The sequence below is a fragment of the Aplidium turbinatum genome, chromosome 4 (assembly GCF_918807975.1).
Source record: "Aplidium turbinatum chromosome 4, kaAplTurb1.1, whole genome shotgun sequence".
Taxonomy (NCBI): Eukaryota; Metazoa; Chordata; class Ascidiacea; order Aplousobranchia; family Polyclinidae; genus Aplidium; species Aplidium turbinatum.
In genome coordinates, this window is record NC_137475.1 from 33,961,967 (window position 1) to 34,027,716 (window position 65,750).

A 65,750-nucleotide genomic window follows, 5' to 3' on the forward strand; every position below is an offset into this window, starting at 1 on the left:
TCAACGAGTAATTGGACCGTGCCTATTAAAATTTACAACGACGTCATTGATTTTAAAGTAGATACAGGAGCGGATGTTACAGTTATACCAAAAACCTTAATTAAAGATTTCCAAAAGCTTCAATTGGTAAAACCTGACCAAAGGTTAGAAGGACCCGATGGACAAACATTGAACATTGTCGGATACTTTGACTACTACGTATCCTACAAAAAACGTGCGGCATGGCAAAAAATTTACGAAGTGGCTATTCTTACAACATATTGTAAAACTAGCCTCTGAAGCTATTCTTACAAGCACCACTCAAGCAAGACGTTGTTTACTCGAGCAAGACCTTAATGCGCTCAGGCGTTTCATCCGACGACGCTCATACGTAATTTCGCGCGCATGCGTATTGGCTTGTGCTGCACACCAGAGTTGCCAGATTGGGCTACTTATCGCGAATTGGGCTACTTTTAATTCGCTTCGCGACTTGAATTTGAAGGTTTGCGATTTTTTGAAATTTGCGACTTTTTGGGCTACTTTTTACTTCCCAATGCCTAACAAAGATGAAAGTGGAAAGAATCACAGAATAATCGACTTGCACCACATCTCTCACTTTGGAGCGTTTTTACGTTTTTTCTCTTCTCTCTTTTTTGGTAAAAATGGCGTGATAACCCCTTCCACGTGACCGCGTGTACTGTTCCTAGCCAATGAGCGAGTAGCGTCTTGCTGAGTTTTACACAGTTGGCCTTGGCCTACTGTACTGTAGCCTATAATCTTTTTTCTGTTTAAGTGATTTAAGGTTGTAAAGTTTAATTGTACAGTAGGAACTGACATACAATGCAATATCTTACAATTGGGACATTTTGGAGAATTATGCAACATACAAAATACAGTTTTCCTTGAAAAAAAAACATTGCGCAGAAATTGGGCTACTTTCAAATCCATTTTGCTACTTTTTTGCTACTTTTTGTAAAAAAAATCTGGCAAGCCTGCTGCACACTTGATCGTAGAGTGAACCGCGGTAGTTGCTGATTTTGCTGATCGAAACTACACGTCAATGAATCCATCGTCATCATGATTACGAAGGGAGCATTATATTACAGTTTTGAGACACTTTCTTCGGCTATTAAGCAATGGGAAAAAGAAAACTTTGTCAATGTTTATGTGAGAAATTCCATAACAATTGAACGCGCAAAACGACGTCTAGCACTTACATCCACAAAAACCTGGAATGAACAGTTGAAGTATCGTACAATACAGTATGCTTGTGTGCATGGAGGAAGAACACCCAAATCATGTAGTCAAGGAAAAAGACCAAATCAAAGGTAAGTAATGATGGTTTTGTCCTTGGTGCCCATAGGTTGAGCTACTCATGTAGCCTATATGCATAAGTTTTGCTAATAGATTGAGTTTTGCATAAGTGCAAATTGCCTACATTCCTTATGAATGCTAAGAACTTAGCAAAATGCATATATTCTGCTGAACCATTCCCGCATGCTGTCTATTGTAATAAGTTTTGCTAATAGATTGAGTTTTGCATAAGTGCAAATTGCCTACATTCCTTATGAATGCTTAGAACTTAGCAAAATGCATATATTCTGCTGCATTCCCGCATGCTGTCTATTGTAATTTCCATTGAATTGTCATGCCCAGAATTATTCCTAAGTTGCATTGAATTACCCATTAGTTTTGTCAATTTACCCATATGTTACGTCGAATTGCTCATCAGCACAATTCGTCGAATTACCCGTAAGTCTCATGAAATTATCCATAAAGACATGCCTTATGGGTACTTCAACGCAGCTTTTTGGCAATTTGACGTCACTTATGGGTAAATCGACTAGATTTATGAGAATGCTCGGCTGAACTTGTGGTAATTCAACGTGACTTTATGGGTAATTCAGGTGGGCTTATAGGTAATTGGATGCAACTTATGGGCAATTTGACATGACTTGCAGGTAGGCTACTTTAACGTGAGTTATGGCTAATTTAGGTGTACTTATGGGTGATTCAACACGGCCTATGTCACCTCATCTTTGTTGTTTTTCAGTACTTTTATCAAAGGTTGTCCATTTGGAATCAAAGTAAATGCAACGTCAGATGGAAAAGCGCTATGCATCACTGAGATTAGTAATGTCAATGATCATAATCATGATTTCAATGAAGTAAGTGGAAATAACCCTTTGTAGTAGTCATAGCCTTTGAGCTATGGTCACACTAGCCCTGTATATGATAAGGAGGCTTTCATCAGAAATTATGTGAAGGATAAAAAAGAGCAATAACATTAGGGGGGGGGTTAATCGGCTTTTTTTTCAAATTCAATTTTAACCCAGGTTTTAGGATACAACAGTACATTCTAAGACCACTAGTAAAAAAAATTGAAATTTCCGTCCAAAACCCCCTTTATCCAAAAAATTACTTTTCGTGTATAATTGCATTTTGATTATGACACTTGAAATTCAAATATTGTTTGCTACTGTACTAAAACACGTTAAGAATGTTGCAAGACAGTTTTTCTGATCTTGACTTCATCGTAAGACACGGTAAAGTGGTCATTTCACTTTGCGCGCATGACTACGCACATGCTGAATATGACCAGTTTGTGCGAAACTGGTCATATTCAAGCCGCCGATTCACCAAACCTGGTGATCTTGCCCATCTCTGTGGGTTGGACAGTGGACACCTGTCAAAAGATATGTCATTTTCTTGACTATGTGCATATAAATTATTTTTCAGAATGCATTTAATTTGATGCCTAAACAACGAAGATTAAATGAAACAGAAAGCAGTGTGATCGGAGAAATGCTTGCCACCAAAGCAAATAAAAAGTTGGTACAAAAGCACATTGCAGCTTCTACAGGAAAAACAGTTATTCTTAAAGATCTGCATAATATTGCCGCAAAACAGAGACCTTTGTATGAAAACACCTATGATGAACTTATTAATGAAATGAACAAAGAAAAAGATTAGTCGACAGACAAAACTTTTTTGTCTGTTATACAGTACAAGATATGTTCATGCTAAATAGTAGAGATGACTTTCTAATTTCTATGTGCAGTATGATAAGTAGAGATAGAATGAGCTCCGGTTCCGGTCAAATTCTGGCTCCGTACTGGAGGTGATGTGACTCCGGCCTAGAGCCGGATGTGTGTGTGCAAGCTGTGGTCAGGGTCATGACCTTGGAAAAATCTAATTTTTTGCATCATTGTAGTACTGCAGCAATGCAAGAATAGGCTACCAGGTTGCCTGTAACATTGGTCAACACCGTAGGCGTATTTGCAATCTACAGGTCGCTGCTGCAGATTGAGTGTCACATGATATTGTGAGCATTCTTCTTGAACCATTTCAGATATAATGTCAATTAAGCAATTCGCGATTGACCTCTTGCCGTAATGGTTTAGACTGCAGATGAATTATTTCGATGACGTGGGTTCAATCTCACCATTGCCAGTTCAATTTAAAGTGTTGACCGCCTGGTTTACCGGTCAATAGACTCTGTCTACTGCAGCAAACTGCGGATTACCAGTACGCACATCATAGTAGGCTACACAAGAAAATTATCTAATTTTCAGACGTTTTTCTATTCAGAAAACGTTTGTCTAGTATAACCAACACAGAATATTAGCAGTACCCTACAACGTGTGGAAAATTTGCAACATTGAGCTATAAAGGGTCAATTGAGAGTATTTTTTGCTTCATTTTCTTCATAAGAATTCATTCTACTTTCCCAAACTCATGCTCCAAAGATTTTTGTTGCAACATAAGGCGCTATGGGGATTGTAAGATTGAAAGCGGGATCAAGGAATTCAATCAAAGGTCTTCAATATCTTGAAACAATTCTACTTTGAGTGGATAGAAATAGAAAACATTGCTAAATTTGAAATCTACGTAAAAGTTTACTCCTAATGGATCCTTTTAACGGACCCTAAGCATTGCAATGTGGCATCTTTTAGAGAATGGGGTGAGAGTGGTATACAACCGCTCAGTTGGAACATTGATTATATGATGTAAATATTACCAAAGGCCTAAACATCCTTCCTCTGGCCAATAATTAAAATAACATAGAATAGAAAACAAATTTCACTAAAAGTTGATGTTTTTGCTTTTAAATCTGATGGAGTGCCTAATAGGCCTAATTGTTTTGCGCTATTTTAGTCTGGCCCAGGATTGTCAAGATTCTTGCTTTGTAGGGTATACTAATCCTCAGTTTATTTTCATTTTAGGTGCTGCAGTAGATGTGTTTGCAGATAATGACAAACAATTGCAGGCGATATACTTTCAAACGAAAGACATGCGGGAAACCTTTGCGGCATATCCCGAAATGCTGCTGATTGATGCAACCTACAAACTTAATGACTTGAGAATGCCATTATATGTGATGCTGAATGTTGATGGCTTAGGTCAGAGTGAAATTGTGTGTCTGTGGCTTGTAGCCACTGAAGACAAACTGACCATCAGCAAGCTGTTAACTCAGTTTAAACTCCACAATCCAGCTTGGGATAAAGTGGAGGTTGTAATGGCTGACAAAGACATGACAGAGCGGGATGCCATGATGAAAATGCTGCCTACTGCAGAAATTTTAATTTGCTATTTTCATACCCTTCGCACTTTTCGTAGAGAAGTTTCCATGGAAAAATTAGGCATTTCTTCAGCCCAAAGGCAGGTATCACTGGAAATTTTAGGAAAACTGGCAAATGCCAAAAATGAGTCAGCTTATAATTTACTGTATAACCAATTCGTTGACACAGTCCCAATTGCTGTCACAACATATTATAACGATAACTGGCATGCTATTCGACATCAATGGGTGGATGGACTGAGCAACTTGAAAGCTAATTTTTTGAACAGAACTAATAATCGACTGGAATCCATCAATGGAAAGTTGAAAAGTGTCATAACAAGATACTCAGGAATGACCATGTTTTTTAAAGATCTGATGGCATGTATCCAATCTCTTTCCACCGAACGTGACCACAAAGCGTCAAATGCTTTCCTTAAGGTTCCAATTGATGCGATTTCAAGTGTGGCGGAGAGACAATACCAACAGCTACTGACACCATTTGCATATATTCATGTGCAACAACAATTCAAGTTAGCGGAAAAGGTTGTCATGTCAGAGATTTTGAATGATTCTGCCATAGTAAAATCTCGTGTCCATGGGGAATTGGCAGTCACAACAACAGCATGTCCTTGTGGATTCACATCATCAATGCTGCTACCTTGTAGGCATGTCTTGGCAGTTAGAAGGCAGCTCCATATGTCAGAGTACAATCCCAATCTTTGTTCAGAACGGTGGACAATGCAATATTTTCTTAAATCCCATCGCCTGACAAGAAACTCACTGGACAACGGTCCTGCATCCACATTACCAGCTGTTGAGATTCTTAACAAGCCTCAAAGAAGATGTGTTTTATCAGAACAGCAAAAGTATCGCCGTGTTCAAGATATTTCCCAGAAGATTGCGTTAATGATATCTGAACAAGGAATGGATGAATTCCAATACAACCTGGATAATTTACGACAAATTGCAGAGTTCTTGCAGGAAGGAAAGAAATTCCAAGTTGTGAACTTTTTGGGTCAAACTCAGAAAGGTAGGCCTATATGCTAGCACTATTTACTAAATCAGAAAAACTAGCCTACTTTTTCAAATATCTGAAGAGATATGGGTTAGTTACTGCAACTTGCGTCGTGATTTTGCAGTCAATTTTTTTTGAGCAATGATTTTTATGGCGTTGAGCTATCCAATATGTGGGCTAATATGTACTGCATGCGCAGTTGCGCACTAATTTACGATTATACAAGGTTGCAGATGCTCAGTAATTCTGCTTTTGTGAACAACTGCATGATCCTTTTCAGGCACTGATACTGGAAGTGCTGCTGCAACATCTTCCAGCAATGATCCTGGAATTGTATTTCCTACGGTCTCAAACAGTACTTTACAGCACACACCCTGTGACGTCTTGTCGACCGTTGATACCAGTGCGATTATGATGCAGACTCCGTCCAGTTCTGTTCAGTCTTTTAGAAGTATGCTGTTTCTGAAAGCTTCATTTCTGATTAGTTGTTTTTTTTTTCTTGCATTGCATGCTGCGCTTACACTACGTTTCATGTTTCTTAAGATTATAGCACGGTCTGCATTATTTGATAAGTAATGAGTTTATTGGCAGGTGATGCAGCATTGTGCAAATAATCATCGAGAAACACCTAGCAGATTTTGATAGATACTGGATTGGTTGGCATTCGGTAACCACGCCAGAAGCATGTTTTGGCTGCAACAAAATCTTGTTTTCAAAAGGTTAATGTAGATTTGTTGACACCTCAAGTGCTCGCTTCCAACTCAAAATACGGTATATCACAATATCTACTGCCAGTGCACGTATTTACGATTATACGACATTATGTTCCGCCCAGGACCGTAACCTCGTCAGTTTGGCCCCCATTGCAACAGTGCAACACATCCAATAATTGTCCAGTAAAGACTCGTGCGACGCTTCTATTGTTTCTTCATTGCTCAGAGGTGATCCTTTTCAGGCACTGATACTGGAAGTGCTGCTGCAACATCTTCCAGCAATGATCCTGGAATTGCACTTCCTACAGTCTCAAGTAGTAGTTCACAGCACACACCCGGTGACGTCTTGTCGACCGTTGATACCAGTGCGATTATGATGCAGACACCGTCCAGTTCTATTCAGTCTTTTACAAGTATGTGCTGTTTCTGAAACATTCATTTCTGATTAGTTGTTTTTTCTTGCATTGCATAATGCATTATGTTTATTAATTTTTTAATAAAAACGTTGAAATAGTGATGTTTTCTACGTTGTAGCCTATATTCGATTCTCGTTGTGTTTATTAACAGATGATGCAGGATCAATTAAATTTCCACCGAAGATGATGAAACGTGGCAGGCCAAAAGGAGCTGGATTGACAGTCATTGGGTTACCACGCAAGAGACAAAAAAAGAGCGGACCAATTCCATTCAGACTGAAGTCGTCTTTTCAGAAAGAAGCAGGTTTGTTGCATTTATGTTTGTGTGACTTCATTTTTGTTATAGCCTACGTTAGTTTAAAAAACTACACTTTGACTTCTGTGGGTCTGCCTAGCCGATAGGCTACGTCAAAGCGTACGTAGGCTACATCAAACAAAGTCACCCATGGTCATATTTTTCAGCAATACTCAGTTGGTTTGTCGATTCTGAGGTAGTAGAAGAGGTCTTGCGTCCATTCAGCGATCGACTGATCGAAGAAAATGAAATTGAAACGTTGCCCGAAAGAATTCCAATGAAGTGTTTAGATGAAAACATTGCCATTGCTTCTGTGCGAAGACATTTTTCTTTTGACGGTTGGACGTTGATGGAGAACCTACTGACCACTTTGCGAAATAAAGGCCGCTGGTTGTGCATCTCCTGTTATTTAGATCTTGATGCAGGCGACAGCATCATGTGCGACTCGTGTCTGGATTGGCACCATCTGAGATGTCTTGGTAGAACAATGCCGCCAAAAACGAAGTCTTGGTTCTGCAGGAAATGCAACCTTATGGAGAAGTGTAGCTAACTGCTCTTGGCTGATGCTGAGCTTCGTCGGAGTCTGCCTCGCTTTCTGACCTAGTCTTATTCTGAAACGATCCCTGTTCCATATCTAGAAAGCTAAAACCTCAATTGCTAAGGTAACAGGGATCAGTTGTCAGTAGATGTTACAGAAAATATATTTCGCACTTATTCAGTGCATCGTCAGTTCTGATAAAGGGCAGTTAAAACCTACAAGTAATGTTTTAAACAACATTACAGTGACGCAATAATGCCAAAACATGAGCGTAAAAAATTGTAAAAGCAAAAGCGTAAATATTGAAAAAATGCTGAATGAAAACCAAACCAAGCCGGCAGTAAAGTAAATTACGTATCAAATATAAATTATAAACTAGAAATGATGAAAGAGCGATGAGCAAAGCCTGCAAATGTAGCGTTGTGACAAATTACGGCAAAGAAAATAAATTATATGCGGAACACGGCAGTCAAAGGCAGTGATAAACAAACTAAGTACAGCGATAAATAATTAAATGGAGCGTCTTGGAAAACACAAAATGTAGCGTTGTGGAAAAAAGAGTAGACAAAGACGGCAGTGAATAATAAGGCAGTAAAATATTGAAAAAATACCAAAAATGTAGTGGTGCGTCAAAAAATTAAACTTGTGGCAGAATTAATTTTTGGATATTTATTTTGGCATGTATCCTATGTATCCACTTATCTTCACAAGCATCTAGATTATCAATATTGGGTTGTTCAACAAATGTGACATTGTAGCATTGGGAAAGTTGCGGTTCAGTACTTAGATCATGAAATACAGCAAAATGTTTTAATAACGCAGCCCTGTCATTATTAGAGGAAAAATCGAAAGTGTTCCAAGTTGCACGATGGCCTGACCAGCGAACCGAAAATTTATTAACCGTCTGTCCAACATATTGTTCATGGCAAAGTAAACATGTTGCTACATAAATCCCATAATTGCTGCAATTGAGTTCCTGTTTTAACTTAAAAAGTCTTTGCGGAGTGCTCAATGTCGTTTTACGTGAAACCATTGACAAACGATGATGACCATGGTTACCACACAACGCACAGCGACCACAAGGGGCAGAATAACCTCTTTGTAGAACAGAAGATTGGATTTTTTTTGATAGATCTTGGTAGTTTGTAACATAATTTCCAATTGTTTTTGGCCTTGTGTATGTGAAATTATGTATTGTGTATGTATTGGAAATTATGTAACAAACAACAGCTGCAGTTTTTTTTTGACTGACTCATCAGGAGCTGTCATCAGAATAAAACAAACCTAAATGTGGTGAAGTACTTATAGTAGAAGGAAAGAAGAAAAACTGGAGCTTCAAATTATCAGCTACCTTGTACTCGCTAAATCCAGATTTGTTGCATGTGTGTAGTATTTACATTTCTTCACTGTAATCTTAGGCTATGGCATAAATGCTTTGATTTCTTATGGCAAAAAATGGGTGATGAAGATCCATAAGTTTATAACAGTAAAAAATCAATTGTTTATTGTTGAAAGTGGTTGGCTTCAGTTGAAGATGCCATGAGATCCATTGAAGAGTACGAAGCAAAAGCAGGAACGAAGCTTGTTGTTCAGAAACGAGCATACGGTGCCATGTTAATGTTGATTTTTAACATCCTGTCATTGTAATTCACTAGTGTACTAAGTGTTGATATTCATACTACAATAATAAGCCTTTTCTTTGTTGACAAAGATTCTGAAAAGGTTTCTGCAAAGCACAGTGTTTTCACCAAAGTGGAGGTTAGGCATCATAAAAGAGGAAACGGTTTACTAACTGCAAAAAATGCTATAAACATATGTAAATGTGTTCTGTTTCATCAACTTTTCATCTCGTTTCTTAAAGACACTCAGTTTTCAGGTGTAAAAGCTTTGTTGATTCAAAGTAGCCTAGCCTACTTCACTGACCTCTTTTGTATTTTTTCCATCTAGTGTGCCAAATCCATACGCCTATGTGGTGTTATTGATTGGACCAAGTAACATGTCCAGCGGTAACCAAAGGCAGGGTTTGGGTCACAACCAATCTTTTTGAGACAATTTATTTTTTACCATATTCACGTAGTAGGCTTGGTGGTTTTCAATGTTACGTACAGTACCGTATATTATTTCTGTAGGCTACTATCATAAGATGAAAATTTAGTTGATTGTAACTCATCGTAGATGAAGATAATACGATTGTTGCATCGTTGCGGCCAAGGCATTTGCCTCTTGGATGCAACTTACAAGACGTCCAAGTATTCCCTTCCTCTATTTTTTCTTTGCGTCAGAACGAATGTTGGTTACCAGGTTGTTGCTACGTTTATTATCCAAAATGAACAAGCTTCGGACATAGCAGAAGCACTTTCTGTTGTAAAAGGGTGGTCAGAAAACTGGAACCCTTCGTTTTTCATGACCGATAAATGTGAGGCGGAAATCAAGGCCATCGAAAGCGTTTTTTCAAGTTAGTGAATTGCATTAACATTTTCGTTGCTTGTGTGCTGTCTCCATTGCTCATGCATTTGTGTCGTCACTGTTAAGTTGCTACTGTACTTTACCACTCAGTGCCCACCACTTCTTGTTCCGCAGATTGCTACGTGTTACTCTGTGCCTTTCATCGCGAACAAGCCTGGGAAAGGTGGATGAGGAAAAGTGACAATGGCGTTCGCGATGATAAAGCAATTGTGCTGACATACTAGACGCAATGAGGAAAGCAACTACATAGAACAGACTTGTTTGCAATCAAACCAGGCGACAATGAGCGAATGGCAAACGCGATACCCCCCTATTCAGGGATAATATGCGTGTCTGTGACCGCAGGGGACCTGGAGCCGAGTTGTTTTGCACGTTGATAGCACCATGCAGTTGCAAGCACAGTAATAGGCTACTGAGCTCACATTTTGAACAATTCAGTGATCTTCACACCAAGGCTTTTTTTCAGTTGCTAACACGGCCACAAATCGCAGCGCATATGCGTGCTTAGTGTTAAGTAACAGCCTAGTGGAAAGTGTTGTGGATTGAATTTGCTAGTTCAAATAAGTATATTAATTCCGGTACCCAAAGCCTCAAATGAATTCACGAATATCGCAATTGTTAACAATGGCATATAAATTAGGATGTTAGTGCACACAAAGTAGGGAAAGTATTGCTTGAAGAGTTGATTCCTGGGACAAAAATTGAACACTGTAGGCTATGTCGAGCAGAAACTGGTTTAGTGTTTTAAGGTGGTCAAAAATGTAAGCATGCGTCTATTTGCATCCAACAAATAACGAAACTCTAAACTTCTCAGTTTGGTCGGGAAACAAAAAGGGTTGCGAGGACAAATGGCAGGTCTCATCTAGGCAAGGAGAGGAGGGACACATGGGTGATGATCTGGCCTAACAGTTACTGTGCTGTGCTCAAAATATGTACAGTTTTTGTTTAACATGTGCGGTATTCACTTTTTGTAAATAGCCTAGCTTTTCGGAAATGCAACGAGTCATCTGGCGCTATTTGCTTGTGTTTGAAGCCCGGTTGCTCGCTTTGTGAAAAAGCTATCAACCTCAACTTTTGCTTGTCAATAGACAGAGATATGTTGTTTAGATTAGCGTTTATTAAATGCTGTTATCTTTAAAAATATTTGTGGGATAAATGGTTAAAGTCGGTCAAGTTCAACTCTTTACCTAAGAAATATTTTTAACTTTTAGAGTCTGGCTGACCTTAATTTGGATAGACGATAGCTTGTGCTTTCCAGCAATGGTTCAATTGTTAAAATCGAAGCAGAAACAAGCAACTTACAACTAATTTAATAAAGACATATAATGATCGCAGACCGGGGAGACTTGTATACTTGCTTCGATTCGGAAATGCAACGAGTCATCGGGCGCTATTTGCTTGTGTTTGAAGCCCGGTTGCTCGCTTTGTGAAAAAGCTATCAACCTCAACTTTTGCTTGTCAATAGACAGAGATATGTTCTTTAGATTAGCGTTTATTAAATGCTGGTATCTTTACAAGTATTTTTGGGATAAATGGTTAAAGTCGGTCAAGTTCAACTCTTTACCTAAGAAATATTTTTAACTTTTAGAGTCTGGCTGACCTTCATTTGGATAAACGATAGCTTGCGCTTTCCAGCAATGGTTCAATTGTAAAAATCGAAGCAGAAACGACAAAGATATATTATTGATTAAATGCTGGTATCTTTAGAAGTAGGCTATTCTTCGGATAAATAGTTAAACTTGGTCAAGTTTAATTCTTTTCTAAGGAGATATGTGGTGTTTTTCGGGCTTGTGTTACATAGCTATTAGGTAAAAGCGGACACTTGCACGCTTTTTTTTGTCATGGTTGACTAATTTCACCCCACTTTTCCACCATTTTATGGTGGATTCCTCCTGTGTGACGTCATCGCCTTTTTAACCAGGGTCGCGACTTGTATACCAGTTCCAGATCACGCATGAGCGCATATTGATGTCAAACGTAATGCTTGAGTGGTGCTTGTAAGAATAGCCTCTGAGGCTATTTTTACAATATGTTGTAAGAATAGCCACAGCCAAAAATTTATGTTACATATTCAGGTAGCAGAGCCTTGCTCGGAAAACCCGCCATAGAGGAATTAAATGTAGTTAAATTTGTGGATAATCTCGACCTAGAGTCAGATAAATACAAAAAGGCATTCCCACACTTGTTCGGAAAATTGGGATATCTCGAGGGGGAGTACAACATAAAAATTTGTGACAATGCCGAACCTTACCAAGTGTCCGTAGCGAGAAGAGTCGCTATCCCTCTACTTCCAAAAGTTAAAGGTGAAATTGATCAAATGGTAAAAGATGGTGTCATATCGGAAGTTAATGAACCAACGGATTGGTGTTCAGGGATGGTCGTCGTCCCAAAGAAAAACGGCAAACTACGCATATGTGTCGATTACACTCAACTCAACATATATCGGCCGATATATATCAATTACGAAAAATTTGTTACCAACAAGGTTATTAAGCAACAAACCAGTCCAAGAAAGTTTATGCATTGGCTGCTGTCATAGGCGCCGAGTTTTCAAAATAGCTGGGCGGGCGAACACATACTGTCACGTCGTGATCACCAATAATAATGTAGAACTCCACTGTTGTTTTCCTGCCACCAAGGTCCAAGATCTAGGCTTCCTAGTTCCTACTACTATAAATTGCAAATATCTAGCGATAAACTGCGCTATTGAACCGAGCTTACATTGAATCTACAATAGAACAGTTAACGAAGGAGCTGAATTGCAACTAATTAGTGACAACTAACGGTTTCATCCGGCCAAACCAACACGTGTGCACTGTTCACAGTGTTCAGTAGTGCACAGTTTAATATCAGTGACGTAACAGACGCAAGTGTGATGGTTGAGACGGCAACATAGAGCATTTTAGCAGCAGAGTTAATTGATGACGTCGTTTGAGAGAAAATTACTCCTTTGAAGAACAATGCTACAGTTTTTACACCGATTTAACATCTGGCGATGTTAAAACGATGTAACAGCAGTGGAAATTGCGGTCAGACTTTTGCTGCGAATGAAGTTCCTCACAGGTTTGCGCAATTTACTTGATTTATAGCACTGGGCTTACGAGTTGCAGAGTGGAGACAAACGGCGCGGCTGGACACTTTTGCTCGTTTAACGGTGAATCAACGTTGTTTAACGTTGCATGAATGTAACATGGCAATAATTGACGAAAACTAATCGCTTAATTAGTAGGTCTAGTAGGGCCTATCATATGGCGACAAAACCTTGCGAATAAGGTAAGTAGGCTAGTATTAGAAGGTGGCAGATGGTTACAGAAATTTTTGGACTTAAAATTGAATTAATTTTTTTTTTAATTCCTGAAATGTCCGGCAGGCGCGGCCCACCCGCCCGGGACTCGGCGCAGGTGGTTGCTTGCTTAATTACGTCGCATAACTTCCACCGAAAGAGGTCGTGTGGCTTCTTGCGTCACAATGCTCTGGGCACGAATCGGAAAACTTCTATAATGACGCTACTATTTTCTTCTGTGCAAAGTTTCACTAGGCTTTTTTCTTTGGGTTTATTTTTGCAACTTATTTAATGACGCTACTATTTTCTTCTGTGCAAAGTTTCACTAGGATTTTTTCTTTGGGTTTATTTTTGCGTGTCATGTGAACAAAAGTTAATTTTCCCTGGACCTTTTCTTTCTTACTGTAATACCAAAACTTGACAAATTTTGCTGCATCTTGCTGCGATAGCCTACTCGTATGATCTCATTTTGTAACGAATCTTGCCTTATCAATATCACTCGGAGATCAAAGCCAGGCATTGTGACGTAAGACTTGAAATAAGCTGTGCGTGGTTAGTGTAGAAGTACACCCGCACTCCCATCGATTCTTAGCGAAAAATTCACCTTTGTTACACTGATTCAATGTCATCAATCGTTAAAGCAACGTAAAACTCGAAATTTTTCCTGCTTGAATTGAAGCTAAGGGATACAGTATTAACATTTTCTAGATGCTCGCACTAGAATGGGCGGGAAATTATATTCTCACAGCAATTGTTTGTGCTATGCAAGCACGTTTGAGAAACTTGTGTTTCTTCTAAAGGCATGCATGGCTGGTTTTGAGTGTGCTTTTGCTGGCCGATGTTTATCGGCGAAAAATAGCCGATTCAATATATCAGCTACACCTGATATCGGCCGATACATATCGGCTGACCGATATATCGGTCGAGCTCTAAACACAGTGTAACATATGTCTGCTATAATGCTAGTTTTCGGATATTCGGATCTGGATTAGATATTGCTTTTCCTATTATTTTTGGATCAGGATTGGATTCGGATATTTCTAAAAAAATTCGGATTGGATTGGATTATCAAATTTCAATATCCGCACAACGGGTGCAACCTAGTTCGTACCTTGAACCATTCGTACAGTCAGTTCGTACCCTGAAAAAATCGAGAAAAAAAATTAAAAAAGTCGAAGTTGCTGATCGCAGTTTAATAGCACAAAGCTCGGACTGGGAAAGCTTCTTGCAGAGTTTAATCCTGACAGTTTTGCATAGTCTACTTATAGAAGTAGAGGCTTTGAAGCACTGATGCAGGCCCGGTCACTGAGATTGACAGAACAAAGTTTCCGATTGTTGAAGTCTTGTTGCCGGGAATTATTTCACCATTAGATGTCGCTGAATGGAGAGCAGTCTTTAACGTGTGTTGCTCAAGCGCACGCCGTACACCCCTATTTGCTGAACTTGCTAGTTTTATGGTTGATTCGCAACAAAGTCGTTTTAAATAAAAAGATTAAAGCAAAAATGTTATTTGTATAAGAAGCACAGTTTTATAGTTCATGAAACAGGTTTTTTAACACAATGAAAAAATACCATAAAAAAAATTTTTGTTTTGAAAAGATGCTTTCAATTTTTAAATGTTTTAGGTGAGTTAATGGTTGGAAAGTAGCCTAGTTTAGTCTGCTGCACTGGTTTTATCTTCAGGTAACCTTGTTATGACGCTGTCTTAATGATATGACCACAAAGTTTGTTACTGCCCAAAATGAAAAAGTTAGCAACCCTTTACCACTACAACAACCTAAAGAGGATCAACCAAATGAAGCAAGTTATCGCATATGGATTGGAAATGTGGATCCTGCAGTTAATGAGTGAGTTTGCAATCAAGGCATTTTAGATAATTTAAAGGAGGTACCGATAGTATCAGTACCATAGACTAACCCTTCATTTGTTTTTGTATTGCAAATAAATATTATTGTCTTTAGGTTTTAATGTAGTTTTGAACACTGAAAAGTTTGAGTGTTCATCAAGACAATTACCGTTTCTAGTACTAGTTGCAACGTTCATCTGATGAAAGTAAAAGCAACGACAAACAGGTTGATCTATTGCTTCACTGACGTTTCTTGCACTATGACAATGTGCATCCTTAGATCGAATAACAAACAAAATAAAATTTTACAAAGTTATATACTGCAGTGCGGTTGAAAGCAAGCAATAATAAAACACACTTTATTTTAATAGTTGGCCAAAAGATGTGTGAGTGTTTACTTTTTACATTAAATTACCGTACATTGAAACTTCCAATTCATTAAACATAAATTTGCAGCAGTGGATACCAACAGTAATTCGAGATGAAGTTAAATTACAATAACATTTCCAACTGTGTTCAAATAAGCAAGAAGCCTGTGCGAAAGAGAGTGAGAAACAATTTTATCTGCCAATCAGATTTTATAATAGTGTATACTGTATATACAATAAGCTTACATCACAATAACATACATTTCACAAAATAAAGAAACACTTGATAACGCTCAGTGTTAAAGAATTCAATTTGATTAGCCAAGAGCAGCAAAAGACCATTTGGTCATCCAGTCAGGCGCTATCATTCAGTATTACTATCATGCTTATTGTGAGGTCACAAGACAAGTTGTCTGCCTTTTACTTAAATGGACAAACACATCGCTTTGTGAACAAGTAAAGCAAATATAGAGCAACAATTGGTCAACTCTCGGTAGGTGCTCTTGAGCAACACATTTCAAGTCGTGGAGGTTTCTAATGCTTGAAGGCTTAGTTAGAGGGTTGAATAATTTGCAACCAACTTGTATTACAACTAAAAACTTCACACCGTTAACCAATGCTAAAAACTCTCCATGTATTTTCTGGAGTCAGATTTCATAAGTTTAGAAGAATTTTTCCACTTTGAAAATAAATATCCACACCATTCACTAACAAACCATTATTAGGCTCTCTTATTAGGACTCGTGACTTTTATTGTTTATTTTGTGTTTTATTTTGAACTATGTGATGAACCCTAGAAGCTTTCATTTTAGTGACACTCTTTTTAGGTTTAGCTTGCTGCAACTTCTGAAAGGTTTTGGAACCATCAAGGAAATTGATTTTTTGTTTCATAAATCTGGACCAAGTCAAGGAAAATCCAGGGGATTTCACTTTGTGACCTTTTGTTCAAAACTTGTATGTCATTTCAAATGTCATTCTTATATTTTGGATTGTATTATAAAGTTACTGTTGCAATTGTTTTTATAATTAATCATGTTTTATGATATACCCATTGCCAAACCATACAGTACATTGCAAATCACACATGCAATGCAGCAAATAGCTGAAGCAGCAAAGGAGCATGTAGTCTAGGGTTACCATATTTGAAAAAGCAAAATTCCGGACAGTGCATGACTATTTTCTTGAGACCATATATATGCGCTACCAGTGGCGTACGCAGGATTTTCTCAAGGGGGGGGGGGCATTGACAGTGGCGTAGCCAGGAATTTTGAAAGGGGGGGTTGACGACCGGCGGGCAAAGCCAGATGGCGATTTCGCCTAAGACGACACCCAGCGGCGGGGGGTCTGGGGGGCCTCCCCCAGAAAATTTTGAAAAATTACTTTGAATTTGGTGCATTCTGAGAGCATTTTCAACAAAAATGTGGGTATGAATATTCCTGTAAAATGATGCTGTCAGGTGGCATAGCAAAAGGATAAGATCATGTTTTCTTCGGCATTTTTCGGAAATAAAGCTAAGTCTCTATGTTTTCTTGTTGCTAATTCCTGGCTGAGATCTTTGAATGTTTGGTATTGGCAAAACTCGCTCTTTTAATGCTGTTTTGTTTATAATTAGGCAAGTTTTTTTTAGACTGAAAGCATCATTCCCAAGCATAAAGAGACTGAAAGCATCATTCTCAATATCGTGACGTCACACGCGTGCCAAAGGAGGGGTTGTAACCCCCAAACCCCCCCTGGCTACGCCACTGGCCTTTGATATCCCAGTATGGTTTTAGTTTAGACTTTATCCACTTCTTTCTCACTATAATAGGCTTACAGAACACTATGCTACATTGGCATACCTGGGGTGGGGTAGGTGGATTGGGCCATGTATTTTGTATTGGCTTAGTCTATAGACAAACATTGTTAATTGCTTTGACAGTGCAATCCAAAACATATTAAATGCCTTAATCTACGTAGTTAACTTATCCCTGAGTTAACTATTAAAATATTTTTAAGGGGGGGGGGGGCATGGCCCAATGCCCCCCCCCCTGCGTAAGCTAATGTGCGCTACCGAAATGCTAAAGCTGCAAACGTTGTACGATACTCATGCTAAGCGCCAGCTACCGAAATGAAAAGTATTGTCTTCTGTCACGAGCAGAATAATCTCACACCAGGCAGGGTAAGCACTCTCTAAATATAGCTACGAACCGTCACTGAAAAAACTCTCAACTTCAAAGTGAAAAATAATAATGAGAATTAGGTTGTGCCGAAAAAGGAAGAACAGCAATTACATGCTTAAAACAAATTAAAGACACGCTTGTAAGTCAAGTCACTACAAATTTACTCTTCTGACCATGCATATTTTTCTGAAGATTTAATTCTCTTCAATATAATAATAACAAATTATAAACCAAAAAAAAAATAATAAACCAAATCGAAAAAAATTGAACGGTTGCAAAATAAACCAGATTTGGTTTTAAAAAGACTAAAATGGTAACACTGACTTCTAAGTGGTAAACATCATTGATAAGGAAAACGCTCTGTTACATCATAATTCCGTACAACCTCGTAGTAAAAAAAATGCACACGGTACGAAATAACAATGTTCTGGATTGGCAGTGTGCACAGTACGATTGCAGATGCAGTAAAATGAGCTGCCTGAGCGAACTTTTTAGGACACCCCTAATTTACAGGATTATTCCCGCAATTTTAATTCCCCCAAAACGCCCATCATAGAATTCCGGACATTTAAGCATTTTTTTAAATTCCTCCCGGACACAAAATTTAACCCTAAATTCCGGACATGTCCGGAATTTTCCGGACGGTATGGCAACCCTAATGTAGTCATCAAATCAGCTGATACCAATCATTTTTGGAATGCTATTAAGTGACTTGCCAAAGCACATCTGTGTGCTTTGGAACGGTTTTAAACAAACATGCTTTTGCGTGATGTGCATGCGTTTTAACCACGGACACACTACCAGCCCTGCTAACTATATTTAGCCTTTTAGTAATAGTTACTGGTATTTGTAGACCAACTTTCTTCATAGCAGCTTATTTATTTTATTATTGTACCATCAATTTTCTTAGTTTATGGGGTGTGATAAATTGGGTGGACAATGCCAATGGACATAATTGCTGAGGGAAAGGCGGCCAGAGAAAGGAACTGGCCACGCTATTCTTTTTACTGTCGAAAGCTTAGTACAGTGAGAACCTTATCTTCTCATATCCGACACTTGAACAAGCATGGGATCACCTCTACCTCACTTAAATTTGAAGCAACAATGTTTAGTAGTTGATTGTTTAATGTATAGTGTTAGTGTTTACTTATGAGTTGACGTCAAATCTGATGCTTTATTTTCTTTAAACGAAGTTGCTGTCTGTGGCAAAGAAAACTCTTTGTCATTGCTTTCTGCGGGTCTGCTACTATTTGGTGAGTCCGATTCGGTGAGTTCCTAACCTCTAACCCCTAAAACGGCAATGATAATTAGGCTACGCTACGGTACCCAATAATTAAAAAAAAAAAATTGAAAAAATCACCGAATAGGGATCGGACTCACCGAAACGGGCCATTCCGGCTTTCTGCACCAGCTAAAATTATGTGTTATTTGATCGCTCTGCTTAGGAAGCCGAAAATGTAATACAAAGTTTGAACGGAAAGCAATTTTTCGCAAAGACCTTGCAAGTGCGGTGGGCTCATGAACAACCAACGCCTGATAAGAAACCTGTTAAGGTTACCCTGCAAAGTGATCTTTTAAAAACTCAAGGTTCGCCTACGGAAGACGGCGGACCGAAATCATCAAAGTAATTCTGATTGATTAATTATAATTATACAAATATACACGTTATATGATGCATACTGTTATAGCTTGGGTAAAGAGGTTATTTTTTCAACCATAAACAGACACAGCTCAGCAATAATACGACATTTAACATTATAACACAAAAATAAGGTCAGTTTTTCAATCATTGGATTAAACAATATTTTTGATGTTATATTGTGTTTTTCTAGTATTTTCGTATGCAATGTGTAATTATTTTTCTCTTACTGAAAGGCTTGAAAGGGACTACTTAAACCGTATGTATTGTACAGTCGAAATCTCCACATAGAGATCTGTTGGGCATGATACAAAGAAAAAGAAGCAGAGGTCGGCAAAGATTAATGTATTTAAACAGGTTGAACCAATGGGCCATAAATACGACAACCAATACTACCATTTTTATAAGGATGTCAAATGGCAGAGAAGTTTGGTAGACCATGGTCGCCAATCTCTGCATCAGATTAGGCACATAATCATCATCATAGTCAAAAGCGTTTGCTTTATTTTATTTTTGTGTTATTATGTTAAATGTCGTATTGTTGCTGAGCTATGTCTGTTTATGGTATATACACTACAGTATACATACTGTTATAGCAACAACAATGTCATTTATAGCTTATTGTTGCACACATGTTATCATTGCACTGAGATGAATGTCAGTTATTCTAACCAAGAAAATAAAGAGCTCAAAATGTAGATGCTAATCTGATGTTTAGCAAACGTTTCAAGAATTAATGGTTCGATTGAAGGTGGACATAAGGAATAGTTTTGATTGTTAACTAGTTTTGCTTTGGTTTATACGAAGAGTGCGTTTCATTACCTGATCAAGGGGATTATCCAATGGATGGGCTGAATGGTTATTGCACCTTATTGCTATTTTCCAGCCAGAATTTGATCACTTTTATATTTATTTTACATTTGCAGACATTGAATCAATGTAAAACGATCAAGCCGAGTTAACGCAACGCTGCGCGAAGATTTCACGTGGTTGTCAGTTGCATAAAGCAGCACTTATGTTAAGTTTTGGTATGAAATAGCGTGATAACACGTTTGCAAGTTCCTCTGCAGATAGCATACTACTGATAGTGTGTTAGATATGTGTAGAAATAATAGAACGTTAAAATATTGTTATACTTGTTGCATTTTTAGAGTTTCAATGATTAGTTCGATTGAGCGAAAGTTAAAAGAAATGGAAGAAAGCAAAAAATGCTCCGCTTCGTCTTCAAGTGGCTTACATCCATTACTACAGCAAGCCAAAACCAATGAAGCCATCGCGGAAGCACGCAAGCGCAGGCATCCATATCGCAAGCCATACTCAAAAAAGAGATAAAAGTTTGTAGTGTGGAGACACAATGCGTTATCAGCATGCGATTGTACTTCCTTGTTGACGAGCTGCTAATAACTTTTCTTCGAAGAAAATTGTCTGTGAAAGACGGAAGGAACCAAAATGCTTTTGAACTATAGATGCAAATATCCTAATTCGATTTAGGAAAAGCACGATCAACGAAATACAAACTTGTTCTACTGTGACTGTTACTAAACTACGAATTATTTCCCGAAAAGCATTTACTTGACTAAACTAATCGTGAAGGATGTTTTTAAGATGTTAAAGCGAAACGGATTTGTAACGCATTGTTATGTGATACAGATTATTTCCTCATACAATGATACGTACACTGAGGTTTTGAAAAGTGCAGATTCTAGAATGAAATCGTGTGCTTATTGAGGTGTCACTGTCATGTTCAAACGGTTTAAAGGAATAGTCATCTGTATTATTTTATTTGTGTTATACCAAAAATACCACTCAAGACTTTGCTCAGCCAGTAAATTAGTTTTTTTACATTGACGTCCGCATATTTTAAGTAATAATGAAAAAAATTATTGTCGGCAAGGTTAGCACCACCGCGCTGACGAGTTAATGTAGCCTACGTATTCGCACAGTAACACAAACCTTGGCTTAAAGTAAAATTTACTTTCGGTTGTTTTCGATCGAATATTTCAAAAGTTTATGAAAGGTAATTGTCATTTATTAATGAGCAATGTAAACTGTATTCAGAAAATAATTCGCTTGCTAAAGGTATGTAACTGTGCAAAATGCATTTGTGTGTTTCGGTGGACTTTATACCAATTTCACAACTACGTTAAATATCAATCATATTGAGGCATGTAGGCCGATTAACGGGAAATGTTTATTAACATTTTGATGTTTTTTACTTGAAATTGTCACTTTCATGTGTTAGAATCGTGTACTCAACATAACAAGATATTTTTATTTTGCTGTATATCTGTTGTAAGAGCCACTTCAGTATTAGCCCACCAAAGGTTTGTCGATTTGACACAATTTTACTCTGACAAATGGGCGACTTGTCACGCATTGTCACGTAGCACACATTTTTGCATCGTTACATATTGACAAATTTTGGTTTGGTAATATGATGTGGTGGCGAATACTCAAAACGTTTAATCGACTTTACGCAAAACCCTGTTGAATTTAAAATGAAAGACGACACAGCACATGGTAGCAATAATAGCAAGCTAATCACACTTCAAAGTTGTTTTATTTTTTACAATATGCTTGTTGTTGCAGATGAATGTTAGGGTTTGAAGTTGTTTGTTGCATTGTAAATTATTATTCTTAGTCACCTGGCAGTACTTTTACCGGGGTAGCGTTTCGACTGTGTAACGGAAAGATATCGGAAAGTTGTTATTTGAATTGGATCGAAAAAAAGGATGTCTGAACAAAAAAGGCATAGAAGAATCGAGAGATCAGACTTGAGAAGAAAGTTATCGCTCAATGTAACAAATGACAAAAAACAATCGTCGTTTCAACGTAGTGGTGTCCACGGCAGCAAACGAGATGTTTCTCCTAGAGACAGAAGTTTTGAAAGACCTACAGGTAAAGTTGTATATTCTGTATATCTTTATTGCATCTCGCATTCTTTAGCTACAGCTATTTCAACAAATTGACATTAAGTATTGTGTTCAGCTTAACGATCGTTATTTGAAACACACTTTTTTATTCATTATGATTTTTTAGGTTGTGGTTAACCGGTTATTTGAAAACTCTTTATACCGTTCATAGCCCATGAAAAACTAGCCTGCTTTGCTTTATCTAAACTCTCTCTTTCCTATTTGCTCCAAAGAAGTCTGGTTTTTGCGTTATCTCTGGTTTTCTGGTTTATTTTATCTGGTTCCTGCTTTATGTAAGTTTATTTTTCGAATTTATCAAAGTTGTGTACACTGTACAGTGGTGGTCTTAAGGTTTTGTCGGCCCTGGGCAAGAAGTAATATGTGGGCACCTACAGCCTGGTATCGACCAATTAAAGTACCCAAACTCAAATAACCATAATTCACAATAACACAAGAAAGGAATTAACATGATACGACAACAAACAGCGATGGTAAGCGAGAAGGGTGTATTTCGGCAAACTCTTTAATAAGAGAAGCATTGTTTATTGTTTTGCCCACGTTGTGCTTAATTGAAACAACAGCTAGTGCAGTTTTTGGATAAGCGCGAGCCCCGTAAATTTGCGGCCCTGGGCGGTCGTCCAGTTTGCCCACCCCAAAGGCCACCACTGGTTGTTTAGTTTATGCTTAGCTAGGGACGGTACATTACGGGACGCGCAACTCCGTTGTTCCTTCAACATTAGAAGGGTCAATTGCCAATTTGACATTTTTTTACGCTTTACTGCAGGCTTGCTTTCAACTAAAAACCTTAAATTACTTTAAAACCAACTTAACTCTTCTTATATAACCCATAAAAAGTAAAATATTTTGTAAATTAGAAAAAAACGTAACCCTTCTAGTGTTGCGGATAAGCCAAAAGCGGATGAAGTTTCGCATCCCTATGATCTACCATCCCTAGCTTAGCCGTGGTTTCTTGGTCACAGATTTTTCCACTCCATGTCAGGACACTTTCAATGCCCGAAGGTCACCGATTGCGAAAACTTTTAAGAGCAAAATAATTGAACATCTGGATAGTTCTACCCCATCCTCGTCTTCAGCTTCTGACCGACGGCATCGACATTCGGTAAGTTGTGGTTTTAAGACCGCCATCGCACACTGAACAGCATCCTTAGATATCTCTCTCATCCGAAATGGCTCGTTTCGGAGAATCTGATTCGGAAAAATTCCAATTCGGAGACAGCATTTTTCGGAGATGACCGATTTAATGATTTCTTGAAAATCTAACGACGGCTTCTGTTTATTTAAAGAATTTATAGGGATCATTTAGGTAGGCGTTATTTGTGTTTACCTTCCCATATCCAAACCCATGCAAACGAAACGGTTTCAGTGAGGTAGATGTGAATTAGCTGATATCTTACAGGTATAAGCTACAGTGGTGGATCATGCTAGTAGCGTTCAGAGGAGGGATCATGAACTGTTTTTATTTTCGCTGAGACTTCTAGTTGAGTCTTTTTTGCCGAGACTTTATTATTGATTAAGCTCTTGTTAAATCATGAAACGCCGTTTGATAGATTTTTTTTTCTCGCTGAGACTTTATTTGATTAGCCTCTATTAAAAGCTAATTTCTTTGAATTAACAAGTGCCGGTGTGGGATTTTAGAAACCTCCGGAAAAGGCCTACTCCGAATAGTAGTAGACCGTCTCTCATCATATGATTTATTTGTTAGAAGTCTTCCGATTCCAAAAAAGCGAGCCGTCACAAACTCTTTGAAAGCTCCTATGAATCTTCGCCGTATTTACCTTCAAAGACATCATCTTCTAGAAAGTTGGACAGAAGCCGCGATAGTTCTAGAAGCAGCAGGGACCGACGCACAAATGTTACTCTTGATTTTGAGAAACTCTCCAGCAGTGGTGCTCACAATGAAAGAAAACAATCAGAAAGATTTCTAAGCTGTCGATACTCTTCTGATGAAAGCTGTTCTTCTAAATCTGATAGCGAAACCAATGGGGCTGAGCATGTCAGAGATTCGTATCATTCCAAATCTAGCGAAGATATTCACTACAGCGACAGCTATGAAGCAACTCCGGGTAAACGTCAGAGAATCGACATTGGTCATCAACCTGCGAATCGTTCGCATGAAAAAGACAGCTTTCACTCTAGCAAAGACGAAGACTTCTACAAACGTCGTATGGTGGATCAAAGGAAGGTACGTAAATTCCACTGACATGACCAATCTGTGGAAAACATGTTTTCTAATAGATGCCAGTCATGGGTTTTTGTTTTGTCGTTTATCCATCAAACAAGAAACTAGTCCACAGCTTTCAATTTACTTGTATGACGTTATGATTTCTATGTGACGATTTTTAATTGGGTTTTATTTCATTAGTCCGTATTGTTTTAAAAATAAAATAGTTTTCGCCTTCAGTTTATTTGGATCGTAAATAATTCGCTAGATTTGGAATGATACGCTTTGATTTTTTACATTCATCATACGTTTTTAACACTGTATAAAGCAGTGAATTTCAACCGGTGTTATGTAAAAGATCGTCAAATGTTCCGCAAGAAATTGATTGGTTTGACCAGTGTTCCATGGAACACCTGTCGAAAATCACAAGAGCTTCGCGTTTGTCTTTATGCAATTCCTGCCCGAATATCAACTTTGTGCTCATCCAAACAGGCCCAGATATCGTACTGAAAAAAAGTGAATAAATTGTTGTTGTGTTCTTTATTTTGTTGCATCATTATAACATTTCGTTTGGTGTTCCGCAAGATTATTTCAATGCACGAAGTGTTCCATGGCTCAACAAAGGTTGAAAAACACCGGTGTTAAGAATCTTCATCGCGCCTTTAGGCGCATTCCGTGATGTGTTAATGTATTGTTTCTCTCTTTAGTTTGTTCAGAGAGCTTCCGATAGACGGTTCGATGATGATGATGAGGTTCGAAGCAGGAAGAAGACAACTTCATCTTTTACAGGTTTGTTCGTTACTGGCTAATGATATTTCATCACGCAAATTTTCTTAAATTTAGAGTTGGAGTGGGTTGTTTTTCAGTTAGATGACTCTGTTATACTGCCGGGTTGAAATCAGTGTTTTATAATGAAATTCTTGGGTCTCTAAAAGTTAAACGCAAAATTTCTTTTTTTGCATTGGCAAAAAGTTTTTCAAACAGTTTTTGATTTGTGATTATATTGTGCACTTATTCAAATCATGTTTTTGTTGATGAAAAGGGTCTACAGAAAACAAGCAATGTTTTATGTTTTTGAAAAAAGGGTGGTGTTGTATTCTGTGGCATCACTTGCGTTCCTATGTTAGATTCAGTCATCCAAACTTCTTCGTTAATCAACTTCAACTGACATTTTAGATACCGAGCGGACCTTCCCACGTACTGGTTTCTCATCATCATCTACAAATTTGTTGGAAAGAAAACAAAGAAACGTCTCAACCGATAATTACCATCGACGTGGCTTTTCTGATAGTTGGTCAACCGTGTCAAGTCCACGCATTGCTGGAAGAAAGAGATTATCTGATGGTAAACGGATATTTTGTTTATAAGTTTTTTTAAAGCCTACTAAAATATCACAGACTGTCACACTGAATTAATAAAATCAAATTTATTTTATAGCTTTTCTCCACACAAGTGTGACTTCATCTTCATCAGTACGTCATTCTTCTTCAAATAGCATCATAATTTAGTAATCTTAACATAAGTATAAATTACAAAAAAAAATTGTCTCAGGGCACCTGTTAACGTCGTCATCACGAAGCCAAAGTTTGGGAAGCGCATCATTATTTCCTCGAGAGTTTAAATCTCCATTTTATAAAAACTTAAATGAAGATCAGCTGGCAAGCGCTCGTGGTGCTCTTCAACAAGAGGTAAGTTGATCGTGGCTGAGAAAAAACACTCCGCGGTTTAATTTTTTTGGGTTTGTCTACAGGCACAAAAAACAACCCGACTTCATCAACCTTCAAAAAAGAATACTTTAATACTTTGATGACGATCATGGCGCTTTCTTACATAGTAATAGTTTTTTGCGACAGGTTTGAAGTGGGCCAATGCCTGATTTGCGTGGCGTAAACTTTTTCGCGTTTTGGAGAAACAGATCAGTCGAAAAAAGTTTAACGTAATCCGTTGTTTTCTCATTTTCGTCCTTGCAAAGGCCAAGTGTTGTTAGTTTCAAAGCGTCGATTACAAGAGTAGGTGCTGTACTGCCTTCAAGTCCTATTGGAGAGTCATACACAGTTACACAGTACACACCTTGTATTGAGAAAAGTTGTTTATGCACGAAACTTACTTTGAGCAAACTCTAAGAGTTCAGGTTGACTTTGTCCAAGTCTACGAAGTCTAAACTCAAAATAAAAGACCTTTTTTATGGAAGCTTTGTCGGAAGTTTGATAAATTTAAAATTATAAATGCCTGATGGAAGGACATTTTTAAATCGCAACCAATTGAAATATAAGGTTAGAGCCATTTGCTTTTCTGAAGGTTTTTAATGCCAATATTACCAACATTACGACATGTAATAACGTGAAAGAAAGATAAAATTGTTGCTACCACTACCAATACAACAATGATATTTGAGGTGTTGAAACAAACCAAATTTTCTATTTATTTTGTCGTAACAATTCATTTTGTGCGATGTGCGAAGATTGCCAGTTTGCCACCGCTCAAGACCGTGCGGCTGTGTATTAGACACGGAAAAGGATGCCTGAAGGTGGACACGAAGATTGACTTCCTTGCCTTCTCGTCCATTTAATCAAAATCTTCAACATCCGGGGGTAAGCCTGGATACAACAACAAAAATGAAAAAATACACTTTTTTTGAACATATTATTTTATGTGCAGATGAGAAGCGATGTACCTTACGTTGACACCCATTGCCATATTGACTTTCTGTTCAAGCGGTTGTCGTTTTATAATACTATGGATGAGTATATGGACCAAACCTTTTTTAAGGTGAGTTGGTGGATTGGGCCTTCAACTGTGTTACTGGTTTCTCCAACAACACCTAGCAGGCAAACCACTTTAATTTAACGTCTGCAGACGCAGAATTTATGCTTAAGGGACTGATTTCTTGGCTGCTACTAAACACTACGCTATAGTCATTTTTTTAACTTTGTTGAGCTCACACATTACTTGTCAAGCAACTAAGTACAAAACATAAATACAACGTCAAGTGATCTAAAATCTAACGTCTGGATTGTAATTGTTCTTCATTCACTTCTCACGTTTTGAACATTCGTTTCAGTTTCCTGCCAATTTCGAAGGCTGCATCGCTGATTGGTGCCAGCCGAGCCTTTACCACCAAGCACGCAATCAGCTGAACGCGACCAACTCAAAATTTAAGTTGTGGGGTGCATTTGGTTGCCATCCACACTTCGTTCAGGATTACGATGACGCGGTTGAGAAGAGGATCGAGGATCACATTGACAAGTACGACAATGTGATCGCGTGGGGCGAGATGGGACTGGATTATTCTGACAGGTGGCTGTGTATTTTACGATAGAAAATATATTTATTCAGTTAAACGAGATTTGTGTGATAAAGTCGTTTTTAAACATGACGTCGTTTATGTTCAGCTCGAATTTCCGAGATGTGAAATGTGCCCGAAATTTTGACAATAGTATGTTGTGCCATTGCGCATGGATCATAAACAATGAAGCATTTGTTTGAGATTGTACACTGGCACAGAGTCTGTGTGTTTGTGGTATTTAATGAAATAAAATGACAAGATACCCGATAAAAGCAACTTACGTGTTATTCAGTTAATGAAGTGGCCCATCCACGACTTTTTCGTTTTCTTAATCCAATTTTTTTGTACAACAGACATACAAATACATATTGTTTTTTCATTTATTCAGGTTTGGTCCAACTGATCACGCGCTACAGAAGCGAGTTTTTGCCCGGCAATTAGAGGTCGCTTGCAAACGAAACCTTCCTCTCGTGATTCACTGTCGGGACGCCGATCCAGATTTGCTCAAGATAATGAAGAAGCACGTACCGCATGATACAAAGATCCATCGGCATTGCTTAACCACAGAGTAGGTTGTCGTTTACATACCCGTCAGACGTTTGTGGTTTTTACAAAGATCACGGAGCTATAGGCCTACTTTATTTTTTTCTTATAGTTTTTAGTCTGTTGCGTTTATGACATCAGCGCTATAGAACTGATTTGAACGACGCATTGAACTGTTGAAAAACTGATTTGAGGATTGCGGTGGTTCAATCTGTAGCCTAAATGACGCCCATATCCCAACTTTAAATCTTTAAACTCTAATTTTAAAGCTACCAAAAGATTGTATCATCTGCGAATAGAAACCACATCTTCAAGTTTTTTACTCTTATGTCGTGATTCTTTCAGAGAAAAAGACGTACGTCCACTCCTAGACCACTTTCCTAATTGTTACGTTGGTTTCACAAATCTCTTGACCAATCGGAGCGCCTATCGACCACGTGACGCTGTAGCTAAAATTCCGTTGGACCGCATTGTGCTTGAAACCGATGCACCTTATTTCTTACCGAGGTGTGCCACTAAGGTGAGTATAAACCAATGCAGGAGAAAGTTTTTTCATTCGTACGAGACCTACTGCTATCCATATAGCAAAATAGGCTATTTTTGATGGGTTTTGCTGACGTATTTTGCTATTTGGGATATTTAAAACTTACTCTGACCTTTCTAAAAAGGCTGTTTTAAAAGTCTAAAGAAATAATGTATTGTAGAATTTTCTAAAGATTTTTTCTTTTAGTGTAAAATGAATATTATTGCTTGATTTTGAACCTGGCAACAACTATATCCGTTCTTTTTTCTGCTCGAATTGTTATCATTTTTTTTACTCCCACCGTCAGATCTGAGCTGACCAATACAATTTTTTTTATTTCGCAGGAAAGTCAAGCACTGGTCAAGTGGTCCCACCCTGGCATGGCATCCAGTGTCGCTTGTGAAATTGCGAGCATCAAAGATATGGATCTTGACGAAGTCCTACTGAGTGTTCGGGATAACGTGACCCGCTTGTACGGCATATGAGAAATTTCGACAACACGACTTTTTATCTGTTCATATCACACTCGAGTATGAGTCAACCGATGTGCCAAATGCTAACAATTCAACTCTTCATACCGCTTTCCTATTATTGTTTTCTTGGAATGCATTTTGTTCTTGTCACTTTACACACGTTTTTTTTTATTAATGTTGAGGAAGCAACCTACTTTTAAAACGGTTTGAAAACTATGCTCGTGTAAACCACTGTTAATCACATCTCGGTGATAAGGAATGCAGCAATTAATTTGTAGATGCCCTTTCTTTCATGCCTTCAAAACTGCCGTGTTTTTCTGATCTCTTAAACTTTAAAGTTTAAGGAAAATTGAAAACAACTGCTTCGGTCTCCACGAAATGCTGCTAACGATAGGTGCTGGCTGTCGTGTTGCCAAAGCAGTAGTTTATTGAAGTGCTTGCTGCAAGGTAACAATTATAACGTCTAATTTACTGCAAGTAAGCTAACTCTATTTGGGTGGAATACTTTCTGTTTTAAGTCTTAACGTGATTTCAATCACGATAATAGTGAATTGAATTTTTAATGCATATTATTTTTTATAAATTGCATTGTGTGATGAATAATTCATGTTCTGTATATAATATGCTTGTTTCCAATTTTGGGACAAATATAAATTGAAATACTATCTTAATGAAGTATCTTCTGCAGTAGGGTTCGGAAGTAAAAGAAGACGTCATAAGCTATCATATTTATTTCTATTTGGCATTACATTTGTTTTCACACGCAGTACCTGAATCTAGACTAAGTGATTGTTTGTCAGTTACAAAGAAATATGTTATTGGTCGGTGGTCACAGCGGTAAACCATAATCTCTTCGTGGGAAAATTGTAACATGAGATTCCCGAATCCGTTCGTCTGTATGTAATGACCGAAAGAGAAACACTCTTCTGAAACGTCTATTCAAAATTGTATTTCTGTAAAATTAGCCACCTGGCTGTCGAAAATGGGACGACGGTACGCCACTAAAACCTGTCACTACAGAACAAACTACTTAGATAAAGACGGAATTTTCGTCCAGCTGGCAAGCACTAAGCAAACAGTTAAATTTGCGACTAACTCTCAAGCAACCATTTCACGAATGACCAGAATAGATATCAATATCTCAAACTCACGTACGCAGTACTGTGACGTAATAGTGAAAGACATTGTCACGCAATTCAAACAGGTGTTCAAAGGCGGTGATGCAATGTTTCATGTTTAAACAGGTTTGACACAATTCTTACGAACGATGGTGCAATTTTAGCTCATTTTGAGGAAAAATTCCATGACGTAAGATTCAGTAGACCTGAACGGTTTTATATGACGTTTGATTTGTATAGAGATTGGCCGTAACAGTCGGCTATCGGTCAAGTTCAGCAAAGCGATAAACGTGAAATGCCTTTTAGTCTAGTCGGTTAGAGATAGCTTTGTCTCGTAGCTGAAAGTGTTTCAATTGACTACATAAAGCTGACAGAAGGCTAGATAGTTGGATAATTCCTGAAGTTATGAAACAAAAACAGGTGCTGTCTACGGTAGCCTAGAGCGTGGACGTGAATCAATGCAGTAGGCCAGTGTAACTCTGTGGACCAGCGCAGGTCTGGTAAGAACTGGAATGAGATGGATTTGCAAATCAATTTTTTACTTTTATTTTCAGTCACAGATAGTTTCTTTGCTATAAGGGAACGTTCAAATATTACGTAACGCCTTCGAGGGGGAGGGGGGGGGGGTTTATGCAAAACGTTACGTTAGCGTCACATCGGGGGGGAGGGGATTCAAGCAAAACGTTACGTAACGCTTTCGAGTACGGAATGGTAGTTTTTTGTGCTGAATTTGTAGTGAAAAAGCGTTACATGGGGGAGGGGGGGATTGAAAAAAGCGTTACGTTGGCGTTACATGGGGGAGGGGGGGGTCAAAAATTCGGAAAAAAGGCGTTACGTAATATTTGAACGTTCCCTAATTGCTTTATCACAACAAAAATAGTGTTTACTAAACTCGCTTTACAGAATGACCATTGATAAGCTGCGTTGGTGAAGTATAATAGACTATTGAGAATAACGCATTCAATATATAGCCGCCCATGATGAGCATTAGAAAAAATCTGATATTAACTTCAATGGGAGGGGCAGAGGTGGACACTCGTTCCTTTGAAAGTAAAACGTTACGCTACAATAAGTCGAAAAAGCTGCGATAGTGCCTACCTCTTCCGTTACTCGGATCAAAAGTGTTTTGTTTTAGCTGACACTAAAAAGCGTTGTTCAAGCAGGTTACTTTTTGAAGTCAAATAACCTTGAAAACGATTAATAGCCTTTCAGTGGGCAGTTTCAGTTCTCTTCTATACGCTCACAGGAACTGGCATGAGGTGGAAAGAAAACTTGAAACTGACCTGAAACTGGTGGCTGACTATCTGGACAAGTGGAGGCTCAAACTGAATGCGTCAAAAACAACAATTTCCGCTTTCCATCTAAATAATCGGGAATCTCAGCGTCAACTGTCTGTCTCGCTAAAAGGAAAAGTGGGCTATTATTTAGTAGGCTACCCTACAATATTCGCTCACACTGCCATTTCAACGTTATATAAAACACGTTTTGGGTGAAGTTTTATTCTTATCTTACGCATCAATTAAAAAATCGCTCTTAAAAAGTTTGCTAACGTTGATATTGCATCTTTCAAGATGCCGCAAAGGCCTCGAAGAGATAAAGCGCTACGCCAGTAGGCTATTTACAATTTTACATACAGACAAATCTCATTTAGACGTTGAATTAACGTTGGCCATGCTATGCCAACGTTTAAATGGATGATGAAGGACGTCAATTAATTCTCATGCCGCAGTATGACATAAACTGTTTTTTACAGGAGTAAAAGTTAAAAATAGCGTTTCTGAAACGACAAATATCAATTCTGCCACCCTTTCATAAGTCAGTCCTTTGTAGACCCAATTTCTTGTCTAAAAATTGACAGCAATCCATTATTTAAACTTGTTGTTTGGAAAGAAAAAAGGATTGCTAAAATGCAAGTGTTTTTGTACAATGCGATGGACCACCAAAGAGAGATATGAATTCAGGTAAACGCAAGCTTTATGTCTGTAAAATTAACGCAATAATCTTTTAACACAAAGACACGGTCATCTTTCTATTAAAAATAGTCTTGAAATTACGTAGCGTAAGCTAGTACGATGCTGACATCGATTCATTGAAGGGTTTTCAAAGCAGGTGTAGGCTACAAAAGCAAAAGTCGTTGATCATAGGGCTGCTTTTGAAGGATTTCAATTCGTTTGAGCAAGGGTAGTGGTCCAATGGGGTTGTGCGATCCACTCGGTGGCGCTACAACTGGGTCCTAGCAACACGCTCGCAGTGATTGCTTCAAGCTTTAGCACGCTTTGCGTAACGCGCGTATAGCTGATATGGGTGGGATGGGAGTGCAGTGTTGTGTTGATGTGAAGGCAAGAAGGTGCATATTACAAAGTTTGATACATGTTAGGCTTGATTAACGTTGCTGTGGCTATAAAAGCAAATAAGTAAACAGGCTTTTCGAACACATTGCATGACAAGGTATCGACTTGTGGTGACAGGCAGAGAGGGAGACAGAGCAGTTTTTGAAGCTATAATCCTTTAATAATGTCCTTGAAGTCTATGATTGTGCTGTCCCTTCCTTGTAATAATAAATTGAGATGATTTAACTCCGTAAACATGTCAGTTAAATAAGCAAGATTTTCTTCAAAATTATCAGCATTCATCACATCAATCAATTTTTTTTCAATCATGCCATTTTGTTTTTGGATTTGTTTGGCAGTTTGCTTCTTTTGCATTTCACTATCAATTTTATGCTGCATAAATGCCTTTACTTCTCTTCTTAGCTGAAATAATCGATTCAAAGCATTGCCTTTTGATTCAAAGCATTTGTCTTTTGATGACATTAAATAAAAACTCTTCTTTAATGTCATCTTTTATTTTGTAATGGACGTAAACTAGCATCTGTGCACAAGATCGAACTCCAGTGGACTCATCCACTGCAATGCTGAACAAGCCAGATTCTTTAATTTCCTTCACAACAGTCTCCTTAACATTGTCTGCCATTTCAAAAATTTGTCTCTGCACTTTTGTTGGATAGTGAAACTTGCATACCCTGCCATCACCTTTTATATAGGCTACCAAGTACTTATAGGCTACTTGCATACAACCATTTATATAGGCTACCAAGTAGCCTACTTGCATGTTTAACTGTATGATGATTGATGAATCAACCATGTTTGATGGGTGTGCGGAGCACACACTCTGAATATACGCCTCTGCAATATCCAGGGTTGCCATCGACATGGACCCCAAAATAAGGACAACAGAAAAATTAAATTTTCATACAAAATAAAACAAACGTTTTTGAACAAATCTCAGCATTTATACGAGCCATTATATATCACATGCCATATTGTTTGCCAGAAACAATGTGTTCCAGCAACTCATTGTTCGTAAAAAAATACTTTGTGCATCTCACGACAACTCAGGTCTAGGTTTACTTTTACTGTAGTGGGGATTTGGCTGTCATTCTACTAAGTTTATTCACTAATTGTTGAAAATAAGACAAAATAAGGACTCAAATCAAAAAGAAGGACATTTCCTAGCAATAAGGACAGTAATATTTTCTAAGATAGAGTTCTTCAAAATAAGGACAAATCTTAGAAATAAGGACGGTATGGCAACCCTGGCAATATCCCTGGAATGGGGTGATTTACCGATTAGGTCCGTGTTGTGTACCGTCTTCCTGGCGTTCAATTAAAAAATGGTTTTCGATTTCGCCATTTACTCGACAAACCTCCTAAGAAACTCTAGTTGCTAAGCGATCTGTTTCTGACGGCCCTCCCTACTGTACACTTAGTTAATTACAAGCACTTTTGCAACTTTATGAGATGTTTTCTTTATTTTTATATCACTCTTCGTTCCAACTTTCTAAAAACAAACATGTTTTGATAACTACAATGCATATCCGAATCATATTTTAAGTTATTCTTTCGCCCACGTATAACCAAGCGCTGTACAACGCATCGTCTATATGTTGCGCAAGGCTAGTTCTCGTCTAGAAGGACCCAGTTGTACCGCCGCTAGTGGTTTCGTGGTATCCTGTCGCACAACCCCATTAAGCGAGAAAAACTGTGCTGACATTTAGATTCAGGACCATCAATAAATAGTCCAATAAGCTGGTGGTCCGATTAAGCCAAGATTACTCGTAAGCTATCAATGAACCTTTCGCAATTCGAGGATAAAAATTCTCACAGTCAAACAATACAAATAGCTTAAACTGCAGTATATCTTATTTTCTATTTTTCGTGATCTAATTAAATTTTGTGGAAACACGTTTTAAGTCGATTTTTATTTTTTTTTATTCTCTTTGGTTAGTTTGGTATTGGTAGCAGTGCTTCCACTTTGAAGGATTTTATCCCGAAATCGGGATTTTTCAACGCTTCGAAGGATAAAAAAGGGATTTGAAGAAAAGAAGGATTTTTTAGGGATTTTTAACAATTTTACAAGGAAATTTTGTCTTAAAAAGGGATTTGTTCTTTTTAGCAAAATTTTAAAGAAAATTTTATTCATATTCCCTTTCAAAAGTTCTAAAAACGACTGGAATAACGATGATCAGCTGGTTTCCGTCGCCACTCGCCATCCGGAAACCCTCTCATTCTCTCTTCTTTCACCCATTCTCGCCTTTCCGTCGCTTCTCGCTTGGTTGATTTCTATTCTCGGCATTTTGGGAATTGGAGTTTAGACGTAAGTTCAGTGAGTGAGTTAGTTTTAATTCTTTTAGTTTAAATTTGGTAGTCCGTTGATTTACGGTTGAATTTGAATAGCAATGACAAAGTTTAGTGAGCTTCGACGTACAGTGGCATGATAAGCTTAGGCTAGTGGTATCCTTCCGGTTTAGAAAAGTTAGTTATAGTCTATGCTAATCTATTATGGCGTGATAATACTAGAGCTAGCTAGGCTGTGTGTAGGATATGTATAGTGTACAAAGTCAGACCGAGTCAGTATCATGAATAGGCCTAGTATCTTAAAGTTTTTCATCAGTCTCAGATGATTGTGAAGATGTTACTGACAAGGAGAAAAAAGAGATAGCCTAGCCCATAGAGTTGAACAAGTTAGCACATCAAGGAAAACCAAACTAGACACAAAAAATAAATTTATTAATGGATGGATATTGGATACGGTAATTCGTTACTGGACATTTACCACCTGTACATTTTCAGTGTTAGGGAAAAGTTAGGAGTCTGGTTGGGAAAGATTAGAGTGGTACCGGCACTGTAATTGGTAAATGATGTCCAGGACTCCGGGTGGTAAATGTCCCAGAACCGACTAACTGACAAGCAGTTTTTTGGCTGGACAGTGAACAAAGGAAGTAAACCATGTTATTGTAAAGTATGTGTAGCCTACTATTCTAGTAAAACAACGTTGCTTCGACATATTGAGCTACGTATAAACAATAGGCATGAATAGGCCTACCTAGGCCTGAATTTTCATCAGCTTCAGGTGATTGTGAATATGTTACTGATGAAGACAGAGAAAAAAGATGTAGAGTTGATAAAGTTAGTGCATCAAATAAAACCAAAACTGCATACAAAAATAAATTTGTTAAAGGATGGCAAACTGACAAGCGGTTTTCAGGCTGGATATTGAATAAAGACAGCAAACCATATTGCAAAGTATGTGGCACTTTTGTGTACTGTACCAAAACAGGGCTAATTCGGTACGCTGCTACAGAAAAGCATCAAGCTAACTTTAATTCGGCAAGAAACACTGTAGGGGTCTCGGCAATGTTCGAAAGAAATAATGACACCAAATCTAATGACATTGAAATAAAATGATGCTCAGATTTCATCCTATAGCAGGCCTACTCAACAGTATGTTCTGATTCATAAAGTTATGAAATATGTGTAATTTCTTGTAATAACTAAAATGACAACCTTTATTCAGGTCATACTTTTGAAGTACCAGTCGGTAATAAATTTCATGAACAGCAAGGGCAACGCTGATGCAGAGTCAGTCTTAGAAATTTAATTTTGTATCAAGATTATCACCTATTCAGTCTGTTCCAATGACTATTGTTCCTCTGTAGCCTGAATGAGTGTAATTTGGTTCATTTTGCCTTTTTTTTCACCACTTAGGCTACATATGCAGTGCCAGTGTTCACTGTTCACAATTAGTAGGCTAATGTTTTTATTAATAACTGAGTCTGAGTGTTAAGAGTATTAACTGAGTGTTACTGTGCTCCTATGATGTATATCATGTGGTGTTTATACTACAGCAGGTGTGAATGTGTTGAGATACTTCTTGTGTGGTGTATTAGGTGCTCTTCCACAAGACGCCCTGTTGGTCAACCAGACAAAATGTTGACGTCATAATACGTCACACACATTAGAATGGACTATTATGAAGGAGGAAATGCGGGGTGGAAATGCAATGAAACACACCAGAAGGAAATTGTCTCCCATTTATTCATTTCTTGCTCAATTTCAACAGATTTGCTATCGTTGAAAAGCACAAGCATAGATCTAACCAATTAAATTAATACCAAGTCCCAAAATACTACTAGCTCCATCTAGTGGCCACCTAAACTTGATCACATGCAAACCATTGCATTTCAATGGCGAATCGATCGTCTTCCAGTTCACGCCCTGCATGTTCACGATAATTAATTGTCTCCCATTTATTCATTTCTTGCTCAATTTCAACAGATTTGCTATCGTTAAAAAGCACAAGCTTAGATCTAACCAACTAAATTAATACCAAGTCCCAAAATACTACTAGCTCCATCTGGTGGCCACCTAAACTTGACCAAATTCAAACCATCACCAAAACTTCATTTTAAATGATAAACAATCTAAATTAAATTTAATTAAAAGAACATGTTACTGTTTATTGAAGGGTTAACTTCCATTTTTGTATCTTATTTAATATGCGCGTAATCGTTGTTCGAAGACAGCCCCCCAACGAAGCTTTTGCCCAATGCATTTCAATGGCGAATCGATCGTCTTCCAGTTCACGCCCTGCGTGATCACGATTCTTCTTCTTGCATTTGAGATCACGATAATTAATTGTCTCCCATTTATTCATTTCTTGCTCAATTTCAACAGATTTGCTATCGTTGAAAAGCACAAGCATAAATCTAACCAACTAAATTAATACCAAGTCCCAAAATAATACTAGCTCCATCTGGTGGCCACCTAAACTTGACCAAATTCAAACCATTATCAAAAGTTTATTTACAATGATAAAGACATTAAACGACAGCCAATTAAAAGAACATGTTACGGTTTATTGAAGTGCTAACTTTCATTGTTATACCTTATTGAATATACGAGCAATCGTTGTTCGAAGACAGCCTCCCAACGAAGCTTTTGCACAATGCATTTCAATGACGAATCGATCGTCTTTCTGGATTCACATGGCGTGATTACGATAATTAATTGTCTCCCATTTATATTGATAAAATGCTAAAGTCATAGAAAGGATTAGGATCAGGCACACAAATAGCCTAATTTGTGGTGTAATGGCTTGTCCGAATCAAGTGATGTAACAAACACTGATCAATAGGAAAGCGATGTGTGCTCTAGAGCGGTGTAGAACTTTGATCCTTTCGGAGGTGGTGGAAGAATTCTTGTCACTCGGCCCTCAGTCGACATCAACTGGAAAAGCTCGGTTGAGGAAGCAAGTGATGTCAGCTCCAAGTGCAGGAGCCAGAAAATTGTTCCTATTTGGATGGAGAAACCTCTGCAAATAATAAAAAGCAGTTGATTGTTTTTTCTGCTCCCAAAGTAACTTTAAATGGTTAACTTTTGTTAACAATTTCTACACTATGAATAAGTTGTATCAAGTGGGACCTGGCATGACAGTTTAAGCCATATGGTTGGGTCTGATGCTATCACAACAGAAAAGTACACATTGTACTGTGATATGTCTTCAGACAAGCTAAACACAAACTGGTGTTTGAATGACCAATGGGACTGTGCAAGCAATCACTTTTGGGACATAATCCTACGTTATTTTAAGGCTGAAAGGAATTTTTTTCACTTAAAAAGTATTTTTCACTAGGAATGTAGATAAGAGCTACTGCTTTATTTTGTACAATCTTAAAAAGCCTTATTACACTACACTTTGCTATAGATCATGGCAAAAGTATATAGCCTACCTTTTTAGATTTCAATTCATTGAACCTTTAAAGTGTCTTATTTTATCATGTCTGAAAAGAAAAGCGGGTCTATTTATTGATGAAAACCAAGAAACCACGTTCTGCTTCTTTTCTCTTGAGTCTCTTTCATTCCATCATACCCTTGACAATCAATTGATGTAGCCTATCTAGCAAAGTGTCCCCTGGGACATAGCCCCTTGTCCCATTGATCATGTGTGTAAGCAACCTATGGGACAGTTGTCTGACACTTTTTAATGATGATAAAAAAAACAATAAAGAATATTAGCCTACAGTCATCACTGTTTTGATTTCATGTTATGAAACAATGACTAAACTTTGCAATAAAATTGCTTTAGTTCATGATTTGCTTTAAAATAACGTTTTATTAGAAATAATGTCATATTCGTCCCATGGGTGCCACATCTCCCCTACACATTTTTACTCTCAGTACACCTAGTATACACAAATGTTTAATCTACATGCATTTTATGTACTTCATCTAATCCATTTAATGTTTAACATAATCCACGTTAACTCTTTCGCGCCCAGCGATTTTGCACGGTTTGACCGCAAAACCCAGCCATTTTCTCTTTTTTTTCTTTAACTTTAACGAGTTGACACGCGTAACACCGATTGTGTATTTTGACATGGAATATCTCATTGGAAAGATAATTTCAAGTTCTGACTATAAATGTTAGAACCTACTTTCCTAATACAACATATTTGAAGATACAGTGTTTTCAAAATGTGCACTTTTTTAACTTTTTTGTTTGTTGAAAATTTTGTGAAAATGAAGCATCTTACAAAAAAAATACTCCCACCTTTTCTGTAGAACCTAAAAAAGATTTTTTTTCTTCAGTGGACTTCCTAATGATATGAAGTGTCAAGGAAAAATCAAACATGCCTTGTTCCTTTATATACATACTTTTATTTTAACTGTTGGTTAAAGTAAGCACACTTTGTCCAATTTGAGCAATTTTTTTTTTTTGAAAAACACGAGAATATCAATAAAATAAGCATGTTACAAGGGACCAGTAAATTTATAGATATTTTGCTACAAACACAAAGTTTTATATCACGCATCAAACAGCATCATTTTAAAATGATGCTGGGCATTTCGCATTAAACCTCAGATCATTTTAAAATGATGCTGGGCGTTTCGCATTAAACCGCAAATCATTTTAAAATGATGCTGGGCGCGAAACAGTTGTGTTTACATGTTAGTGTATGTCATTTTAAAATAGAACTACAAGAAACACTCACTAGACAAATTAGAGTATGCACCCCATTCATCGGAATGAATCTCTGTTCCTGTGCGATGTGGCGTAGAATTTCTGCCTCCAGTGTAGCCCTGTCCCGCCGCGGTACCATTACGATGAAGCATTCTCTAATAGCACAATTTACTAGGGATATCTACAGGCATTGAGAAGCAAAAGAAAGTGCCCTAAGTAGGGTGGGTTAAATAAAAGTGTCAAATATTCCTTCAAATCCCAAGCCCAAGTGATATTGCTCACCTGCTCGAACGTAGTTGACTAGGCGTAGGCCTAGTTGTAGTGCGTAAACATGCACATATTATATAACTTACTTTGTTGTGGTGTCAATCCCGCCGAAGATCCACTGCTGTGGCACTGGGCGCCCTTGTGAATTTCCTCGTTTTCGTCTGGCCACCAAGGACTCACCGATAGCGACGATGTGGCCACTGGCCAGGTCCACCGATTTGATGCTGATTCCTCAACAAATCCTCCGAACAGATCTGTACGTTATCAACAAATGGCAAATATTCGTGTTCATCAATAGTGATGATGTGGCCTGAAGCCACATAGTATGCTTTTCGTACAAGCACGAATATTTGTTGTTTCAAAACCGTTTGTGTTTGAATATTTTGCTTGGAGACTCGTAGGGCCTATGAGAAGAGGGTACTGAGGGTACGGCATACCCTTGAGGGCCCAGGCCTGTGATTGTTGGGAAGCCCCAAATTGTAATTTTATACTTTACGCGAAAAAATGATGGTTAAAACCACTCTAAACGACTAAATTCAAGCATAAAAGTTGTTATCCTCTAGTCCTGGGGGCCCGTAATGTAGCAAAAGGGCCCGGAAAAGTAATTGAGTGCATTGCACGCAAATTAGGGGCCCAAAGTGGTGATTTAATGCTTTACGTGCAAAAATGTTTCGTTTTAAAGCACCCAAAATTAAATCGTAAAAGTTGGTTTTTCTCCTGTTCGGGGGGGGGGAGGACATAGGGAAGCAAAAGCAGGGTTGAGAAAAACCCGGGCTTTTTTAAAAAGCTCGGGTGATTTTGGGCTTTTTTGTGTTTTTTAAAAATTATTTGAAAAAGGTAGTTTCACGCTTATTTCACTTCAAAATGAATTTCGGAGTTGGAGCAAGAGCCGGAGTCAATACTTTCGGAGCAGGAACGGAACCGAGTCAAAAAAAAGTAACTTCGTTCACCTCTGCTAGGCATGTGGTGAATACAAAAGTTAATGAAGAAAGCTTATTGGTCAGACGATTAATTTGATGATGTTTTGACAAGATGTTATGTTTGAGCCTTGGTAGAGAGCTTGACTTGTTGTACCAGATACATATAACACTCAGTAACGTTAGTGGATTTAACATTTTTTATTAAACACACAAAAAAACAAGAAACACTACTAAATCCAACGTTTTCGACACCAAATCATAGTGTCCTCATCAGGACTAATTATAGGCTACATCTAAGAGAAATAAATGAATGAATTTGAAAATTTTGCATTAAAGCTGTAAGCTACAAGCGACACCTCTCAACAGCACCGGCATCAACAACTGACACACGAATCCAATGCAGGATAGCCTACGCAAATTGGCGAGGGACAGATCACATGATAGGCTATACACAACACAAAACACTAAATAATAGTTTTATTGCAGCCTGATGCTATTATTGCGCACAGATGACCAATTCTGCAGTAAAATGTTGTATGGTGTGCAATACGCCTAAGTAAAATCACGCGCTTTGCCAAAGACAAAGAGGGCCCGGAGTGAGAGGGGGGCCCGGAATGACTCTTCGTACCCTTACTGAAAATTTTTCTCAGAGGCCCTGTGGAGACCTCAGTGCAACTATTAAGAAACACGAAGATTTAATTTTTCTACAACAATCGACAAGTGATGGTTTGCATGTGGTCAAGTTTAGGTGGCGACCAGATGGAGCTAGTAGTATTTTGGGACTTGATATTAATTTAGTTGGTTAGATCTATGCTTGTGCTTTTCAACGATAGCAAATCTGTTGAAATTGAGCAAGAAATGAATAAATGGGAGACAATTAATTATCGTGAACATGCAGGGCGTGAACTGGAAGACGATCGATTCGCCATTGAAATGCATTGGGCAAAAGCTTCGTTGAGGGGCTGTCTTCGAACAACGATTGCGCGCATATGGAATAAGATATAAAAATGAAAGTTAGCACTTCAATAAACAGTAACATGTTCTTTTAATTGGCTGTCGTTTAATGTTTTTATCATTTGCAAATAAACTTTTGATAATGGTTTGAATTTGGTCAAGTTTAAGTGGCCACCAGATGGAGCTAGTATTATTTTGGGACTTGATATTAACTTAGTTTGTTAGATGTATGCTTGTGCTTTTCAACGATAGCAAATCTGTTGAAATTGAGCAAGAAATGAATAAATGGGAGACAATTAATTATCGTGAACACGCAGGGCGTGAACTGGAAGACGATCGACTCGCCATTGAAATGCATTGGGCAAAAGCTTCGTTGGGGGGCTGTCTTCAAACAACGATTGCGCGCATATTGAATAAGATATAAAAATGAAAGTTAGCACTTCAATAAGCAGTACCATGTTCTTTTAATTGGTTGTCGTTTAATGTTTTTATCATTGCAAATAAACTTTTGATAATGATTTGAATTTGGTCAAGTTTAGGTGGCCACCAGATGGAGCTAGTAGTATTTTGGGACTTGGTATTAACTTAGTTGGTTAGATCTATGCTTGTGCTTTTCAACGATAGCAAATCTGTTGAAATTGAGCAAGAAATGAATAAATGGGAGACAATTAATTATCGTAAACATGCAGGGCGTAAACTGGAAGACGATCGATTCACCATTGAAATGCATTGGGCAAAAGCTTCGTTGGGGGGCTGTCTTCGAACAACGATTGCGCGCATATTGAATAAGATATAACAATGAAAGTTAGCACTTCAATAAACAGTAACATGTTCTTTTATTTGGTTGTCGTTTAATGTGTTTATCATTGCAAATAAACTTTTGATAATGGTTTGAATTTGGTCAAGTTTAGGTGGCCACCAGATGGAGCTAGTAGTATTTTGGGACTTAGTATTAACTTAGTTGGTTAGATCTATGCTTGTGCTTTTCAACGATAGCAAATCTGTTGAAATTGAGCAAGAAATGAATAAATGGGAGACAATTTCCTTCTGGTGTGTTTCATTGCATTTCCACCCCGCACTTCCTCCTTCATAATAGTCCATTCCAATGTGTCTGACGTCATCATTTTTTCCGGTTGACCAACAGGGCGTCTTGTGGAAGAGCACCGTGTATTATTTATATTTCCTGCCATAATGCCACTGGACATTAATATGTCAAATTTATGGTATTAGATTGGGTTTGTCAACTAAATCAGCCATGCTACTGCCTGCAAGGTGTTGTTTTTTGTAGCAATTTGAATAGCCTACCGTAACACTTCTTCAATTCACTGATTTTCTGTTCTTTCAGGTTAAAACGTAACTTAGGTGAGATTAAAAACTTTAAAGTTGTATTATTGGCACCTTTTTAACTTAAATAACATCAAAAATAACATCGCCTATCAAGGAAATTTTGAAGGATTTCCGACTGAGAAAAAGGGATTTTTCAGGACAAAAAAGGAAATTGAAGAGGATTTATCAATTGTCAGAAGTGGAAGCACTGATTGGTAGTCTATTTACTCAAGAAAGAAGGAATACAATACAAGCTGCATATTGTAGCCTACTGATAGAAAAGGTGCCATATGCTGTTAGCCCTAAAAGCTGTAAAGTGTACACAGACCTGATAAAGTCTAAACTTTAAAAGGCGAAAGTTGCAGCAACAAAACATATTGTAGAGCTAGGCAACAATGTTTTGATGCCGTTTAATTTTGTATGTGTGGTTAAAAGGCTAAATCATTCTTCAACTCAACAATAATAATGATCAAATGCAAGTTTATATTGCAAGTCTTGTAAAATCTAGAGAGAATCGCTTTAGGAGAGCTAAAGAGTCGCAGGTTGCCGACCCCTAGTCTAATTCAATATTAAAATCTCACAATTGGGCCAAGGCTACCAATACCATACATCACTTTATTTATTAATCCTTTTTATACGCAAATATACCTGAGCTGTAAGATACCACGATTTTATATTGTAACAGACTTATTTTTTTAATTGAAAATTTATTGAAGAATGATAAAAGAAACAAATGGCTTCTGCTGAAACAAGGATCAATTTGACTGCTCTGAAGCGACAGGATCCATATATTTCTGATATAATAGACTCCTCCACTCAAGTTGCTGTTTATACCTTCAATCATCAAACTGAACAATGGGTAAGAAGTGCAATTATTTGATTTCAAATATCACCAATAGTACATTGATTTCTTTAAAAATGTTCAATGATTGCATTGTCCAGCAAGGTGATTATGAGCTTTTGCGCAACCATTTGCTAACAGTGACATTTAATTTAACTGACCATACATTTTTTACAAAAATCCTTTGTCTTTGCACTCTAATAAAATCGCATGTGATTGACGGAGATTAATTAGTAGCCTGCTATTTGTGTATCATTTTACAGTTTGCTTTTTTTATTGCTTCTCAGGAGAAAACTGGTGTTGAAGGAGCACTATTTGTATATTCACGGTAAGTTAGGTAGTTCACGTATGTTGTGCAGTTTTCTAATAGGCTATCTCTATGCTAGCCAACAGGCAATTTTTTTGTAGAGTATTGTCATTAATTTCAAGATGTTGTATTGAATGTATATAGTAATCTGCATTATGAGATTTTGATAAGGAGCTAAATTAGACTATAACTAATTGTATATAGTTATTAATATTGCCAATTTGTAGCACAATTTTTAAAAGTGGTCATGCTTTAAGAAAAACACATTTTCTGCAGATTGGCACCCCCTGTGGCCGGATTTACCATCATGAATCGTCTCAGCATGAATAATTTAACTGAACCTTTAACAAGTGAAATGGACTTTCAGAATCAAGATCCTTTCTTGCTGTATAGAAACGCAAAATGTATGACTTGAACATATTATTTTTCATCTATTGGTGTTAAACATGTAATCTTGGGCTTTGACAAGTGTCAGAGAGTCAAAAAATAATGTCAAGTGAATGATGACAGTATTTTTTAATAACCTTTAGTGAATTGTAATACAGGGCTTACTAAACTATTTATATACACATTTTTATCTCATTTTAAGGAAAATGGTAGGCTAAATGTAATCTTTTAACATGTTGCAGGCTCGTACAGAGCAGATAAGAATCCAGAATCGCATTCTTGCTTTCACTTAGTAGCCTACTTGACAAACTATCATTTTTTCAGTGGCGATATTTGGAATTTGGTTTTATGACATGTTCGACTGCCATCGCATAGGAAAGCTTCTTGTGGAGTAAGTAGCTGCTGTAGTAGCTTAGTAATCCATTTTTAATCTGGTGATGTCCCTATTACCGAAGGTGGCCAGATTCACCTCCAAGAGCCACAATCACCTTCATACCCTGCCTCCACATCGATCTATCTAATGCATCCTCTCTTCTCAAGCCCACCTTGCTGCTTTCCTCCTCAACTTGCCTTTTCTACGTTTTCTTGGATCTTCCTTGTTTCCTTCGCCCCTCCACTTGCAACTCCAGCGCTTTTCTCAAAACGTCATCTTCACCCTTTTCAAAACATGCCCATACTTCCTTACTCCATTCACCTTCGCCAACTTAACATTCTCCTTCAACCCAAGCAAGTTCATGTTCTTTGGTATTCCTTTTGTCCATCAGCTTCACACCACACATTGCCCTCACCATCGCTCTCTCAATTCTTCTTAAAATCGCCAATTTTTTTTCTTGTAAGCACCATGTCTCACTTCTGTACAGCATTGCAGATCTCACACAACTAGCATAAACTCTTCCTCTCATTTTCAATGGAAATTTTCTACCACATAGTAACTCTCGACCAAACCTATCCCCTAGATAGCAAAAGGCATGATATCACCAATTCAGCTTTTCAACAGGATCAACCATACTTTCTTCAATTTTCTTGCATCTGTCACATTCAAAACAATCTTTGGATCATCTACATGTCACCCTCTTCACCTTTGCACATCTTCCATGTACCCACTTCCTGCATTTCGTACACATAACAGAAATATCCGATACACTTCTTCCAAATACGCCACAAGGTTCGATTTTGCTCATTGTAGCTTCCCCTTCCGTTCGACTTATTACGACCTTTATTTTTTTGATGTTGACACAGGGGTCGATCTTAACTTTTTTTTTCACTAGCCGCCGGACTAGTTGCTCTCCGTTTTCACTAGCCCGCACGATTTTTCACTAGTCCGACCAGTTTACTGACTTTTCACTTGTCTGATGACGTATTAACAATAGCGATAACTACCCAGCTAACACCCAGCGTTAGACACTTTGTAGTAACGTTGAATCAGCATTTGATCACAATATATCAACAAAAAAAACGTTAATTTCGCTAACTGCTGCTTGCTGGGATGCTGGCTTCGTGCTGGCGACCTGTAGGGTTGCCAACCTGTCTTCACCAAAAAAAAGCCAGACCTAGTCACAAAAAAGCCTAAAAAAGCCAGCAAAAAATAGCTGAAAAAGCCAAGAAAAGGCCAATTAGTATTCATTAAACATACACATATAAAAAGTGTACAACCAAATAGTGTCCCACCGAACTTTGACTTCAGCGACAACGCAGAAACATAGTTAATGAAAAGACAAACAACTAGAAAATTTTCTAGTTTCGGCTTCAAAACGAAATTCGGTCGGACACTACAACCAAATATAAGGTAGAAATTGCTGCTCGAATTGACGCAGACCGAATTTTTTCCTAAAAAAAATTGCGAAAGATAAAATTAAGCCAAAACTAGAGATGTACCGATACCAATATTTTGGCCGATACCGATCCCGATACCGATATCACTTTTTTAGGCCGATACTGATACCGATATTTTGGCCGATACTTTGGTGTTACAAAAAGAAGCAATTTTGGTATTTACAAGGAATTATATCAAATGCTAAGTTTTACCTTATTTGCATAAAACTCTTAAAAAAAGCTTTCAATTGGCATAATTTATTAAAGATTCAAGAATCCAATCTCAACCGCATTGCTGTGTCATAATAGTAGGTTTTAGTAATATAAGGCCACCGTAATTGAGGATTGGGGTATAAGGGAAGAAACCTTACCGTACATCATAATTGGGGTTTCTGAAAAAAAATGTTGGCGCAAACTCTCCAAATAGGCTATCATAATTGATAATAAGATGTAAAATGTAAACCAAGTGATTTGTGTAGTCGTACAAAAACTATTCGACAAGTAATGTGCAACCTAAGGGCGCTTTTCGTTTGGTTGAAAAGCTTTTGCCAGGCCAAGACTACCCAGGTAGCAAAAATGCACAATTCTGCATCGCTCCCACCCTGCCAAACGCTCAAAACCCAGGCAACTCGGCTGCCCCCAGCAAGCCGGCTCCACCAGTCGGCGAATTAACTTCCACTCTTAGCCGCAACAAACTCACCAAGCCCAAACAATGTCACGGCAGAATAAGTAGGCCCAAAAAGAAAGCAATGGGACCACGAATCCTCACCAAACCAATCAAAATGGTCCCGTTGCGCCCAAGATGACAACCTCATTGCAAAGAAAGGAGCGTCCCCCCCCCCGGCCACCAGCACAAGGCTGAGCACTCACCAGCACAGCGAGCTGCTGTGACCCACCAACCACAACGGTGCAGCTTCCACACTAGCCATTTCAATTCTTGTCGATGTCAATTCTTGCTACAAAACGGCTGCCGAGAAACATATAGTTGATTGGATGGTCTAAATGGCTAACGTGGAAGCTACACCGTTATGGCCAGCGAATCGCAACAGCCCGCTGCACCAGTGAGCGCCCAGCCCCATGCCGACAGCAGGGAAGGACACTCCCCCCTTACAATGAGGCGCCATCCCAGGCGCAACAAGACCACTTATTGATTAGTTCAGTGAAGATTCGCAGTCCCACCGCCCCCACGCCGAGCCCACCCACTCCGCCACAACTTTGTTCAAGCCTGGTGAGTCCACCACAACGAAAGGCGGAAACCAAATCATAAACTGACAGAACCAGCCCACCAAAAACAACCAAGCCACACGGGTCCCTCAAACGTCCAGCAACGCAAAAACGATGCAAAACTACAAATTTCCGCCACCTGGGTAGTCTTGGCCTGGTTTTATCCTCTGCTGAGAGAAAAAAGACACACAAATGATAAATATTGGAGAAATTGAGCCTCCTTCACAACTTAAGAATCGAACAACGCAAAACTGCTGAAACAAAATGTTTTGTTTGAGTGAAAGAATCACTGTAAGCAAACAATGCCAAAAGGTGCGCGGCACTGCACGCATGAAGTCATGGGAGTGTGAGGTATCAAAAATTTGAAAAGGTTGTTATTTTTCTACTTCAATGTGACGTTAGTTACCACTTTAAAAAAATCTATATATTTGCTTCTGCAGAAAATCCGCAGCAAACGCCTTTTTTACGTGTTTAGTATCGGCCACAGTATCGGCCAAATTTTGCCGATATCGATACTTAAAAAATGGCCGATATCACCGATACCGATATATCGGTACATCTCTAGCCAAAACAAGCCAAAATTATGTTGGCTTTTTATTAATTTGACAAAAAATTGATGAAACATGAAAAAAAGCCAGAAAAAACCTAATTTTTCTGGCTTTTTCTATTTAAAAAAAAATAAGCCAAGCGAGTTGAAAAACAGCCAGATTCTCAAAATCTGGCTTCAAAAAAGCCAAATTGGCAACTCTGGCGACCTGGCGTGCGAAAATGCGAGAAAAAAGTAGTCACATGCTCAGTTGACTGACTTTGCAGCCTTCTTCGTGCAATTTTGCCTCTGGCAAGCAAATTTCTGCAGTATTTCAGAGTGAGAGTGACGTCGCCAATCGCCATTTTGTAAACCAAAACTTTTCACCGGCGAATATTTTCACTAGCCAATCGGACTAGTACTTCAACATTTCTACTAGTCCGCGCAAATTTTCACTAGCCATTGGCTAGCGGACTACCGCTAAGATCGAACCCTGTAATGACATGTATACCTTTACGTTGAAGCGACTTCTTCCACTTCTCAAATTTCTCTCTCAGATTTTTCATTGTGTCACTCAAAATCAAATCATCAGCGTACAGTGTCTCCATCAATGAATCTTTTCTTACACATTCAGTAATCACATCAATCACAATGGCAAAGATTTTAGGAATGAAGACAGAACCCTGGTGTACACCAACCTTCACCGGAAACTCGTCTGAGAGGGCAGATCCAATGCGAACTCTCGTTCGTGCACCGTCATAAAGACTTATTACTGCTCGCACGAGTGTTTCTGGTATTTCTTTTTTCTTATCTCCTATTTCATCACTCTTCTTAGAACTCTTTCAAATGCCTTTTTCATGTCCACGAAACACTCTTTCCCTTGTCTTGATATTCCTCTTTAATCCACACTGCATCTCGTCTAGCTTCACTAAAGAAATTATTCTTTTCTCCAACACCCTTTCTACTACCGTCATTGTATGCTCTAACAGCTTTACTCCCCTGTATGACCCATATTTCATTGCATCACTCTTTCCCTTGAAGATGGGTGTCACCACGCTCGTCTTCCATTCATTTGGCATTCCTTTTCCATCTATCACACGTTGACTTATCTTCAGAGAATTGATATATATATACATATTTTTTGAATTAATATGCATATTTTTTGTTTTGGACAAACAAAGCTGCTTTTAAAAGTTTATTTTGGAAGCATAGGTTGGTTGGTTGATGCATTCATTATGAGAAGCAGTGCAACAGAAGGATTTCTTTTAAATCCTTTTAAGCAGTTGCACACAAAAAATCCGATATGTAAGCTGAGTTATCATGTCTTTATCCTTGTTTTTTTTTCAGCTATCTGTCTAACTATGAGAATATTGTTTGACGAATAGTTATTACACCTTTGCTGGGATTTGCTTTGTCGTGCAGTATTAAAAACATATAAAACCACGCACTGTGTTACAATACCGTAAGCTTCAGCATATTATCTTGATTTAACACAAAATCCAGACAAGTTTATATATTTACTTTGTATTTTGAGTTAACATACAGTATCCAAAACTTTGTTATTGTACTTGGTGTTACACATCTGTGGTCCAACAAAGTGTTATTAGTTGATATTAAAACATGAAAATGATAGCTGAATGTGAATTTTTCTGTCAATACTGGTAATGTAGAAACAAAAATTCTATTTCATCAATGCCAAGCAGTGTTTTATTGCTGAACGAACAGTTTTACACTGTTATCTTTAAAGCATGAAGAGCGTATATGTCAATGTGGTATTTCTATAATCATTATCTCCCTTGGGTCAGTTGTTGCTATATATAAATTAATAATTTAGACTGTCTGTAAAGACTTTTCTTTGTAACTCGATGAAAAGGAGAGCTGTGTGTAAGTTGCTGTTATCTTAGTCAAACACTCACCCAAGTTCAAGCATCTAAATGTTATCTTATTAGATTGTGCAAGAACAGCAAGACAGCTCCAGTGAGCATCCCATCGTCTAAGAACATTTTATTACTTCCAACGCCAAACTCCAGCAACTCAACCTCTTCCTCATCAATGTCTGATCCTGTAATTGAAGAGGAGCTAGCAGATAATCGAGCCTCGTCAGAAGAAGGGGGCATAATAATGAAAGTTCCAAGCAACAGTCACTCATCAGCTGACATCATAAATATCCTCTGTAAAGCCCAAGATGTTTACGATAAGGTAGAGTATAAAATACTGTTCTTATACGTGAATGCAATGTAATATTCATCCTTGTCTTACCTTAGCTTCTTTCAATTAATGTATATATTTGCTGTTCTTGACTTTTACCCTGTTTTAATGGAATGTTTATTAAGCCTCAATATCATGCCATGGCCGTACGCTTAAATGAAAGTTAAATTATTTTAATATCTGTTTTAGACGTTTCAATAGTAGGTACCGTACTAAAAAATGTATTTCAGTTCATTGATGCACAATCAACTTTTTGTACAGAATCGAGGCAGGTACAACAAAGGGAACCATGAACCAAACAATACGAAAACCAACCGCAAAGTTTTTAAGCCTGTGTCGGTGAAATCCGACGCGAAAAAGGTAGTTTGTATGTTTTTAAATAATGTGAATATGCCCTGATTGCTAGCATTTAGCAATATGGTTGTCGCTTTTAGTGGACGTTGAAGTTGAAAAATTGTGAGACAGTTTTCGGAAGTCGAACTGTTTGAAACAAACAATCGTGTTTCTGAATACTTTGCCTTCATTCTCTGTCTCAATTTCAACCAGAAACTAGGTCTGTTCGAAGTGAACTTTCTTGTTCGAAACGAAATCTTTCACAACAAACTTAATTCGAAACGAAATAAAGACAAGTAATTTTGCGTCGAAACGAAGCAATAGTTTGAAATAACAAGATGAAACAAAAATTTTCAAACTAGTTTAAAAACTTTTCGAATCCACACTTTTATTTAAAAGCAGAGTACGTGAAGGTGTAAAAAACTCATTCGCTTGAGCTCACGAAGTCGTGACAACAAACTTTGTTTAGTTTTGTGTGTTCAAAGTGTAAGTTTTTAGTGCATTCTCAGAATCTTATACGTTTTGTTTCGAATGCATAATGAAACGAAATAGCTTTAAATTCAAAACGAAATTCTTCACAAACAAAACTATTGCGAAACGTCAACAAGATTAACAATCTCGTCTTGAACAGAATGTTTTTTAACACAGTCCTACTAGAAATCTTAAAGGTGATGGGTTCTTAATTTTTGAGATTTTACTTGACATGACTTTTTACCTCGTATGCCTTGATTGAAAACATTGATTACTCACTGCTGAAGCCACCTCGTCCAGCAGCTTGCCCACTGCACTAAGAAAATTTATGTTAACCTTTGCATCTACTACCTGAGCAGCAACTGTATATGGGGATTTTGGCTAAACTATGATATTTTAATATTTGGGTACCTGAAAGAATGATGCTGGATACTTAACTTATGAATGGTCTGTTGGTTACAACCCAATCATCGTATTTTACTTTCTATTTGCAGTTGAATATCGCCTCGTTGTTTGGCCAACCTAGTATCTCACAAGCTGAGGAAACGAAAAGATCTTCATCAGCTGACGTCTTTGCGGCCGCTGCAATCGCAACCAATGTCGAAAGTTCACAAAATCAACTTCCGCAAGGTCACCGTCGATACGCGAACCGCTCCCAGTCGCTTTCGCTCGCCAATGATCAGCAGGCACCTCGTGGCGCCACTCGTAACATAGTCAACGGCGCCATTTCTGTAGAAGAGCTCGAAAGTCCAGTGCTCGGCTTGCCGGCGCAGAGGGCGCGTTATCACTCGATCAGTGAAACAGGCTCTCGCAACGCTCGCTCTCCCAGTTTACCTGCCATTGACGACATCGCCTCTTTTCATAAACTGCTCGGAAAAATGACCAATCTTGCCACTAGTGATGCGCAATCTGTAGCCAAGCCGAAGAATGGACGAGAACGCACCGACCGAAACAACGCCATGAATTCCTCACTGGCGACTTCCTCATCTCAAGACAATAACCACTCAAAGTCAAATCTGCAACGTTCTTTTTCGATCCCGAGTGGCGTGGGGAAATACAGCAACGCAAAAACAGCCGTAACCCCTTCCGCTCCAAACGGCACGTTTTCCTTATCAAGCATCGCATCCACTTCATCAATCAATCCTTCCATGCCAACTCTTCATGAGAACGCGGTCCCTGTATCCACAATGAAGAGCGCATCTGTGTCCAGTGGTCTTTCACGGCTCTCAAACCCGCCAAAGTATCGAACCGTGCAAGTAGCTGCCTCACTTCATGGGACCAACAAGCAAGAATCCATGCCTCTGCTCTTACCAAACGTCCTGCAATTGAACGCCCAGGCCACTGCTGCAGTCACATCAACGACATCTCGCATGTGTAAGCTTGCGTTAGTTTTGCGTTTTTATGTCGACAACTGAAGTTTATAACTTCACATTAATAATTAATTAATAACCTTTGCAGCACCACATCCATAATGTAAACTATGATTTCAACACATGACAGTGGTGTGAAAAACGATTTATTATCGTCATAATTGTAAATTATTCCAATACCGGTATATTTTTAATTTTTGCAGATTCTAAAATGGCACCTATCCCAACCACCAGTTCAACATCGTCCACTGTTAACTCAGTTGTAAGTGTGTTTCCATTGTTTCTAGTGCTTTAGAAGCACATCACCATAATTGAGCTTGTGTTAACGGCTCGTCGTAGAAGATGAATAACTGAATATATTACGAGAGCATTAATTTCTATCATTTAGTTTGGTAGTGACATTGTGACGGTGTTTTATAATGTAAGATGGGGATTGGGGAAGGGGTGATTGCATTCTACTTTTACTTCGCTAAGTGACTGCTAATCTGATATGTGCTAATCTATGATAATCTGATATCTATGATATATGATATCTATCTATTTGTATTTGAATTTATCTATCATTCTATTTGAATAAGACCTTCTGATGATCCGTTAGGTGAAACAGGCTGTTAAGGATTCAGATAGTAATAACTATATTCGGTTTGATATCTATCTATATATATATCTAATTATCAAATATAGTTATTACTATCTAAAGCTTTTACAAATTGTTTCACCTAACGGATCATAAGAAGGTCTGAAAAAACATGCAAACAGTAATGAATCGATAATTCTGAAAAGATATTAAATATTACAACTGTAATTTAATCTGCAAAAAAAATCTCTAAACCTGTAATTCCTGAGAAGATATTAAATATTACAACTGTAATTTAATCTGCAAAAAAAACCTCTAAACCTGAATTCCTGAAAAGATATTAAATATTATATCCGTAATCCAATCTGCAGAAAAACAAACCTCAGAATTACTGAGGGCTACCTTCATCCGTTACGACAAAGTTTCAATCAATTTGTCCAAATGGAAACCAAGCAACAATGATGGCAACATCTGTGACATCACAAAGAAGCAAAATGCATTTGTGATGATCAGCGCAACCTGTAGTAACCTGAACAAAATGAATGAAAATTGTTTTTTAACCTGTAAAAATTAAATGAGATTTATAACCTGTAAAAATCAAATGAAATTTAGTTTTTTCAAAATTATAACCTGTGAAAATCCCAAGGAATTGTAATGATGTAACCTGTAGTGAACTGAACAAATAAAATAAAATCTGTTTTCAAATTTCATAAAGGTGCATTGACGTTTAGATGGAATAGCCTTAAACCAGGATAACACAGGTCTTTTGAACGAACTTTCTGCTATTGTTGACAGAGACATGCTTGGCTTATATCGTGATGATGGTCTGGCTATTTTGCGTAATTTATCCGGCCCTAAAGTTGATCGTTTGAGGAAAAATGTCATTCAATTATTTAAACAACTTTTCAAAAGGGCATCATTATAAACAGATGCGGTCTTGTCAAATTCATTTTGGCCAAATGATGTGGCGGACAATCGCTTTGCAATCATAGTCGGGATTTGTCTCTTAATATTGGGTGGGTGATTAGACTGGGCATGGATGTAAATTGGATCATTGTTGGGTTTTCGATAAGGCCAGAATTTACCAGATAGCAAATTCAAAGTGACATCAAGAAAATCAGTTTCAATTAGTCCAGTGTCTATAGTAATATTTAAGCCATGTTGTTTAAATAATTGAATGACATTTTTCCTCAAACGATCAACTTTAGGGCCGGATAAATTACGCAAAATAGCCAGACCATCATCACGATATAAGCCAAGCATGTCTCTGTCAACAATAGCAGAAAGTTCGTTCAAAAGACCTGTGTTATCCTGGTTTAAGGCTATTCCATCTAAACGTCAATGCACCTTTATGAAATTTGAAAACAGATTTTATTTTATTTGTTCAGTTCACTACAGGTTACATCATTACAATTCCTTGGGATTTTCACAGGTTATAATTTTGAAAAAACTAAATTTCATTTGATTTTTACAGGTTATAAATCTCATTTAATTTTTACAGGTTTAAAAACAATTTTTATTCATTTTGTTCAGGTTACTACAGGTTGCGCTGATCATCACAAATGCATTTTGCTTCTTTGTGATGTCACAGATGTTGCCATCATTGTTGCTTGGTTTCCATTTGGACAAATTGATTGAAACTTTGTCGTAACGGATGAAGGTAGCCCTCAGTAATTCTGAGGTTTTTTTTTCTGCAGATTGGATTACGGATATAATATTTAATATCTTTTCAGGAATTCAGGTTTAGAGGTTTTTTTGCAGATTAAATTACAGTTGTAATATTTAATATCTTCTCAGGAATTACAGGTTTAGAGATTTTTTTTGCAGATTAAATTACAGTTGTAATATTTAATATCTTTTCAGAATTATCGATTCATTACTGTTTGCATGTTTTTTCAGACCTTCTGATGATCCGTTAGGTGAAACAATTTGTAAAGGCTTCAGATAGTAATAACTATATTTGATTTAATTTGCTCTGCTTTTCCTTTTTGCTTAGCATTGAGCACTTTTTGTAGTAATAATAGTTTTCATTGTTTTATATCTAATTATCTATACATGATATCTATTAGGGTGTCCCACTTTTAGGCGACTTTTCAGGAAAATTAGGTTCGGGTCAAATTCTGACTGGATTTTTGTCACTGATTTCAAAAATGACATTATTTTTTCATTATGACGTCATCTTGATGTGCCAGCTAGCGGATTTTTGCTATTTTGGCCTTATTACGAATATGGTAAGAGCTAGAGAGTTGGAACTTGCGCCAAAATGACCGGAAGGGACGATTTCCTATTTGTTGTCAATACAGTATGAAACGCCAACTGCAACAGAAAAGGAGTTATTTTGAAAAAACATGTTTTTCTAATTTTTGGACAAAATAATGAGAAAAACGGCAATTTTGTTACAGTGACGCTTTTATTTCGATAGTTAAGTTGCTGTGCTGCGCTACATTGTTTAACAATTAAGTACAGTGGTAGTAGTCTAGCATATTGTATTTACATTGATTATACCTCAGCATTAATATTTACATGCATGTTGCAATTACTAATAGCCTACTAGCTAACTTTAAACCCTTGATCATTTCGTTCAAAGATCTATCAAAAAAAAAACATCATTCAACAACACAACACAGTTCAATGGGATTATTTATCACACCACACTGTGCAAAGCAGCGCAAATGCGCAAGTCTGTTTTGGCCAAATCATCTTGGTCATCTCGAATCAAGCCTTTCACAACGCGCTTCATTCTGCCAATGAAGCGCTCAGTTCCTCGATTGTTGTTGTTGATCATACGCCAAAACACTGATGGAGATGAAAAACATGCAATGCATGGAGCCATCTTACTTTCTTCGTAGAAAAAATCACGTAAGTTGCCACGCTTCAAAAGCGTCTGCTCGACATCAACGTTTCTTGGAAAACTTTTCTGTCTTACCGCATCAGCAGCAAAAGGCGGAGCTTCACCGTGAGAACCTAAAGCAACGTTTTTAGGGCTCAACCATTGGGATGCATGCTTAACGAAATGATTCAGAACAGCGTTGAATACTGGTTCATCAACAGATTTATATGCAAGTAATTAATCTCTTGTAAACAGTACAATATTGAGGGGCCTTCAGCAGCGGAAGGTTTAAGATGAATGACTAAAAATGCTGGCAAATAAACACAAACAATGAAAGAACCATACGTTGAAGTTTGGGGATATCCTGAGGCCCAACACAATACCCAAAAATTAGCATTCTTAAGTAACCACTCGCTGTTGTTATTTAACGTGCATGGGACACGCTTTCTTGACGATAAAAAAAGTAGGGGTTCAAATTTCCTGGAACATCCATCACTAAATGAGCTGCCAGAGCAAGAAGACACATATGGTCGCTACGAAAAGATGAATCTTTAGCTTCTTTCTTGTGCTCAGAAAACCATTAGATCTTGGCTTTTAAATGATTTGCGGCTATAGCTGTGATGGAAACTTTACAATCTTGTCGGATTTCAGATGTTGGGGCTTAAGTTTTGGTATTTTCTTAATTATATTCATCAAACCACCATCTTCGTATGCATTTAGGGCCTTTCACTTTGCCTTCCAAAAAGCTTTTTGCGTATGTAAAATAAATCTCATTTACATGGAAGAGACATTCAAGAGTGTGTACCACTACTACACTAGCTACCACCACTGTACTTAATAGTTAAACAAGGTGGCGCAGCTTAACAATCGATATAAAAGCATCACTGTAGCAAAACCCAAGCAAAATCGCCGTTTTTCTCATTTTTTGGTCCAAAAATTAGAAAAAACATGTTTTTTCAAAATAACTTCTTTTCTGTTGCAGTTAGCGTTTCATATTGTATTGACAACAAATAGGAAATCGTCCCTTCCGGTCATTTTGGCGCAAGTTCCAACTCTCTAGCTCTTACCATATTCGTGATAAGGCCAAAATAGCAAAAATCCGCTAGCTGGCACATCAAGATGACGTCATAATGAAAAAATAACGTCATTTTTGAAATCAGTAACGAAAATCCATTCAGAATTTGACCCGAACCTAATTTTCCTGAAAAGTCGCCTAAAAGTGGGACACCCTAATATCTATCTATAATATGATAATCTGATATCTGTGCTGATATCTATGATAATCTGATATGTGCTATGCTAATCTCATAAGTGATATGAAATCTGCCTCTTTCTACATTCTAGTCCAACCCTTCGGAGCCGAAAACATTGATTTCTCCCGAAGACTTTGAACACTCCACCCCGCAAAAAGCAATGGAGTTACGTCAGCGCTTGCTTTCCGAGGACTCTTTGGGCGACTGTCGGCCGCTGCTCGACAAAAATCAGTTGGCATCGGCACTTGTCACGTTACTGCAGGTAATCCCGCCAAGAAAACAGGTTCTTTGTTTCGTTTATCACGAAACTTTCAGCATGTGAGCGTCATGCAACGTAGACTGGCTACCGTAGCTCATGGAATGCAGCATTGAGAGTTTAATTTAACTAGAGCACCAGAAGACAAAACTCGATCTGTGTTGCAGGGTAAAACTTTTAATTCTTTCTCTTAATCATTAGTTATATTCAATTGCAATGGATTGAGTTTCGCTTTTGACATCATGATCGTTGCTTACTTCGCAATGTTCTGTTCACTAACGACCAGTTTTAGCCTGATGCTGCGAGTTCGCTGTGGTAATTGCGGTTTGCACTAGCTTTCGGAACACATTTCCCTAGTCATGTGCTATGACGAATGACTAGGGAGCTGCGTTACATAGTATATAATATTTATTTAATTAATGGCGGAAAACTGCGACTTTTTTCGACGATAAATGGCCCAATCTAATGATTTAATGTAGAAATCAATTGAAAATACCTCGTTACAGAATGACAGCGGGTTTATCGACGCCATACACAAGGCGTACTTGTCCGGTGTAGAAAACTTGCACAATAAACCCAACTCGACACAAGTTCCTGTTCAACCTGCCTTGTACGGAGATGGTGGCCTGTGAAAGATGGAACAATGCCTAAGATTTCCAAAAGAATTCTTGATCTTTTTCAGTTACCTGAAATATTTTTTGTTGGCCAAAAATAATTATCGCAAAAATTAAAATGTGGGGATATGTTCTGTTTTAAGATCACGCCAGGTGAAAAAAGCGCCAGTGTTAATTATGAGTGACCATGAATTGAACTGTTGTGGGCTGAGTTTATGTAGTACAATATGTTTTCTCACATCCTTCCGTTGCTATTGGAAGTTTTTTTTACAAACTGCCTTCTGAATGCGTGGTGTTAATTGATGCTTCTTTCTTCGGCATGCCTTCAGTTTTAAAAAGATGTTTTTTTAATTCGTTTGTGCTGCTAGTATTGATTTCTCCTGTAAACTTCTGAATTCAGCGTTGCAAGTCCAACCAATATCAGCTGTTGATTTGATAACACGTGACCAAAAAGCAATACGACGTATTTACCAGAAACCCTAAATTGGAAAACAATTTCTTGATATCTAGGCTACACTTTCTGAACGTTTTCTTGAACTGCGAAGAAGTGAATTGCTATTAGTCGGCATACAGCATCTAGTCTGTATCATCCACGTTAGACTTATCCCTTCAATACAGAATAGCATTTCTCGTAATACGTGCATTCGATAACTCAGAGTGTACAATCCATAGCGAGGTCGCCGTAGTTCAATCATATGCTATGTAACAATTGACGAAAGGTAAGATCATCACTGTTACTCTGTAGCAACGCATATCATTATTATTTGGCTCTGCTTGACATTCGATGCAGTTCTCGGGCACATTAACAATCCCAGACTTCCTTGCTGTGAATCTTTTACGTGAGTCGTTTTATTTCGTATTTCTGAAGGAACGTACATGCCAAAGGATCTTGATAACAATCATAAGGTTCATGTTGCCGAATGCGAATTTTGATTTGTGAAATGTATTGCAAAAAGTGTTCCCAGACTGCAAATTGGTCATTTTTTACATTGATTCAACATCTGCAAACGTTAAATCAATAAAAAAACGACTGATTTGCTGTCTGGGGTGTTGTATTGCCACGCTTTCGATGTCCTGTTCGATTGAAACAAATGTTTCCTCTACCTTAACATTTTAGTTCTAAAAGCAACGAGTGTTTGATGTTTATGCTTTCCAGGCAGTAAAATCCGTCCTTTTTACATTGATTCAACGTCTGAAGATGTCGAATCAATGTAAAAAGGACGGATTTTGCTGGCTGGCTTTTTGTCAATTCCAGAATAATTTTCGGTATTTTTTTCTAGCAGTTGTGTTTTTTTGTCGCTGAATTGGGTATTTTTCGTTGTCATTGCCGTTTGATAAGAAAAAATAGAGTTGTTGAGGGACTTGCTAGTCATTGTAGACTCAAATAGCATTTCTACGATGAGCTGAGGGTATCGTTCAGACAAGGCAACCGGTAAATGTTAGCCACTTAAACATGCTAGTTCCCAGTAAGATCCCAATTGCTGCCGCCAACCTATCAAAAGCTACGCTGTTCATGACGTCATCAACGTTGTGTTTCTAGCAAGAACATCGAAAAAACGTAATATTAAACTAAATAAAGTCATCGTTTTGCCATCGGCTGAGTTAGCGCTGAGGGCGATAGTAGTCATTTCGTTGACGTGGGTTCTATTCCAACCGCTGCCATCAGTAGCGTATTTAGGAGGGAGGATAAAGGGCGATGCCCCCCTTAATCAAGCAAAAAAAATAAAAATTTTGCAAAAAAAAAGTTGTAGCGCAAGACATAATTACTTGGATGATTCATCCTAGCGCGCGGGGGGGGGGGGGGGTATACTTTTTGCTATGTAATTTGTCAATAATATTCGAAGAAATCCGAATGCCCCGGAGAGCACCAAGACAACAACATCGACCTAACATTCCAGCTGAAACTGCAGAGATCTATTTCAAATAAACAGTTTTTCTTCCTTTTCTTGACAATTGCGTGACACAAATTCACGAGAAATTCAATAAGCACTGCTTGCTAGCCTTTAAAGTCAGCACATTTCTGCCTTCATTGATTCATGAAGACTGCCCGATCGACGAGATTTTCGACTTCTACCACGAAATGCTGGATGTTGAACCAAGCAATTGCTTTGCAGCTACTATTGAATTGCGAAGATGGAGAGCGAATTAGCATGCAGTTGCTGTGGATAAACGACCTGCGACTCTTGTGGATGCGTGTCAAGCTGCTGAACAACTTGGCACTTATCCGATTATATATCCATAGACCATAAATTACTTCGAATCTTTTCTACGCTTCCAGTTACAACTGCCTCCAATGAGCGATGTTTCAGTTCACTAAAGTAGCTGAAAAATTATTACCGCACGACCATGACCGAGCCACTTTTGGATGGTCTAGCTCAGATGTATTTAAAAGGATATTGTAGCCTACTCGAGTATGATGCAGTCATTGATAGGCATATATTTGCCAAGCGCAGCCATCGCATTAAACTGTAAATTGTCATTGCAAATCGCTGTGTTGGTTCATTAATTGGAACAGTAACTTACTTATGCGGATTCGCTCTTGATTTTGGACCCCCTCTCCCCTATCTGATGGTATTCTGACGGTTTCAGCTAACCCCCTCTCACCGTTCTGACGCAGCATATGACATTTTGGTATACTCCTCCCCCCTATTTATAGGGTCAAACAAGTCTAATTTTAACCCAAGTAGAAAACATTTGAACCAATTATATTAGCCATTTGAGCTTTCTGTGTACGGTACTACCGTTGAGACTACTCCGTGTGTAGCCTACTACCCCCAGACCCCCATTGGCCTCCAGTCGCTATGCGGCTGACTGACACAATGTCTTGGCCTCCCCCTAACAAACTTTCTAAATACGCCACTGGCTGCCATTGTCTTTTTTCTTTTGTAATTACCAAAGTTCAAAGTAAAAATCAACTCTGACTGCTAGAAGGGTCACAATTGGACGGTAGCCGCCTTAAACATTAGGGTGTCCCACTTTTAGGCGACTTTTCAGGAAAATTAGGTTCGGGTCAAATTCTGAATGGATTTTCGTCACTGATTTCAAAAATGACGTTATTTTTTCATTATGACGTCATCTTAATGTGCCAGCTAGCGGATTTTTGATATTTTGGCCTTATCACGAATATGGCAAGAGCTATAGACTTGGAACTTGTGCCAAAATGACCGGAAGGGACGATTTCCTATTTGTTGTCAATACAATATGAAACGCTAACTGCAACAGAAAAGGAGTTATTTTGAAAAAACATGTTTTTGCTCATTTTTGGACAAAAAAATGAGAAACACGGCAATTTTGCTACAGTGATGCTTTTATTTCGATTGTTAAGTTGCTCCACCTTGTTTAGCAATTAAGTACAGTGGTGGTAGTAGTGGTACATCATCATCATCATAATCCATCTCTTGAATGTCTGGTACACACTCTTGAATGTCTCTTCCATGTAAATGAGATTTATTTTACACACGCAAAAAGCTTTTTGGAAGGCAAAGTGAAAGGCCCTAATGCATACGAAGATGGTGGTTTGATGAACATAATTAAGAAAATATCAAAACTTAAGCCCCAACATCTGAAAATCCGACAATATTGTAAAGTTTCATCACAGCTATAGCCGCAAATCATTTAAAGTCAAGATCTTATGATTTTCTGAGCACAAGAAAGAAGCTAAGATTCATCTTTTCGGAGCGACCATATGTGTCTTCTTGCTATGGCAGTTCATTTAGTGATGAATGTTCCAGGAAATTTGAAACCCCTACTTTTTTATCGTCAAGAAAGGTTGTCCCATGCGCGTTGAATAACAACAGCGAGTGGTTACTTAAGAATGCTAATTTTTGGGTATTGTGTTGGGCCTCAGGATATCCCCAAACTTCAACGTATGGTTCTTTCATTGTTTGTGTTTATTTGCCAGCATTTTTAGTCATCCATCTTAAACCTTCCGCTGCTGAAGGTCCCTCAATTGGTACTGCTTACAAGAGATTTATTACTTGCATATAAATCTGTGGATGAACCAGTATTCAACGCTGTTCTGAAACATTTCGTTAAGCATGCATCCCAATGGTTGAGCCCTAAAAACGTTGCTTTAAGTTCTCCACGCTGAAGCTCCGCCTTTTGCTGCTGATGCGGCAAGACAGAAAAGTTTTCCAAGAAACGTTGATATCGAGCAGACGCTTTAGTCCAGTCGTTGAAGCGAAAAAAAGGGTCGAACCTTGACTTAATTGGTGTAAAGCTGAAACTTTGCACATTGCTTCTGTTGATTATGTACATTGACCAAAAAAAAAATCCCCGTGAAAATCTTTTGGTGAAAAAAAGTTATCCGCTTTTTTTGAAAATCCGCCAATTTTTTTCTCAAATTGGCGGATAAACAAACTTTTCAAACAAAAATTTAAAAACAAAAAAAAATTTCTACAAAAGGTTTTTTCTAGTAGGCCTATTTATCATCAAGAATAATATATTAAAAATCTAGGAGAATCAGAGCACCGGAAAGTTGTCATTTTCAAGATGGCCGACAAAACAGTGTAATGACAATAATTCACTTAATAGTATATTCATGCTAGAGCTTTAATTCTGGCGTCTATCCCTAAGTTTAAGGTGGTAAAGAATTCATTAAAACAATTCAAAATGAAATTAACTCATTAGTTTAATGGAAAGACTTATATGAAACAAAACCAATAACGTGAAACATTGGCAGTACAGGAATGGCAGACCACTTATTAAGTTATTTACATTCAGTTGGATACTGAAACGTTTGGGTGCTTATTAGGACAATTATCGCTCCTAGTACTAGTTGCAACGTTCATCTGATGAAATTGAAAGTAAAAGCTACAACAAACAGGATGGTTTATTGCTTCACTGACGTTTCGCGCACCATGAGAATGCGCATCCTCAGAGCGAATAACATACAAAATAAAACTTCACAAGGTTATATACTGTAGTGCGGTTGAAGGCAAGAAAAAATAACAGATAACTTAAAATTGAACAACTGGCCAATGATGTGTGAGCGGTTACTTTCCACGTTAAATTACGTAAAAACCTCCATCAATTAGTCCTGGTCATCATCTTCATCCAGTAATGACTGATTGTACGTATTGTTACAGGCATCAAGTTGCACTGTCCACATGATGCGGTACAGGGTAGATTATTCTGCCTACAGCTCCACCTGGCAGTGCTACAGCCAGTTGTACAGTTGCTGTGGGTTCTATAAGAGAGATTCTGGGTCAGCATCCATGTCCGACTCTGTTGTCACAAACTGACTGCCTTCCAGTTTCCAACCCCACCCGTAAGTTTCCATATCACCTCCTGTCCTAGCCAGACCATTATTTGGTAGTAAACCCTTAGACAGTGAAATTTTGTCGATGACTCAGTAGGTGGTAGGCGTTCTGGGCGTTCTGGTAGGCGTCACAAATGATTGGGAAGAGACTACTTTTTTATTAGTAATCTGTAGCAATGACGAGAGGGAATCCGTCCGCGTGCCCCCAAAAATCACAACCATCGCTTGACAATCTTTGTTCACAATGGATGCTGCTGTCTGCTTTGGAAGAAGGAAGTAATTGGCACAGTCTTTCAGAGTAGCAGCACCCTTTACCAGCTTGTGAAAGACAAATTGCTTACCAACACCAAAGATTCTTGATGCTGTGTCACATCCAGTGTAGGCATGTAGAAAAAGTAATTGGGAACATAATTCTTCACCCATCACCATTTTCAGTTCGTTTATTTGATACACTTTGTCAGCATTTTCCTTGTCGGAACGGAAATATAGATCTTTGTTTGCTTGTTGCGCATAATGAAGAAGCAGGACCAACAGATCTGTGTCTTCTCCAATCAACGTTGTCGAGTATGACACTACATTAACAACAGTAGCCTTCACAATCGGAACATCAGCATCCCCTGGGACATTGATCACTTTGCAGCCTTTTGACTACCCCGAAGTGTTTTACTGATCAAGTCGATCATTTTTCGTTTGTTTATGCCTACATTAACGTCATCCTCGGCCACAACACCATTCACAATATTCCTCAGGGATTGATTCTGAGAAAAAGGTACATAACCAGCCAGTGATGTATTCTGCGCTTCAGGATGCCTTCTGCGCTTCAGGATGTCTTCTGCGTCTTCAGGACCGAGATTGAGTGTCGGTTGCGTAGCGAAGTGGTGAGAACGTCTGCGCGACGTTCGAAAGGATGTGGGTTCGACACCGCTCCAGAGCACGCGGCTGTGTCTAGACACAGACACTTAATGGCAACCCAAAATAAGGAGAGAAGCTGACTCGAAGACTAAGCCTATATGTCACTTCGCTGCCTCCTGTCGTCTGTTGTAGGCTATCACATCTGTGATCGCAGTGTCATTGTATGTTATGTATCGCCTTGGGCGCAAATGAAACACGATTATTATTATTATTTAGGAGTGCGTCTGTGCTTGGATAGTGATCATTAACAGTTGGAACACCATTATTGATGAGCCTTGCCGCAGTTTTAACTATTGTGACTCTTCATCATCCTCATGTCTTGTTTTTAGGTAATGAGATCGGAGGATTTCGGATGTCTTCTCTCTCATAGTGACAATGCAATGAAGGCCCTGACCTTCAGCTATATAAATAGATTCACCACACTGTTTCTATAATTGGGTCTTCAGATATTTTGATCCTTAAGGAAGGCAATCATCATTTGCTAAAAACTCCTTCATTTTAGATCTGAAGTCTGATATCGTTAACTGTTCTTCATCATTGCGTTCAAGATGGGAACACATCTTTAGAAATGCCTGGTCCTGTTCTTCATCCTTAGGTCGCCCAGATTTTAGACGTTTTGCCTCAGGTACTCTGCCGCATTGCAAGGGTACGTTAAATCCACATATAAAATTAACACTACAAGAATGATGGTATAAACAGTCTGCAGCATGCAAATCGCTACCGTAATATTCAATACGACCTTTCATGGCGCATGACCAATTGTCAGAACGTCTCTCACAACACTCTAATATAGTCCTTGCAAAAACATCTGTTTTAACAAAACTAATGCCAGGTCTGTCCGTGAGAACTCCAGTCCCACAAAACAAACAATGAGTCTTACTGTGGAAATTGCCATCAAAAATTCGAACACTTCGTTTCCCCGTGAGGCAGGACCCACTTTCCTCTCTGTTCGTCTTAAGCTGTAGTGTATATGGATTGGGTTGGTATAACGTTTACGACAGTCTATGTGTACTTTTCGACCAGCTGTCGCAACAGTATTGTCCCCTCTATTAGTACTGGCAGCATTAATCCTATCAGCACCCTTTTGACGCAGTATAGCCTACTGGAGGCTTCAGAAGCTTGAATTTCCTTGTCACAGACCGTAATTTCTTTGCAGGCATTTTTTCTGAACCCTTTTTCCGTGTATCCGTAAACTTCCTCCGGCAATCACGGTGGACCAAAACTTTGCCAGTGTGAAATAATTGCAGTATGAAATTTACTTTTAAATGAGCACTAACACTAACAATAATTTCATAAAAATTGAATAATTCAGTAATTGTATATCCGCCATTTTGAAAAAAATGGCGGAATTTCGAAAATAGCGGATAACTTTTTTTCACCAAAAAATTTTGACGGGGATTTTTTTTTGGTCATTGTACATAATGAACAGAACCAATCTACAAAATTTCAGCTTTACACCAATTAAGTCAAGGTAAAACCCT

The 65,750-nt window shown here is 38.1% G+C and overlaps 5 protein-coding genes across 5 annotated transcripts; all 5 read left to right on the top strand.

Annotated features, from left to right (window-relative positions):
• The first annotated feature begins 1,017 nt into the window (after positions 1-1,017).
• On the top strand, positions 1,018-3,347 carry LOC145769088 (uncharacterized). The gene is made up of 4 exons (XM_082580683.1): positions 1,018-1,307; positions 2,033-2,147; positions 2,719-2,897; positions 3,332-3,347. Exons 1-4 carry the CDS (start codon positions 1,057-1,059, stop codon positions 3,345-3,347), a joined length of 561 nt encoding a protein of 186 aa, XP_082436809.1. The 5' UTR covers positions 1,018-1,056.
• Positions 3,348-4,294: 947 nt separating this feature from the next.
• On the top strand, positions 4,295-7,774 carry LOC145769466 (uncharacterized). The gene is made up of 5 exons (XM_082581110.1): positions 4,295-5,573; positions 5,839-6,009; positions 6,514-6,684; positions 6,839-6,991; positions 7,150-7,774. The coding sequence occupies exons 1-5, from the start codon at positions 4,304-4,306 to the stop codon at positions 7,530-7,532; spliced, it is 2,148 nt and encodes a 715-aa protein (XP_082437236.1). The 5' UTR covers positions 4,295-4,303; the 3' UTR covers positions 7,533-7,774.
• Positions 7,775-14,906: 7,132 nt separating this feature from the next.
• On the top strand, positions 14,907-21,871 carry LOC145769487 (putative RNA-binding protein 18). Its single transcript, XM_082581133.1, has 4 exons — positions 14,907-15,116; positions 16,311-16,437; positions 19,088-19,266; positions 20,433-21,871. Exons 1-4 carry the CDS (start codon positions 14,983-14,985, stop codon positions 20,611-20,613), a joined length of 621 nt encoding a protein of 206 aa, XP_082437259.1. The 5' UTR covers positions 14,907-14,982; the 3' UTR covers positions 20,614-21,871.
• A 3-nt stretch (positions 21,872-21,874) lies between these two features.
• On the top strand, positions 21,875-30,048 carry LOC145769486 (uncharacterized). The gene is made up of 11 exons (XM_082581132.1): positions 21,875-22,179; positions 23,174-23,313; positions 23,917-24,396; positions 25,083-25,164; positions 25,552-25,719; positions 25,927-26,063; positions 27,034-27,144; positions 27,437-27,672; positions 28,050-28,229; positions 28,550-28,724; positions 29,072-30,048. The coding sequence occupies exons 1-11, from the start codon at positions 22,014-22,016 to the stop codon at positions 29,210-29,212; spliced, it is 2,016 nt and encodes a 671-aa protein (XP_082437258.1). The 5' UTR covers positions 21,875-22,013; the 3' UTR covers positions 29,213-30,048.
• Positions 30,049-43,787: 13,739 nt separating this feature from the next.
• LOC145768615 (uncharacterized) lies at positions 43,788-59,449 on the top strand. The gene is made up of 10 exons (XM_082580153.1): positions 43,788-43,947; positions 44,217-44,257; positions 44,513-44,640; positions 44,948-45,014; positions 50,135-50,384; positions 50,655-50,753; positions 51,692-52,571; positions 52,771-52,829; positions 57,319-57,489; positions 57,990-59,449. The coding sequence occupies exons 1-10, from the start codon at positions 43,822-43,824 to the stop codon at positions 58,113-58,115; spliced, it is 1,947 nt and encodes a 648-aa protein (XP_082436279.1). The 5' UTR covers positions 43,788-43,821; the 3' UTR covers positions 58,116-59,449.
• The last annotated feature ends 6,301 nt before the right edge of the window (positions 59,450-65,750 follow it).

Bases quoted from the DNA above. Each gene is read 5' to 3' on its own strand.
- LOC145769088 (XM_082580683.1), top strand. From the start codon at position 1,057: ATGATTACGAAGGGAGCATTATATTACAGTTTTGAGACACTTTCTTCG. The intron at 1,308-2,032 runs GTAAGTAATGAT...GTTGTTTTTCAG, and splicing joins GGAAAAAGACCAAATCAAAG to TACTTTTATCAAAGGTTGTC. The intron at 2,148-2,718 runs GTAAGTGGAAAT...ATTATTTTTCAG, and splicing joins ATAATCATGATTTCAATGAA to AATGCATTTAATTTGATGCC.
- LOC145769466 (XM_082581110.1), top strand. From the start codon at position 4,304: ATGCTGCTGATTGATGCAACCTACAAACTTAATGACTTGAGAATGCCA. The intron at 6,685-6,838 runs GTATGTGCTGTT...GTTTATTAACAG, and splicing joins TTCTATTCAGTCTTTTACAA to ATGATGCAGGATCAATTAAA. The intron at 6,992-7,149 runs GTTTGTTGCATT...CATATTTTTCAG, and splicing joins GTCTTTTCAGAAAGAAGCAG to CAATACTCAGTTGGTTTGTC.
- LOC145769487 (XM_082581133.1), top strand. From the start codon at position 14,983: ATGACCACAAAGTTTGTTACTGCCCAAAATGAAAAAGTTAGCAACCCT. The intron at 15,117-16,310 runs GTGAGTTTGCAA...CACTCTTTTTAG, and splicing joins GTGGATCCTGCAGTTAATGA to GTTTAGCTTGCTGCAACTTC. The intron at 16,438-19,087 runs GTATGTCATTTC...CGCTCTGCTTAG, and splicing joins TGACCTTTTGTTCAAAACTT to GAAGCCGAAAATGTAATACA.
- LOC145769486 (XM_082581132.1), top strand. From the start codon at position 22,014: ATGTCTGAACAAAAAAGGCATAGAAGAATCGAGAGATCAGACTTGAGA. The intron at 22,180-23,173 runs GTAAAGTTGTAT...TCTTGGTCACAG, and splicing joins AAGTTTTGAAAGACCTACAG to ATTTTTCCACTCCATGTCAG. The intron at 25,165-25,551 runs GTTTGTTCGTTA...CTGACATTTTAG, and splicing joins GACAACTTCATCTTTTACAG to ATACCGAGCGGACCTTCCCA.
- LOC145768615 (XM_082580153.1), top strand. From the start codon at position 43,822: ATGGCTTCTGCTGAAACAAGGATCAATTTGACTGCTCTGAAGCGACAG. The intron at 44,258-44,512 runs GTAAGTTAGGTA...CATTTTCTGCAG, and splicing joins GCACTATTTGTATATTCACG to ATTGGCACCCCCTGTGGCCG. The intron at 50,385-50,654 runs GTAGAGTATAAA...CTTTTTGTACAG, and splicing joins CCCAAGATGTTTACGATAAG to AATCGAGGCAGGTACAACAA.